Here is a 72,089-nt window from a genome sequence, read left to right as displayed (position 1 = left end):
TTGCTGCAATCATTCATCCCATGATTGCATACAACAGCTGATCTTTGTGATAAAGTCTTAAGTCATGCCAAAGCCTATTGATTGATTCTGGCCTGAATTATGTTGCTAACCCTAACTAACCTCCTTGAAATCCTAATCTATTGAACCAATGGGATTTATCTATGTCTTATATCACAATTTAGATGAGCCTAAGAATTGTGGACTCTGACTGACATCTTAAAATGGATCAGCAGAGTACCAGTTCAGAAATCCATAAATATTCGGATTTCTGTGCATGAAATCCAAACACATGACTTCAAGGATGGTTAAGTGTTCAGTTGACAGAAAAGGAGAATGTCTCATTCTTTTTAAATCAAACTGAACTCTGATGGTACTCAGAGTAATAGACGGGTATACATTACCACTTCAACTAAAACAGTTGCTAGTCAGGTACCCAGAAGAGTCTTGAAACAGAATGTGATAGTGAAAGGCATCCCTGCCTGCTTCTCTTCCATGTTCAACCACACATCGAGCTGGAGTGTGTCTTATGGGTAACTAGCCCAGTTGGGGAATACTCCAGAGCTTTTTGGAAACTTGAGTTTTTTTGTGGGTTTTGCGCTGTATGGACAACAGGATCTGGTCAGAAAAGGTTGCCTGTGTGACCAATAACAACGAGAGGAGATTGCTCCCTCCTCCTTGCTGATCATGAAGGACCCCAGCTTTTATATCAGCAGTAGTGCCTATGAGGGCCAGGAGCTTAGATAGTGCTCTGTGGCTAGTTAGGTGACAGTGCAGCAGAACAGATGAGGATATCTAGACAACAATCCCAGATTTAGCATGAGCATGCTAAATCTGGGTTTCTTCCAGATCAGATTTAGAATGGGCTAGTTTGATGGCTCCATAACTATGCTGCATCCAGTAGCATTATGTAGTCTCAATCATGACACTATTACCATGGTCATAAATGCTCCACCTCCACCTTAACAACCACTAGCTTCATTTAATAAAGGAGATCTGTTCAGCTGCTGTTTAGGGCACAAGGAGGAGTTCCTTAGTTACAAACATCTGACTTGCAAATGACTCACAGATAAGACAACAGGAAGTGAGAGAAATCTACCTCTAGAAAGGGAAATTCACTCCTGAAAGAGTGTCTCACTGGGGAAAAGGTGTCTCACTGAAGCTTTCTCACCACAACAAGCCATTTTTTAAACAAAATGAAATGTTCATAGAGACAGAAAGTGAGCTAAAACCTTCTGAACAGGGGCACAGACAGAAAAACACCACCACAGGGTTGTTGACACTTTCCTGTGATAGCCACAGCTAATATATATATAAGCTGGAGTTACACTTTAAAATGTACCTGTTCCACCTTACATACAAATTCAGCTTAAGAACAAATCTACAGAACCTATCTTGTTCATAACTTAAGGATTGCCTGTATGTGGATGTGAACCTAATTAATATCTTGTCTCAATGTCAGAATATGACAATATATGTAAATGTACCAAAAGGAAGCAGAAAAGAGATTTCCTCAATATCAGGATGAAGTATAGAATCATTGCCACATGGATGGAAACACATGGATGGACTCCTTAATCTAATCTTCACTCACTCTTGGTCATAACCAGCAAATGTTAACCTTGCTTCCTTACAAAAATATCTAGAAAAGGAAATCCCGCTTGGTGATCTTGAAAGGTGTCTCTTTCAGGGGGAATGCTGTGTGATGAATGACAAGCAATTCCTTCTCTATCAAGGGGAGAACTTTGCTGTGTCAGATCCAGGAAATCTCGAGGGAAGGTGGGTGGGTGGGATGAGTCTGAATCACAGCCAAGTGAAACCTTTCTAAGGAAAAATAAATACTTCTGCTGGACGTCTTTCAGAGATACTGGGACTGAGTTAGAATTTCCTCACGATGCCTGCCGTTGCTTGCAATGAATGTCTCACACTGCCTACACCTGGGGCTATTAGCAGCCATTCCAAACAGAAGTCATGTTCAAGTTGAAGAGAAAACATTGAAAAGAATTCCCTACATCCCACAGAAAACAAGAGGGCAGTGTCCATATGATTCCTTAACCCTATAGGTGCTGAAACACAACCCAGAAGTTGGTGTTAATTTAATAGATTCACCACCAATGAGACTGTGATGAATGAAGCTACTGTGTGACCTTGAATGCTGGAACTGTGTATTCTCTTCTTCCTATAGGGTTAATATTTGCAAAACATAGCACAGTGATTGTAAGATTGGCTTAAGGAACCAGTCAGGTAAGTTACAGTCTTGCCCATTAAGTGATTTTGGGCATTCAAAACCTTAAAAAAAAGAAAGAAAGAAAGAAAAGAAAAGAAAAGAAAAGAAGAAGTTAATATTCAGAATTCTGTTTAAAACAGGATGATATTTCTTAGACTGTATGTTTTAGTACAGAAATAGTTTACAATACTATAATGTAGAATGACATAGAGGACACAGTGTAGATTCAGATAATGTCCCCTTTTCTTTATGTGTATCAGTTACTCTATAAGTCTGAAATGATTATTTTAATAAATAATAATTTTACACTAAATTACATAATGACAGTACTTAAATATCAATTTCATACAAGATCATATGAGAGGTATTCTGTGTTATTTATATAGACCAACTTTTCTGGATGTTTCTACTACATTTCTGGTAAATTTCTGGATGTTTCTACTACATCAGAATTTCACAATTTCTTATTATAATAATGTACAGATTCAGAGGTGTCAATGGCCCACTAAACTTATACTTCATATGTAATCCTCCAGGTGTTTTACCACTGCAATGCTGATTAAGGTTGATGGCATTCACAATGTTACAGAATATAATTTCTATTAGATACCTTGAGCTAATGAAATACAAGTTGACCATCCCTTATTTGGAGTTTCAAAATCCATTAAAAAAAAAACCTGCAATTTTCCACTTGGGTAGCTGAAAAAGTGACACCTTTGCTTTGTGGTGATTCAATGGGCACAGACTTTGTTTCATGTAAAAATCTATTTAAAATATTTACAAAATTACATGCAGGCTTAGTATATAAAGTATGAAACAAAAATGAATTTCATGCTTAAAAAATGTGTCCCATCTCAGAGATATCTCATCATTTAAATACAGTAGAATCTCACTTATCCAACATTCGCTTATCCAACGTTGTGGATTATCCAACACATTTTTATAGTCAATGTTTTCAATACATCATGATATTTTGGTGCTAAATTTGTAAATACAGTAATTACTACATAGCATTACGGCATATTGAACTACTTTTTCTGTGAAATTTGTTGTATAACATGATGTTTTGGTACTTAATTTGTAAAATCATAACCTAATTTAATGTTTAATAGACTTTTCCTTGATCCCTCCTTATTATCCAACATATTTGCTTTTCCAACAGTCTGCCGGCCCATTTATGTTGGATAAATGAGACTCTACTGTATATGCAGATACAGATATTCTAAAATATCCTTCCCCAAAAATGCTAAAGTCAAAACCGTTTTTTTCCAAGCACTTCAGATAGATAAATAGATAGATAGACAGATAGATGGCATGTGCAATGAATAAAAATGTTTCAAAAGTCATTACAAAATTAGGAGGCACTGGCATTTCATTTTGAAAGTGTTTCTAAAGTATAGTTGGTAAAACTTTCATTACTGTAGCAAGAGTAACGAAATTTCGTTACTTTTTCGTTACAGTAATTGTGTGAGTGGGGGAAAATTCAGGGGTTCCTTTCTTCCTCATTTTGTGTAAGTAAATTTCACAAAATTTAACAAATTTCATCTAACTTACGAGGACTGATGATAATTTGCACAACCCTAGAAATTATTTTAACTTCATTCCAAGTTACTACAACAATTCTGCTACAAAAAAAGATCCAGGATAATGAAATATATGTTTTGGCTTTGCGTTGCTTTGTTTTGGTTCCCTGTGCTGAAAATGAAATGGACTTCCAAGATTTACAAAATGCAAATGAAAAAGTATTGGATAAGTTTAGGTTCTCAAGTTTTTGGCACAGGCTATAAACACATGTCAGATATCGCATTGTTAGTGCAAATCTAACAAATTTGATATGACTTATGATGACTAATGAAAAAATGCACACCCTTAATAAATAGATCTGTTTATTTAATTGTCCATTGACCATATCAACAATACTCTGGTTTCTCTTCACATCGTAAAAATCTTTTGCATTTCAGATAAAAGATACTGAATCTGTCGTGTCCCAATTTTCTCAGCTCCATTCTCAGTGTTGTGGAAAGGATGCGTGTGTCATTTTCTTCATGTACGCAGCTGTTCTGGTAAGATTCAGATCATTTTCAAGTAGGTGGAAAACTGCATTTTCAAAAAGGAGAACTGTTCAAACCATCCCCTTCTTCTTTTTAATTTTTCTTTCTTGTTTTTTTTTCTGGAACAGTTTTTTTTTCAAAATAAGTTTTGTTTTGTTTTTTTAAAAAATTCTATAATAGATATGTTAAGGTGTTGTGATTGTTCAAGATGGTCTTGGAAGAAAAGGTCCAAGTTGTCATGTGTTAACTTGGGTCCCTGAGGCATGACTAAAATATTTGGGGCACAGGCACAGAAATAATTTTTCGTGCTTTCTGCTATGTCACACATACCAGGATGAGATTTGCTTTTGGAGATTTGCTTACTTGTTTCTCTTACCATCTGTCTTGTATATATGAGCATGTACATGTGTGCATAAAATACATGAACACATACATATGTGCACACAGATACTGAGCTTCAATCTCATAATCACAGAATGATTTCTTTTTCCTCTATACCTCCACTTCAGATTTCCCCAGACCCTGAAAATGGCCTTGTGTAGAAAGTATTTCTGGCCCCAAGGGTAATATGCTTCCCTCATGTTCAGACTATGACTGATATTCTATAAGATTGCCTCCCTGGGGAATGTAATACTTCTTGGAATTAACCAGACAATTCCTCATTAGATGTTACAAACCAAGTAGGATAAGAGTTCAATATGCAAGAGGTAACCTAATATAATGAAATATTTTGCATGCCTCTTCGGGCCTTAGCAAATGAAATTTATCCAGTACAATTGGATTCAATGGGATTCTGGTTACCTATGCTATTAGAGTAGCACCATAGTGTCTAAATTATGTTGAATATGGACAACTTTTTCTTCAAATTGTCTAACAAACCACCACAATGAACTACTAAGTATGCAACCAACTTTATCTGGGTCAGATTGAAGCACACTTCACTCCATCTGGAAGAGCAGGAAAAATCTTTTTCCAGTACTCTTCTGAATAATTGGCACTTGCTACTTGCAGACAGTGACAACTATGCTCTGCTTGTAGTGGCTGGCTCCTAATTTAACAGTGATCCATCTCTTTGGCATCCTGTAGAGTAGGCAGCAGTCCTTAGCTTGGCAACCTCACCTTAGTCTGTCATCCTGGGCTATCCTCAGCACCCAGCATTCATTGACCCACCCAAAAGCTTTCCATCAACTGGTAGACCCCTTTTCTCCACAATTTGGGAACAGTTACCAGGATGTTTTCTTGCCAACAGTAGCACTACCCATTTCCTAGGAAAGGGAAGCAAACTGCAGTCTCAAATCCCCAATATTTGGCAGTTTTTCCAGGCATAAGGTAATGTTAGGCTGACCTAGTTTTGACAAGCAGCAAATGAGCAAACGAGAAAGCAAAAGTCTAAATGGGTACACACAGTACCCCTCCTTCCCCTTACTTCCAAATCTATCAAGAGATGGTAAGAAACTTAGATTATATTCAGTGAACCATTTGCCATGCTAGGAGGAGTTTAATCCTTCCCAAGAGATCAATAATTTTTATATTTAGGAGTAACGTAGAAAGGTAGCAGGAGGATGAAACCTAAATCTGGCATGAACCATTCTCTGAAAAAAGGTTATTTGTGGCAACAACTCAAATCACCATCAAGCTGGCGATCAAAAATAGAAATCAAAATGAGATCACTGAGGCTGCCCAAACTTATTGAATTACTTATTGATTGATTGGCAAATATTAGAATGTCAAGTGCCTCAAATAGTCTGCTAGTCAGACTCATGAGTTGTGGGTTTTTCTTGAGACATTTTCATCTATCCAAACAAGAAGTTTCTTTTCTGAGCAAGTAGGATAAAATATCGGAGCGTGCAAAATGAGTGGCTGCTATATTTAACTCAGACAAACACATAACAAATCACTATTCTGCACTGAGGAGGCACACCTCATAGGCTGTATTTCTTCTTCGTCTTCTTGAGGCCTGGATGTAAGACCACAACCCTCTAAATAATCCTCCAGAAATAGACCAATGAAATGTTCTCTCTGACAACAGACACAGTATTATACCTGCAGCTGGTAAATGTTTCCACTGTCGAACCACCTTTCCTTTTCATTTCCAGTAAAAATTTGGTCCTGGGGGAACAGTCGGCAGCTAGGATTTTAATTACTTTTTTCAGTAGAGGAGAATTGAAAGTAGCAATTACATGTTATGCCTCCTTCCCTTCTTTCTTTCTCCTCTCTCTTTTTTCTTCCTTTGGGAAGAAACAAGAGAATTAGCTACTAGCTAATGAAACTGAACAGTGTACCATCTCACCAAACTAAGTCTATAAATATATGCGAGTCATAACAAACCCCTCTCCCACTTAATTTTAAGACTGAATTTAACCAGGGAATCTGCTATACCGGTGGGCCACTTACCTTGGCATATCTTGGCATAACATCGTTATAGCATAGTTGGATCTTATGGTATTTCTAGTGCAAAGGTTAATATGGTAGTGTGTCCCAATTTCTAGTGTGATTTGTTGGGGTTTTATGTGTGGGAAATTAATATTTGGACAGGCCATACTTTCTAGGGAAAACTGAAGTTTTAGAGTGCATCTATGTGGCATCAACACTCTTTGGCAGAGAAGATGAAAGACCACCTAAAACTGCTATGGAATCACTACAACTATTACAATTCCCTAGCAGTGAGCCATGACAGTAAAAGTAGTGTCAAGCTGCATTGATTCTACTATATAGATGCACCCTTGTCAAATACATCAGATTGGGGAAAGCAAATTTACAGGGTTAGCAATGCATTTTGCTCATATCTGTTTTGAAGTCTGAGTGGATGTTGTTGCTGCTGCTATTTTGCCAAATGGTGTCTCTCTGTGTGTTTGCATGGGCGCACCTTTCTGCTTCCTTGTTTGACCCCTTTTTCACAGATCACCTCATCAAAACACCAACTTGTGTAATTGACATGTGTGTCGTATGAAGCATGAATAAAATATCTCAGTGCCACTCATACTGTCATCAGAGTCTTTGTTAAGATGTTTGTGATGCACTGTTCCTTAGTGTAGGATTAGTGTGAAATCTATACTCCATCTGTCAGTGTGTGTGGAGAAAAAGTATCATTTTTAAGACTCTGTCACATGAAGCTGCCTTCCCATGGCCTTTGCACAATCACTGATCTCAGTGACTTATTGAATTACTTACCTTTCTTAATTGTTTATTCGTTCAGTTGCTTCCAACTCTTCATGACCTTATGGACCAGCCCACACCAGAACTCCCTGATGGCCCTCGCCATCCCCAGCTCCTTCAAGGTCAAGCCAGTCACTTCAAGGGTACCATCCATCCATCTTGCCCTTGGTCGACCCCGATTCCTTTTTCCTTCCATGTTCCCCAGCATCATTCTCTTCTCTAAGCTTTCCTGTCTTCTCATCATGTGGCCAAAGTACTTCATCTTTGCCTCTAATATCCTTCCCTCCAGTGAGCAGCCGGGCAATATTTCCTGGAGTATGGAGTGGTTGGATCTTCTTGCAGTTCAAGGCCCTCTCAGAATTTCCTCCAACAACACAGTTCAAAAGCATCTATCCTCCTTCGCTCAGCCTTCCTTATGGTCCAACTCTTGCATCCATAGGTCACTACGGGGAATACCGTTGCTTTAACTATGCGGACCTTCATTGCCAATGTGATATCTCTACTCTTCAGTATTTTATCGAGGTTGCCCATTGCTCTCCTCCCAAGAAGTAAACATCTGATTTCCTGGCTGCAGTCTCCATCTGCAGTAATGTTTACACCTAGAAGTACAAAGTCTGCCACTGCCTCCAGGTTTTGTACTTCTATTTGCCAGTTATCAATCAGTCTGGTTGCCATAATCTTGAGCATTACCTTACTGGCATGTGAAATAAGTGCCACAGTACGAAAATTTGAGCATTTTTTTTAGCATTTCTCTTTTGGGATGCAAATATACATTTATTTTTTCCAATCTGATGGTATTCTTGTGTTTTCCATATTTGCTGGCATATGACATGCAACACCTTGACAGCATCATGTTTCAAGATTTTACGAGGGTTGAATGAAAAGTAATGCCTCCACCTTCATAACTCCTCAACAGATGGCAGTACTGGTATGCGGCAGGTACTGGCTTGTTCAGTAGACTATCTTCTACAGTTCCATTTAGCGGGAAACCTTAGCATTGAATGATTATGTTGTTAAAGTGTGAAGAAAGGAACACTGTGCAGACGGTCGGTCAATGAGACTTAAGCAACGTGCAGTCATTGAATACATGACAGCGGAAGGTGTCACCCCAAAGAAGATTCATCAGAGAATGCAAGCTGTTTATGGTGATTCTGTTGATATGAGTACTGTGCATCGTTGGGGAAGTAAGTTTAAAGATGTTGAGGTGGGAACATTTGACTTGCATGACAGAGTTGGACATCCTGTGACAGCAACCACCGAGCTTCACAAGCAAAAGGTTGACAGATTGATTCAGGACAATAGTCGTATCACTCAGAGAGAAATTTCAAGCATAATTGGGATTTCACAAGAACGTGTGTGCACTATTGGTACTGTGAGATGCTGGTTGCGGAAACAAAGTGTCAACTTCTTCCCTGACAGCTTCAGAAAACTTGTTCATGGTTGGCAGAAATGTATCCAATTGTCTGGTGATTATGAGGAAAAGTGAATGGTGGTACTTAGAGAGCACATTCTAAGGATTATTTCTGCGTTTGATTTATTAAAATATTCCCATCCAAACCCAAGTAACCAAGGTGGAGGCATTACTTTTCATTCAACCCTCGTATATAGTTCAGCTAGGATCCCGTCATCTCCTACTGCCTTGTTATTAGCAATACTACTTAAGGCCCATTCCTCAGGATGTCTGGTTTTAATTCACTAACCACACCGTCAAAGCTAACCTCAATATTATTAGCTTTCCTATATAGATCTTCTGTATAGTCTCGCTACCTTCTCTTGATCTCTTCAGGTTCTGTTAGGTCTTTGCCATCTTTCTTTTTTATCATGTCAATTTTTGCCTGAAATTTACCTCCGATGTTTCTAATTTTCTAATTCCTATTCTATTGTCTTCTTCCACTTCCTTATCTCTTCTGGCTAACCTCTGGAATTGTGCATTTAATTGGGCATATCTCCCACTATCACTGTTTCCTTTTGATTTCCTTCTCTCTTGGGCTAATTCCAGAGTCTCAGCAGACAGCCATCTTGCCTTCTTGGTTTTCTTTTTCTTTGGGACATACTTTGTTGCTGCCTCCTGAATGATGTTGCCATTTCTGATGCCATTTCTGTCCCTGGAGATAATCACACAGCAAAGCACCAGGACCATAGCATAATCAGGGATATAGACAGGATTTGCCCATCAATTGCTGGGTACAGTTTTGTCATGGGAAGGTGATTAACTAGGCACAGGTAGCACATTGGCTTCTATTCTAAAAATACTTTTTATTTTCTGTTGAGTTTAATAAGAGAGTTTTGTCCATCAAAGTAATTCATAAAATACTATATCAGTGTATTTGGCTGTGAAAGTCAGATATAATTTGAAATCACATCCTCTTCCTCATATGCTGATCATGAACCATTGTGGTCCCTATTTACTCCATTTTGCTGGTTATAAAGATTTGCTGGCATAGCATTCTAGCAGACTGCCCCTGGTTTTTGCACTGTGTTATTTTTATTGGCTGGGATAGAGTATGCCTCTGGAAGGCACATCATGAGGATAAGGTTGTAACTCATCTTGAATTGACTAATCTGATTTGAAATAGAAATATTATGTCACTACTATGGACTGTGCAGATGTGGTGGACATATCACAATTTCTGCTGTCCTGATATTTCCATTTGAGTAAGAAAAATGTTATTCTGAGGTCACCTCCATAGATTTCATGTAACATGAAGACATTGTTTACAAGCAAGCATATTACTGTTTCTTAACATTTTATGCATTTGTGTGTGTGTGTTTGTAATACAGTAAGGGTATTACTGTATAACTACAGTGATACCTTCACTTACGGGTTTAATTTGTTGTGTGAAATTTACCATTGAAATGCTATTAATCCATTCTCCCAATGAAACCCCCCATTTTTGTTACATGATTTAAATAAGAAAATGTACTTTAGAAATAACAAATATACATTTATTTATTTATTTATTTAATACATTTATATCCCGCCCTTCTCACCCCGAAGGGGACTCAGAGTGGCTTACAAATTAAATTTACATACAATATTATATTATTAGCATAGCACAATACTGGCAATAAATTGCCATAATGTACTATATCTATATATTTTAATATTATTAATAATATTACATGTAATATATAATTTATAATTAATATTACTATATTGTATTATTAGTATTATATTGTATTACAAAATAATATTATTAATATTATGTGCATATACAATATATTATAATATTATATATTATTGTAAATTATATTATATATGTATATATGCGTGTGTGTGTATACACACACACACACACACACACACACACAAAGCATGTTACTGGTAGGAGGGGCCTTCAGCTGGAGCAAGGAGACAAGATGGAGACTGTCTTTGCTGGCTCCCTCTTTGCTCTGGCATCAGAGCGTCCGCTGGAGATGGTGGGAGGTGCCTTCAGCTACATGCACATTCACATGGAAAAATTAATATTTGACCATACAATTTTGAATGAATCTACCACTAGTGTAATGCTAGGTAAAGTAAAGGTAAAGGTTTCCCCTGACGTTAAGTCAAGTCATGCCTGACTCTGGGGGTTGGTGCTCATCTCCATTTCTAAGCCAAAGAGCCGGCATTGTCCGTAGACACCTCCAAAGTCATGTGGCCGGCATGACTGCATGGAGTGCCCTTACCTTCCCACCGGAGCGGTACCTATTGATCTACTCACATTGGCATGTTTTCGAACTGCTAGGTTGGCAGGAGCTGGAGCTAACAGCGGCCGCTCACGCTGCTCCCAGGGTTTGAACCTGGGACCTTTCGGTCTCCAGCTCAGTGCTTTAACGCACTTCGCCACCAGGGCTCCAAGTGTAATGCTACTCTGTTTAATTAAAGTTGGTTTAGGCTACATAATCATACATTCTTCAAACAAGGTTTTAGAACAGGTTTGACCAAATCAAAAAATAAAATGAGATAATCCAGACTATTTGTATCTCCTCCAAATTGAACTAGATTAACCCAGTTCATTTCCAGAGGAAAACAGTAAGGAATGATCCAGTAATGTCAAAAAATGAGGTGGGGGATAATTGGTGTATCTCCAAGATAACTATAGAAGGAAAACTCCAAAGTGGTTTGGTCTAAAAGGGTGAAGAGGAACTGTTCTTCTCATTGATGTCTCTAACATACAATGTAGAGGCAGAATCTGACCACAATCTCCAGTCACAATACCAGCTTAAATATTCTGGTATCCCACCGTAATGTCGTTAAAGTGGATTTCACATATTTAGAAAATGGAGACAATCTCTGTATTAATTTGCATTGGTCAGGGCAATTATTAAGCATATTTATTTTAATAAAATAAAAATATTTTACATGTTTTTGACAGCTCAACTCATATTAATACTTTTGCCTTTCCCCTCTGCATTTTTGTTTCTGCCATATCCTGCATTTTATATAAGATCTTCCCAAATTTGGTGGAAATCAGGCCCATAGATTTCCTGGATTAGCAGGATGACCCACCAGGCCTTGCCAAAAGGGATTTTGCATATGTCACATCGCTTATATTGCATGTCAGAGTCTCCCAAACAGATTCACAAACCAACCCTGACCCTCTGAATTGGATGCAAATCTATTAAGCTTTTTAAACAAAGAAATGACTATACCATGACCTACATCATAACTCAGACCACCTCAAATATATATTTCAAATCCGGTGGAATTCTATATACAAATTCACATAGAAACTATTCTAAATTTAGTTTAAGAATCAAGTTCAAGGAGAATAAATTAATTCAGCATAGGCTTAGCTCTCACTCACTATAATGGTTCAAGAGAGTGATGTTAGCAGAGAAATAGCATTTCCACTGGTGATTCTACATATTCATAACTTCCTAGGAGTGTATGTAGCTTCTATACAGTACCTCTGTGGCTTTTGAACTGATATTTTATAACTTTCCCATTCTCCTCATTCTTAATGTATGGTTTTATGCTGACTTCCATGTTGTAGATAATACCAGTACAGTTGTCTAATATACTGGCTTCAGGGTTTGTTTTTTTGTTTTTTTTGCTTTGTTTTTTTTTTTTAAAAAGATTTTATTGTTCTGTTTAGTGGATAGCTAGGGGCACATCCAGACAGGGTGCAAAATGTGCACTGTCACGGATATTTGCAGGGGATGTCCAGATGATGCCCCACAAATATCACAAATACAATTGGAAGGTACAGGGGCAAACCCACTATGGCTGCTGTCTGGACTGGCCAATCAGAAGTCCTGGGACTTTTAAAAGGGCCGTCCGCACAGCCATCTTGTGTTTTCCAGGGTGAATCAGACCTGGGAAATGCAAGAGGGCTCTAACCCTCTCCTCAATTCCCCCAAACCCCTTTTAAAAATAAATGAACTTACCTGGCCTCCATTAGCATGATGCCAGAGCTCTCCTAGCATGTAGAAATGAAGCACCAGGAGAAAGGGGGGAAGGAGGAAAATCACTCCTGCCCCTCCTCTCCTGGCACATCATTCCTATGCACCAGGAGAACTCTATCACCACACTAATGGAGACTGGGTAAGTTCTTTTATTTTTAAAAGGGGTTTTGGGGAGGGTTGAGGAGGAGCAGAGCCAGTCCAACAATGAGGCGAATCAATCGGTTGCTTCGGGCGCCAAACACACGGGGGCGCAGTCAAGACTGCTTTTTCTGTTGATTTGTTGTAAAACATGATGTTTTGGTGCTTAATTTGTAAAATCTTAATGTAATTTGATGTTTAATAGGCTTTTCCTTAATCCCTCCTTATTATCCAACATTTTTGCTTATCCAACGCTTTTATTTTTTAGTGATTGTTTGGAGGGAAGGGCACCAAAATTCTGTTCGCCTACCCTTGAAAAATACCTAGGGCCGGCTCTGAGGAGGAGTGAGGGCTGTCTCCCTGTTCTCCCAGTAGATACCAGCAGGACATGTAGACAGCACCTGCAGAAAGTGTGGACTTTTTTGGTGGTGTGCGGACTACAGTCCACCCCAACCCAGGTTTTTTAAACCCAGCTTGAAGCGGACTTTACTGCTGTCTGGAACCACCCTCAGTCAAGGAAGCTACAGCTGTCCTGAGTCTGCAGGACCACAGTAGGAGGACTTGGAAGTTTCTCATTCATAGGGCCACCATAAGTCAACATTTAACAAAAGTACACTATATTTGTTGCTTATTTCTATTTTTCTTTTTGTCAAATGCAAATATATTTGCATGTTTTTGAGAAGTTCAATAAAAGTGTATTGAACATATATTTTAAACATTAAGATAGATCTTTTTCTGCTGGATATAATGAATGGGCAATGATGTTGTTTACTACAATGACATCTTTACTACAACGTCATAATTTTCTTTTCTATCTCTGATCATCTGCTGTGTGGCATAGGGCTGTTGAGAGTGAGAAAGTAAAAACATCTGGAGAGCGATCAGAACCCCACTTCTCCTTTATATAGTGCCTCTGGAAACTATTGCTCCAGTCCTAAAGAAATGTTCCTACTCATATAGGGTATTTATAATGGAAGGCCACCTAACCCCCTCCTTCCCCAGCACATTATAATAATACCCTATAAGTAATTGCCATACCCTATAGTAATTTCTATTGTTAGTATATCACTCAACAGCAATCATTGAACAACTTATTTGTAACCTTTCAGGCAGTAATGCACATCCTCCCCTTATAAAAATAATGGGCTATTTTTCAATTAGACCAGCTTTCTTTTTAAGCAGAATAGCAACCTAACCTTATTCAGCTATTGGAAAATGGGATACAACCCCGTTAAGAAGAATAAAAACCTTAAGCTCTCTTCCTGAAGAGTAGCAGCAGGCAATTAAAGTGACAATCAATTTAAGCAAGTGATACTGCTTTATAAGTCTCTGAAGTCAGAAGTCCCACCATGCTCAGTTTATTTCATTTTAATTTCCTTTTACGCAGAGCTGTGATTAGTGAAGAACCTCTCACTAACAAGTATACACACACACATGTTTGAGTAAATGTGAACCCTGTAGAAGAGGAAATTATTTAACCCTTTTCAAAAAGCTATACAATTTCTTTTGCTAAGTAAAGAAAAATAATCACACAGACATTCTCCTTTGGTTTCTTTAAGAAAATAAATGTGAAGTTTGCATAGCTATTAAATCAACTGGAGCGTTTGGCTAATTTCTGTCAAAAGTTCTAAAACCTTTAGTCAAAATATTAAACCTCCTTGCAGACAATGGTTCTCCCCATCCCAAATCTTCCATCTCATGCTGTTCATGAATCTGTAACATGTGCCCCTAGTAGGGGGAGGAAGGGAGAAGATAAGATTCAGCTAATTTGATTTGATTTCCCATTTCTAAATATTTCCCTGACATCAGACCACACAGGTATGAAAAGGACTTATCATATATGAACTTGAGCTTTTTTAAGATCAAGTTTTTCCAAGATGGTACCATAAGCAAGGCAAAAAAAAATCAGTGCTTAAAGAGCAGGCAAACAGTATGCATGCCATTTGAAATGCTGTGGCTGCCTCTTGCAGAATTTTAGTGCTTGTAGTTTAGTGAGATCCAGGACCATTCTAGCTGAACATTTTAAAGGCACTGCCCCTAAACTATAAGCTCCAAAATTCTGCAGGAGGTAACCACAAAATTTCAGTTGAGATGCATATTCTTTGCCTATTCTTTAAGATCTAGTATGATCAGGGGCAGTTCAACCGGTAGGCAAACCATGCGGTTGCGGAAGGCGCTGGCCTCTAGAGAGCGCAGTTGAGGTGACTCTAGGAAGTGGAAGAGTTGCAAAGCCGTGAGCCCTAGTTCCTTCAGTTCAAGGTACCGTAGAGCCCTCCTCACCGTGACTTTTTTTCCTCCTCCCTCGCCCTGGTCGCTCTGGCTCCACTCAGTGCCCTCCCAGGCTCCCACAAAACTCCCACTGACTCCCACAAAACTTCCTAAACCTGGCTCTAAGCATTACAAAAAATTTAAACCAAGACAGTAAATAAAGAATAACAATTTGAAAACAGGTGAATTGCAGACAGGAAACAATCAGAGGCAGCTAACGCCTCCCAACGAAGTATTCTGCCAGGCAGGAATCAGCCAGGGTTCAAAGTTACAAGACAAGTCCACAACAGTCCCCTACAATCGATTCCACTATCACACAGAATAAAAACATTATCCCTCATACAGTAGAGTCTCACTTATCCAACACTCGCTTATCCAACGTTCTGGATTATCCAACGCACTTTTGTAGTCAATGTTTTCAATACATCGTGATATTTTGGTGCTAAATTCGTAAATACAGTAATTACTACTTAGCATTACTACATATTGAACTACTTTTTCTGTCAAATTTGTTGTCTAACATGGTGTTTTGGTGCTTAATTTGTAAAATCAGAGCCTAATTTGATGTTTAATAGGCTTTTTCTTAATGCCTCCTTATTATCCAACATATTCGCTTATCCAACATTCTGCCGGCCCGTTTACGTTGGATAAGCGAGACTCTACTGTATTTAGATGCTTCATTTCCTAGTTTTAGGTTAGATTAGGTCATTGTGCCTTCAAGCCATTCCTAACTTATAGCAATCCAATCACAGGGGTTGCTTGGCAAGACTTGTTCAAAGAAAGGAAGCTTCTGCTTTCCTCTGAGGCTGAGAGAGTGTGACTTACCCAAGGTCACCTAATGGGCTTCCATAGCACAGCAAAGAATTTGAACCCAGGTCTCAAGAGCCATCATTCAATCCTCAAACCACTATACTGCTGCCTTAGGCTTGACAATGGCCCATTCTACACTGCCATATAAAACTCAGATCATCTGCTTTGAACTTGATCATATGGCAGTGTAGACTCATACAATCCAGTTCAAAGCAGATAATGTGGATTCTCTGCTTTGATAATCTTATATGGCAGTGTAGAAGGCCTCTTCAACACGGTTGTATCAAATCCACATTGAACTGGATTATATGACAGTGTGGACTCAGATAATCCAGTTCAAAACTGATATTATGGATTATCCACCTTGATATTCTGGGTTATATGGCTGGGTGGAAGAGCCCTAATATCTGGTCATAACCTGAAATACTTTTATTACACCACTTGCAGACAGATGTGAACAACAATGACCACGGAAGCCTACTTCACAATCTATTAAAATGTTCTGAAAGAGCTGCTGTGCCATTATAATAATAGTCTGGCTGCGATATTTCACAATATTTTCCATTACCGGTGCCTAGGCATGCTCTTCCTACCATTATTACTACCATTCTGCATACTTTTCAAACAAGCCCAGATTTATGGAACTACTTTCTCAGATACTAAATACTAGGCTTGCTCAAATAATTCGTTTTCCCCGTTACCCGTTATTAATTCGTTATTTTCGTTTGTTTTGAAGCAATATATGGCATTGGTTGTCCACACGTCTGGATATCGCGGTTTCGAATCGCGAGAGGCCGTTTTTCGTTATGTCGTCATTTTTTTCGTTAGGAAAAAAAAGCTTTTGCAAATCACCCAAACTCCCACCATTCAGGCCCTTTCCTTTTGCCCCTCAGCAAAAGGGGCGTCACGGGCTCAGCCAATGGGAGGGGGCGAGGGGGAAGGAGGCCGAGGAGGAGGAGGAAGACGGAGGGGGGAAATGGCCGCCGCCGCCGCCTCGCCTCAGCTCAGGCCTGGTGTCTCTCTGTGAGGCGGGAAGGCGGCGGATGGAGCTGGGAATGGAGAGACCGAGAGAGACAGAGAGGGGCCTGGCGGTGAGGTTTTGACGTCTGTGCGAAGCTAGGCAAGTGGGGTTTATATATCTGTGGAAGGTCCAGGGTGGGAGAAAGAACTCTTGTCTGTGGGAGGCAAGTGTGAATGTTGCAATTGGTCACCTTGATTAGCATTGAATAGCCTTGCAGCTTCAAAGCCTGGCTGCTTCCTACCTGGGGGAATCCTTTGTTGGGAGGTATTAGCTGGCCCTGATTGTTTCCTGTCTGGAATTCCCATTTTCTGGGTGTTGTTCTTTTACTGTCCTGATTTTAGCTTTTCTGTAGCTAAAAATGCATATAAAATTGATTCTATAGGGAGGATAAATGATTGGATTTCAACTCCTACAGCTTAGCTTTCTCTGCCAATAATGGTACCATATCAAACTAAACCTCCCAAGATTCTGTAGCAGTGAGCCATCTTGGATATTGTAAGGGATTTATTATTATTATTATTATTATTATTATTATTATTATTATTATTATTAGACCTTGCTCCCAGGAAGGTGCCTTCGCTGTGGCTCCCAACTTATCTATCTATCTACCTTTCCACATATTCTCCACATTGTGTGTATGTGTATGTATATTATATATACATGAGCCCCGATGGCGAAGTGTGTTAAAGCACTGAGCTGCTGAACTTGCAGACCGAAAGGTCCCAGGTTCAAATCCCGGGAGCAGAGTGAGTGCCCGCTGTTAGCTCCAGCTTCTGCCAACCTAGCAGCTTGAAAACATGCCAATGTGAGTAGATCAATAGGTACCGCTCTGGCGGGAAGGTAATGGCACTCCATGTAGTCATGCCGGCCACATGACCTTGGAGGTGTCTATGGACAACACTGGCTCTTGGGCTTAGAAATGGAGATGAGCACCAACCCCCAGAGTCAGACATGACTGAACTTAACGTCAAGGGATACCTTTACCTTTACCTATACACACACACACACACACACACACACACACACACACACACACATATGCAGGGACTATATATATATACACAGTATATATCACACACACACCAATTTAACAAAGTTTCAGCCACAAAAACAAAGTTTCTGAAGTAGAACAATGACTTTCACAGTAAAGACAACCCAATTTAACAGGAAATAAGACTTTCAAACGAGGAACAGATTTCTGCAATTATTAAAAAATGGTTTATTATAAAAGCTATGAAAATTCGCCAAAAATCAGAGGATACCAAGTTTGAAGAAGATCACTCAAAAAATGAGGGTGGGAGAGTCCTGTAAAGTCCTCTCCCTCTGTGCTGTTTTTGGGAATTGCGCATGCGCGTCCGCCATTAACGAATTAATTTAGAAAATAACGAATTTTCGTTAATTTCGAAAAATTTTGGGGGCAAAATTCGGAAATACCTTCAAAAACGAAACGCTGCCCCCCTCTACTTTTGCAACGAGTTTAGAATCAAATTTTTCGTGGATCGATCAAGCCTAGTAAACAACATAAGGCTAACATGACACAGCTTAAGAATAAACATTACACAGTTCAGCAATAACTGTAACATTGCCTTCCCCTCTCATTTCTCCTTGCTGGATGCTGCATGGCATCGGTCTCCCCAATCGCCCCAAAAGGGGAAAGAGGACACTGCCCCCCAAAAAAATCCAAAGGGAGAACCAAAGCCAACGTTCTTTACATCTGAAAAAAAAAATCACAGTCACAGAAAGGTCTGCAAAAATTAGCTCACCATTTATGTAAGACTAGCGTGGGAACCTGGCAATGCGCGGGTTATTTGAAAAAGGCATTACAGTAGAGTCTCACTTATCCAACATAAATGGGCCAGCAGAACGTTGGATAAGCGAATATGTTGGATAATAAGGAGGGATTAAGGAAAAGCCTATTAAACATCAAATTAGGTTATGATTTTACAAATTAAGCACCAAAACATTATGTTATACAACAAATTTGACAGAAAAAGTAGCTCAATACACGGTAACATTATGTAGTAATTACTGTATTTACGAATTTAGCACCAAAATATTGCAATGTATTGAAAACATTGACTACATAAACATTGACTAGGTAAAGGTAATGTTAAGTCCAGTCATTACCAACTCTGGGGGTTGGTGCTCATCTCCATTTCTAAGCCGAAGAACCAGCATTGTTTGTAGACACCTCCAAGGTCATGTGGCCGGCATGACTGCTTGGGCACCGTTACCTTGCCGCCGGAGCGGTACCTATTGATCTACTCACATTGGCATGTTTTCGAACTGCTAGGTTGGCAGGAGCTGGAGCTAACAGCGGCCGCTCATGCTGCTCCCGGGGTTAGAACCTGCAGTAATGTTATGTTGTAATTACTGTATTTACAAATTTAGTACCAAAATATCATGATATATTGAAAACATTGACTACAAAAATGCCTTGGATAATCCAGCACCTTGGATAAGCGAGTCTTGGATAAGTGAGACTCTATTGTATTTGTCTTTGATTGTTAGGTATTCTCAGTTTGAAGTGGGTGAACTACAATTCCCAGAATTGTGGGTCAATCCTCCCCAAACCCTGACAGTATTCGAAGTTGGCCATTTTGGGTCTGTGGTCCAGATCTGTCGTTGGCTGGTCATCGCCTGGCTGCAGTGCTCTCTGGATGGGGGTGAAGTACTACAACTTCCAGAGTCCTGGGGCAATTGTCCCAAAATATCTGTCAGTATCCACAGCAGGCTATGTTGACTCTTTGTGCCAAGTTTGGTCCAGATCCATCGTTGGCTGGGTTCAATGCTCTTTGGATGCAGGCGAACTACAACTCCCAAAATCAAGGCCCATTCCCACAAACCCCTGCAGTATGTTCAGTTGGTCATGCAGCTTCTCTGTGCGAAGTTTGGTCCCGGTCCATTGTCGGTGTGGGCCAGTGTCTCTGGATGCAGATAGAAATCAAGATAATTTAGCTCTAACCTTCTGACCAGCGAAGTCCTTTGTCTAAGACTGGAGCCTTCATCCAACCACAAAATGGCCGCCGATTCCGACTTTGCTGTGGAGAAATCTGGAGACGCCATTGCTGGCCTTGGCCCCCTTCTGCTCCAGGCAGCTCTTCTCCGAGGCAGACCCCACAGCCGTTCCCCCTTCAATAATAATAATAATAATAATAATAATAATTATTATTATTATTATTATTATTATTATTATTATTATTATTATTATTGGGTCAGATGATGACCCAAAATGCAGACTGTGCAAGGAAACTGACGAAACCATTGATCATATCCTCAGCTGCTGTAAGAAAATTGCACAGACTGACTACAAACAGAGGCACAACTATGTGGCCCAAATGATTCATTGGAACTTATGCCTCAAGTACCACTTCCCAGCAGCAAAGAACCGGTGGGATCACAAACCTGCAAAAGTATTGGAAAATGAGCACGCAAAGATACTGTGGGACTTCTGAATCCAGACTGACAAAGTTCTGGAACACAACACACCAGACATCACAGTTGTGGAAAAGAAAAAGCTTGGGATAATTGATGTTGCCATCCCAGGTGACAGTCGCATTGACGAAAAACAACAGGAAAAACTCAGCCGCTATCAGGACCTCAAGATTGAACTTCAAAGACTTTGGCAGAAACCAGTGCAGGTGGTCCTGGTGGTGATGGGCACACTGGGTGCCGTGCCAAAAGATCTCAGCTGGCATTTGGAAACAATAGACATTGACAAAATTACGATCTGCCAACTGCAAAAGGCCACCCAGCTGGGATCTGCACGCATCATCCGAAAATACATCACACAGTCCTAGACACTTGGGAAGTGTTTGACTTGTGGTTTTGTGAAACGAAATCCAGCATGTCTATCTTGTTTGCTGTGTCAATAATAATAATAATAATAATAATAATAATAATAATAATAATAATAATAATAATAATAATAATAATAATTTTATTTTTATACCCCGCCTCCATCTCCCCAGAGGCTTACATACCAGTTGTATATGGAAATAATGGTAGTAACAAGAAATTCTTGACAGGAGTCACAGTTTGTCTGGTTTAGTTATGTTGGTTTGTGATGACAACTACTGTACAGTATAGATAAATGGGCTTTTTTTGTTCAACAATGAATATGAATTCTTCTTCATGGAAAAATAAGGCATCCCCTGAAAGTAAGACCTAGCGCATCTTTGGGAGTAAAAAATAATATAAGACACTGTCTTATTTTGGGGGAAACACGATATGTTCAGTTGGTTATGCGGCATCTCTGTGCGAAGTTTGGTCCCGGTCCATTGTCGGTGTGGGCCAATGTCTCTGGATGCAGATAGAAATCAGATAATTCAGCTCTAACCTTCTGGCCAGCAAAGTCCTTTGTCTAAGACTGGAGCCTTCATCCAGCCACAAAATGGCCGCCGATTCCGACTTTGCTGTGGAGAAATCAGGAGACGCCATTCCTGGCCTTGTGTCCGGCATTTGGGGGATGTGGGGCCACGACCCCCTTCTGCTCCAAGGAGCTCTTCTCCGAGGCAGACCCCACAGCCGTCCACTCTTCGATTTCCAGTCATGGCTTCCGACTTGTATTCCCACAACCAGCTCCTCCATTGTCTTCCCTTCTCCTTTTCCACCTCAGCCGTCCTGAGGAGAAGTTTGTGCCATTCAGGAGCTTCCATGCTTTTTCAATGTGAAATTTTTTTAAAAAAATGTTAAAATCAATAAAATTGGAGCCTAAGTTTTGAAAACCAAGCAAAATTCCTCTGTGAAATGACATTTTCTCCTTCAGTTTCCAGTCATGGCTTCCGACTTGTATTCTCACAACCAGGTCCGCCATTGTCTTCCCTTCTCCTTTTCCACCTCAGCCATCCTGAGGAGAAGTTTGTGCCATTCAGGAGTTTCCATGCTTTTTCAATGTGAAATCTTTAAAAAAAATGTTAAAAATCAATAAAATTGGAGCCTAAGTTTTGAAATCCAATCAAAATTCCTCTGTGAGATGACAATTCTTCAATTTCCAGTCATGGCTTCCGACTTGTATTCCCACAACCAGATCCGCCATTGTCTTCTCTTCTCCTTTTCCACCTCAGCCGTCCTGAGGAGAAGTTTGTGCCATTCAGGAATTTCCATGCTTTTTCAATGTGAAATCTTAAAAAAAAAATGTTAAAATCAATAAAATTGGAACCTAAGTTTTGAAAACCAAGCAAAATTCCTCTGTGAAATGACATTTTCTCCTTCAGTTTCCAGTCATGGCTTCCGACTTGCATTCCCACAACCAGGTCCGCCATTGTCTTCCCTTCTTTTCCATCTCAGCCGTCCTGAGGAGAGTTGTATGTCATTCAAAAGTTTGCATGCTTTTTCTTTTTTTTTTAAAAAAAAATATTTTTATTGAAGTTTTACCTTATAAGATAGAGTAAATTAACATCAAAAGAGTGAGAACATTTGATTGTATAGAAAATAGGAAAACTGCGATTAAAAAAGGATCAAAAAGGAAGAGAGAGAGAGAAAAAAACAAAAAACCAAAAAAGCTAAAGTGTCTATATATATATATATATATATATATATATATATATATATATATACACACACACACACACACACACACATATATATACACACACACATATATATATACACACACACACACACACACACACATATATATATACACACATACATATACATACACAAAAATCTGAACAACTGGCGATATAAAAATGCAAAAGTCCTTGGTAAAGTTTGCATGCTTTTTCAATGTGGTGGTCTTTAAAAAATAATGAACTTGGAGCCTACGTTTTTTTCTTTATTCAATTTTTTTTAATTTAAGATTTCAAAAAGTTACAGTAAAATTGAGAGAACATTATAATCTTATAGGAAAGTAGGAAATCAAAAAAGGAGAAAGAGCAAGAGAAAAGGAAGAAGAAAAATAATAATAATAATAAATAAAAAAGTTTTTGTCTGACTTCCATCCATATCTATATCATTTTACACCAGGAGAAAGTCCTTCCCCTGTATTGTTTTTTTTTTTCTATTTGTAGATCAGCTTCTCTATATTTAAGGAAGTTTCCCAATACCATTTCATCTGTTCTAATTGTCTTTATATCATTTTAAAATAATATAAGCGATTTCGTAATTCAAAGTGTAGTGATTTGTGGAAACTCTAACCCCAAACAGCCCTTTTCTAGTGTGAACGGGATTCATAAAATCACGGGCCATCCAGTCCAACCCCCTGCAAGAAGCAGGAAAATCTCATTCAAAGCACCCCCGACAGATATCCAGCCACCCTGCTTAGTTTTCAAGATCAAGCACAAGCTGGTGCCTTTAAGATATTTAGGTATTTGACATTCACGAAGCATTAGTGACATCTATTTATATCCCGCTTTTCTCCCACAAAGGGACCCAAAGCAGCTTCCTGCCTGTTATAATGCAATTAAATGCAAAATAAAACCAACAACAATCAACAACAAATGCAATATAAAATCAACAACAATCAATAATAAGCAATTAGTAAAACATAAATACAGTAGAGTCTCACTTATCCAAGGTAAATGGGCCGGCAGAAGCTTGGATAAGCGAATATCTTGGATAATAAGGAGGGATTAAGGAAAAGCCTATTAAACATCAAATTAGGTTATGATTTTACAAATTAAGCGCCAAAACATCATGTTATACAACAAATTTGACAGAAAAAGTAGTTCAATACGCAGTAATGTTATGTTGTAATTACTGTATTTACGAATTTAGCACCAAAATATCACGATATATTGAAAACATTGACTACAAAAATGGCTTGGATTATCCAGAGGCTTGGATAAGCGAGGCTTGGATAAGTGAGACTCTACTGTAGAATCCTACAGTTGGAAGAGACCTCGTGGGCCATCCAGTCCAACCCCATTCTGCCAAGAAGCAGGAAAATCGCATTCAAAGCACCCCCGACAGATGGCCATCCAGCCTCTGCTTAAAGGCCTCCAAAGAAGGAGCCTCCACCACACTCTGCGGCAGAGAGTTCCACTGCTGAACAGCTCTCACAGTGACGCAGTTCTTCCTAATGTCAGGTGGAATCTCCCTTCCTGCAGTTTGAAACCATTGTTCCGCATCCTAGTCTGCAGGGCAGCAGAAAACAAGCTTGCTCCCTCCTCCCTATGACTTCCCGTCACATATTTATACATGGCTGTCATGTCTCCTCTCAGCCTGCTCTTCTGCTGGCTAAACATGCCCAGCTCTTTAAGCCGCTCCTCATAGGGCTTGTGCTCCAGACCCTTGATCATTTTACTCGCCCTCCTCCTGTTGCCACCCAATGCTTTGAGGCAACAGCGGGAATCAGGCACCATTTCAACTGCAATGACTCAATGCTGCGGAATCCTGGGAGTCGTAGTTTCACCAGGGCCCTGCAAAGAGTGATACTGTCTCGCCAGACTAGTTTCCAGGCACCCATTGTATTGAGCCACGGGATGGAAATGGATGTCAAACAGGATCCATTCTGGCCTGTGGAGTCAGCCTCAGTCAGCGGTCGGCTTCCCAAGGGACTTTCCTCCCAGTTTGAAGGCCTTCTTTGCCCCTCAAGCGCCATTTTGTTCTTCTCAGTCTCAGTTTGGGAAGAGAGCTGCCTCCCGACTTCGGCCCCTTTGAGGCCGATCCTCAAAGAATCTCAGGCCTGAAGTTTCCGTCAGAAAATATCGCAAAGGGATCGTGTTCACAGCAATCTGGAATCTGTTTATGGTGAAGTGTCAATACTGTTTTAACTTTAAACTATTATTATTATTTGAGTCAAGCTCTGAACCTTGCTGCCACAATCGGAAATGTTCCCTATCATTATTTCGTTGTTAACAATGGGATCTCCTCTCAGGAGTCACACTTTTGCCTGTTTAAACCTCCTTGGGGTGTTTTTTGTTTTGTCTTTTGTGGTCTTTCAGTTCAGTTTTCTCAGAAACTCGGCTCAAAAGCAAGGTTTAAATCGGCCTTCTTGAACGAGGCCTCCTCCAGATTTGTGGGACTATGACTCCCATCACCCAAGAGGACATGCTCGGTAAGGACGATGGGCACTGTAATCTGACACATCAGACGTTATGACACTGTGCATGGAATGGAGGTCAGTGTCTATTGATGGGAAAACTGAATGCCTAATTAGTATGTGATGCATCACGAGGATATCATCAAGACAAACTCCCAGGATATGAATACAGGCAACCTTCAAAGAGTTCTTGGGATTGTGTTTGTTTCTATTTTAGGGTGCTTCCAGACAGCACCAAATCACGGGTTTTACCTCAGGGGCAAAAAACAAAACAAAAAAGGGACCTGAGAAAAGGTCCATATACAGTTCAGTTGGTCCCAGGATTTCTCCTCCAATGTCCAGACTTGCTGCTTTGTCCTGGGTTTTTGAAGCCCAAAAATTGGCCGCCAAGGGATGTCCGCTGGAAATTTAGACTTTTTTAAAAAACTTAAAATGCGCAGATGCGAATATGCAAGTCGTTGTACAAGTTCTGTTCTTGAGTAATACATTTCTGTTCTTCATTGTTTTTATCGTGAAAAGATGCAGGACGTTGACTAGAGGGCGAAAACTTTGTCCTGGCCAGAGAAACTTCACCCTCCACACGTTTAATGAAGTTTCTAGGACGCAAACAAAGTTTATGGAGTTGTTGTATGTTTTCCGGGCTGTATGGCCATGTTCTAGAAGCATTCTCTCCTGACATTTTGCCCACATCTATGGCAGTCATCCTCAGAGGTTTTGAGGTATGGAGAAACTCAGCAAGGAAGATTTATATATATCTGTGGAAAGTCCAGGGTGAGGGAAGAACCTTTGTCAGTTGGAGGCCAGCATGAATGTTGCTGTTAATCACCCTAATTTGCATTGAATGGCTTCATCTACTGGCTACTTTCTGCCTGGGGGCATCCTTTGTTAGCTGCCCCTAGTTCCCATGTCTCAGAGCAGGGGTCCCCAAACTTTTTAAACAGGGAGCCAGTTCACGATCCTTCGGACCATTGGAGGGCCGGACTATAGTTGGCCACCGAGCAATAACAATAATAATAATAATAATAATAATAATAATAATAAAAAATAACAACAATAATAATAATAAAAAGAGGGTTGGAAGAAACCCTTTGGGCCATTGAGTCCAATCCCTTTCTTCCTTTGTGCACCGAAAGCACCCCTGACAGATGTCCACTCAGCCTCAATGTTAATAATAATAAAAAAGAGGGTTGGAAAAGACCCCTTGGGCCATTGAGTCCAATCCCTTTCTGCCTTTGTGCACCGAAAGCACAAGCAAAGCACCCCTGACAGATGTCCACCCAGCCTCAATGTTAATAATAATATGTTCGACTTGTGATTTTGTGATATGAAATCCAGCATATCTATCTTGTTTGCTGTGTCATAATAAAATAATAATGATGATGGTTGTAAGAGAAGAAGAGACCCCTTGGGTCATTTAGCCCAACCCCCTTCTGCCCTTTTGCCGTGGGGGCCGGAAAAATGGCTTCGATGGGCCGCATTCGGCCCCCGGGCCTTAGTTTGGGGACCCCTGTCTCAGAGTGTTGCTTCTTATTTACTGTTCTGATTTTTGAGTTTTTTTTAATACTGGTAGCCAGATTTTGTTCATTTTCATGGTTTCCTCCTTTCTGTTGAAGTTGTCCACATGCTTGTGAATTTCAATGGCTTCTCTGTGTAGTCTGACATGATAGTTTATGGAATAGGATCATGACTTTCCAAGTCAGGAGTACACAATCAAACAGGAACACACACTTTCAAGCCAGGAATAGGACTTTATTATCACTTTTTAGAGGCTGCATGGCCATCTGTGCAGACAGCTTTGGTTGTGTCCTTGTGCCTGGGAACTACAAGGGCAATGTTCCTGGGTTATGCATGTGTGTTCCTCATTGCTTTTATCCTAAAGACACAGGGAAAGTGGATTACAGGGCAAAAACTTTGTCCTGGCAAGATAAACATTGTCATCCACCCAAATGGGCAATTTGGAATTCCCTGAACAGACTGAGAAGCGGAGTGGGCAGATCAAAAGACAACCTGGTAAGATGGCACTACCTGGAGGAATCTTCCACCTTGTGTGACTGTGGAGCTGAACAAACAACTCCTCATATGTGTGCTTGCCCACAATGCCCTACCTCATGCACGGAGGAGGAGTTGTTTAAAGCTACGGACAATGCGATTGCTGTTGTCCACTTTTGGTCCAAAACGACTTAGCTGTTTGTGATTCCTTTATTTTGTCACTTTTAAACTTATTTATTATGCAATGCTTTGGACACGAAATAAATAAAACGAAGTTTCTAGGACGCAAGAAAAATTTATGGAATAGGATCACGACTTTCCAAATCGGGACTACACAATCAAACAGGAAGACACACTTTCGTGCCAGGAACAGAACTTTATTATGACTTTTTAGAGGCTGCGTGGCCACCCGTGCAGACAGGTTTGGTAGTGGACTTGCGCCTGGGAACTACAGGGCGATGTTCCTGGGTTATGCATGTCTGTTCCTGATCGCTTTTATCCTAAAGGCATGGGGAAAGTGGATTACAGGGCAAAAACTTTGTCCTGGCAAGAGAAACATCGCCACCCACCCACTGTGGCACACAAAGTTTGGGTCTCATGGCCCCTGAGTCCACCCTTCAGAGCAGAAGAGCAGAAAAGGAAGATGCATGGGGCCACTCTTCCTTGCTTCCATCCTGCTGGGGGCCCCTCCCTTCCAGGAGCATCTCCAGGCTGCGGGTTGTTTTCCTTTGAAAAGGTTCCGTTCTTGCCATGGAGACCGAGGGTTCTGAGAAGCCTCAAGTCAGTTGGCGCTGGCATTGCCTTCCTGGGCACCAAGATGGGCAGAGAGCACTCCAGACAGCTCCCACTGAGACCAGCCGGGAGCGATGCCTCTGCGCCAGAAGTCCCTCCGCGTGCCCCCCGATGGACGGCCCTGGACTCGTGGTTCAGGGTAAGGACCGCACCCCCCTCCCGCTCCCTTTGGGGCCCCGGGGCCAGCTCTGTTCTGGCACTGAGGGCCCCCTTAATTGCTTCCCTCTGCAGAAGGTCAGGACGAGGCGCTCGCTTCACCGCGTGAGCCCCGAAAACGTAGCTGTTCCTGTGGATCCTCCAAGGTAAGCCCTGGCCCCCCGTTCCCTTCGGGGTCCCCCCACCCTAAGGGAAGGGAAGGTAAAGGTTTCCCCTGACGTTAGGTCCAGTCATGACCGACTCTGAGGGTTGGTGCTCATCTCCATTTCTCAGCCGAAGAGTCAGCGTTGTCCGTAGACACCTCCAAGGTCATGTGGCTGGCATGACTTCATGGAGCGCCGTTACCTTCCCGCCGGAGCAGTACCTATTGATCTACTCACATTTGCATGTTTTCGAACTGCTAGGTTGGCAGAAGCTGGAGCTAACAGCGGGCGCTCACTCCGCTCCCCGGATTCGAACCTGGGACCTTTCGGTCTGCAAGTTCAGCAGCTCAGTGCTTTAACATACTGAGCCACCGGAGGCTCCATCTTCTATATATATAAAATAGCGATGGAATCAGGGCACCGGACAAAACAACAAAACTACAGGCTCCCCAACCTCAAAATTTGACAACACAACCCATCATCCACAGCTCTAGGTTGATACAACAAAAAGAAAAGAAAAATGAAGTCCTAATTAGAGGGAAAGGAATAATTGTTTTTATCCAATAGCTGCCAGTTAGAGGGCTAAGCTCCACCCACTTGGTCTCCTAGCAACCCACTCAGCCCAGGGCCTCAGTTTCGCTGTTTAGATTAAATTAGCAATGGTCAGAACATTATAGACTCATCTCTGGTTGCTTGAGAGTTTGTATTAATGCTATGACAGTTGACTCTCATTTAACCGACACCCGAGGAGAAGTGGTTGATGCCGGATAACTGAGAGTTGTCTCTGGTTGCTTGAGAGTTTGTATTAATGCTATGACAGTTGACTCTCATTTAACCGGCACCCATGGGGAGTGGTCGATGCCAGATAGCTGAGAGTCATCTCTGGTTGCTTGAGAGTTTGTATTAATGCTGACAGTTGACTCTCATTTAACCGGCACCCGTGGGGAGTGGTCGATGCCAGATAACTGAGAGTCGTCCCTGGTTGCTTGAGAGTTTGTATTAATGCTATGACAGTTGACTCTCATTTAACCGGCACCTGTGGGGAGTGGTCAATGCCAGATAACTGAGAGTTGTCTCTGGTTGCTTGAGAGTTTGTATTAATGCTATGACAGTTGACTCTCATTTAACTGACACCCGAGGGGAGTTGTTGATGCCGGATAACTGCGAGTCTTTGGTTGCTTAAGAGTTTGTATTAATGCTATGACAGTTGACTCTCATTTAACCGGCACCTGTGGGGAGTGGTCAATGCCGGATAACTGAGAGTTGTCTCTGGTTGCTTGAGAGTTTGTATTAATGCTATGCCCCATAGTATGCCATCACATGGACTAGACATTAATACTGAAATGCAGCCATTGAAAGCAAAGACCAATGCAGTTCAAACTGAATTATATGGTCAGCATAGACCCATGTAAAGCAGTCCAAGGCCGTTCAAACCGCATTATATAATAATAATAATAATAATAATAATAATAATAATAATAATAAGGCAGTGTAGACCCATATAATACAACCCAATGAAATGCAGTGCAAGAGCCAACACGGCCAACTTGGTATAGTAGCGGGGTCTGGAGGTGGTTGAATTTGCTATCCAGGAGTTGTACTTCACCCGTATCCAGAGAGCACTGAAGATAGATCTGGACCAAACTTGGCACACAGACTCAACATGCCCAACTGTGAATATTGGGGAAGTTTTGGGGGAAATGACCCAAAATTTTTGGGAAATTGTAGTCCGCCCACATCCTTCATATTATTACTAAATATCATTGCTATTGATTACAGCAGCCTGGGGGAGGCGCCTTCCACTCAGCCCTGTCTTCTGCTGGTCCTTCTTCAACTCCCTGGACAGGAAGGGAGGGGGTTCAATCAGGGCCACCTAGCACCTCCAAACAAAGGATTCCCCAGGGAGGAGGCAGCCAGGCTTTGAAGCTGCAAGGCCATTACATGCTAATCAAGGTGACTAATAACAGCAGGTATACCTGCCACACCGAGACTATTCAGTGTATTCTAGCTCACCAAACTTGGATTACAATAGGAAGAAAACGGCTACACTTTGCAGCTGCAAGGCTATTCACTGCTAATCCACCTGGCCAACAAACAAATCCAAAAAGTCACAGCAACGCAACACGTGGCCGGGCACAGCTAGTTGACTACGAAAAGGCAAATTCCTGCCACCTCAAAATCCCCACCTGCCAAAATTTGCATATCCCTGCTCCCTCCCAGGGGCCCCTCCCTCCTCTCACTCCCCAACCAATCACCTCCCACATGCAAATTCCTGCCACCTCAAAATCCCCACCTGCCAAAATTTGCATATCCCTGCTCCCTCCCAGGGGCCCCTCCCTCCTCTCACTCCCCAACCAATCACCTCCCACATGGAAATTCCTGCCACCTCACAATTCCCACATGCCAAAATTTGCATATCCCTGCTCCCTCCCAGGGGCCCCTCCCTCCTCTCACTCCCCAACCAATCACCTCCCACATGCAAATTCCTGCCACCTCACAATCCCCAACTGCCAAAATTTGCATATCCCTGCTCCCTCCCAGGGGCCCCTCCCTCCTCTCACTCCCCAACCAATCACCTCCCACATGCAAATTCCTGCCACCTCACAATCCCCAACTGCCAAAATTTGCATATCCCTGCTCCCTCCCAGGGGCCCCTCCCTCCTCTCACTCCCCAACCAATCACCTCCCACATGCAAATTCCTGCCACCTCACAATCCCCACCTGCCAAAATTTGCATATCCCTGCTCCCTCCCAGGGGCCCCTCCCTCCTCTCACTCCCCAGCCAATCACCTCCCACATGCAAATTCCCCCCTACCTCACAATACTCACCTGCCAAAATTAAAGCACTGAGCTGCTGAAGTTGCATACTGAAAGGTCCCAGGTTCAAATCCGGTGGGAAGGTAACGGCGTTCCATGCAGTCATGCCGGCCACATGACCTTGGAGGTGTCTACAGACAACGCCAGCTCTTCAGCTTAGAAATGGAGATGAGCACCAACCCCAGAGTCAGACACGACTAGACTTAACGTCAGGGGAAACCTTTACCTTTACCTAGTCAATGTTTATGTAGTCAATGTTTTCAATACATTGCAATGTTTTGGTGCTAAATTCGTAAATACAGTAATTACTACATAATGTTACCGTGTATTGAACTGCTTTTTCTGTCGATTTGTTGTAAAACATGATGTTTTGGTGCTTAATTTTAAAATCATAACGTAATTTGACGTTTAAAAGGCTTTTCCTTAATCTCTCCTTATTATCCAACATTTTTGCTTATCCAACCTTCTGCCAGCCCATTTATGTTGGATAAGTGATATAAGGAATGCAATTTTACCACACCATTGCATATAATGTGACATGAGCATCCACAGATTTTGGAATCCGTGGAGAGAGCTGTAACCAGTCAACAGTTGATACTGAGGGGGGCTCACTGGATATCAATAAAGCTGTACGTTGGTATTAATAATATATACAGGGAGAGGACAGGAATAAACAGTTTTGTGTGTTGGCAGCATCATACAACACATATGGAAAAAAATTATAAAAAGTATCAAAATGTTTCAACTGACTGTAAAAGTGTGAGGCATGAACCATGTCTTGTACAATGGTGCCTTATGTTCTTGGGGCTCATTCCAGTGGTGGATATGATCAGGGACAAAAAGGTTACTCCAAAAATATCATATTCGATTTATGGCAAGTCTCCTTGAAACTCCCTCCTCAACTCTCTTTGGACTTTACCTTTTCACACTTCCAGTCACATTTTAAAATTATTTTCCTTTGTTCAAAACTTAAATCTGAGGCTGGATCTATACTGCCCTATATTCCAGGATCTAATTCCAGATTTTCTTCTTATCCCAGATTATATGGCAGTAGGGACTCATATAATCCAGTTTAAATCAAATATAGTAGAGTCTCACTTATCCAACATAAACGGGCCGGCAGAATGTTGGATAAGCGAATATGTTGGATAATAAGGAGGCATTAAGGAAAAGCCTATTAAACATCAAATTAAGTTATGATTTTACAAATGAAGCACCAAAACATCATGTTATACAACAAATTTGACAGAAAAAGTAGTTCAATATGCAGTAATGCTATGTAGTAATCACTGTATTTATGAATTTAGCACCAAAATATCATGATATATTGAAAACATTGACTACAAAAATGCGTTGGATAAACCAGAACGTTGGATAAGGGAATGTTGGATAAGTGAGACTCTACTGTAATATGGAATCAGATCATGGGATATAGGGCAGTGTAGATTCACCATGAGGCCCCTTCCACACTGCTCCTATATCCCAGGATCTGATAGCAGATTATCTCCTTTGAACTGGATTATATGAGTCCACACTACCAGATAATCTGGAATAAAAAGATAATCTGGGATCAGATCCTGGAATAAAGGCCAGTATAGATCCAGCCTGAGATCCCTTCCACACTGCCCTGTATCCCAAGATCTGATCCCAGATTATCTACTCTGAACTGGATTATATGAATCTAAACTGCCAGATAATCTGGGATAAGAAGATAATCTAGGATCAGATCCTGGGAATTAGGGCATAGATTCAGCCTGGGGCCCCTTCCACACTGCTGCTATATCCTAAGATCTTGATTCCAGATTATCTGCTTTAAACTAGAGTATATGAGTCTACACTACCAGGTAATCCTGGATAAAATAATCTGGGATCAGATCCTGGGATATAGGGGCAGTGTAGTTCCAGCCTGAGGCCCCTTCCACACTGTCCCTATATCCCAGGATCTTAAACCAGATTATCTTCTTATCCCAGATTATATGGCAGTGGAGACTCATATAATCCAGTTTATATCAGATAATCTGGAATCAGATCCTGGAACATAAGGCAACGTAGAAGGGACTTGATTTCCATTATTAATTCCAATGGGTTTAACATGGGGGGGGGGGGGGAAACAAACCTCAATTAAAGTACAGTAGAGTCTCACTTATCCAACACTCGCTTATCCAACATTCTGGATTATCCAACGCATTTTTGTAGTCAATGTTTTCAATAAATCGTGATATTTTGGTGCTAAGTTCGTAAACACAGTAATTACTACATAGCATTATTTCGTATTGAACTACTTTTTCTGTCAAATGATGTTTTGGTGCTTAATCTGTAAAATCATAACCTAATTTGATGTTTAATAGGCTTTTCTTTAATCCCTCCTTATTATCCAACATATCCGATTATCCAACGTTCTGCCAGCCCATTTATGTTGGATAAGTAAGACTCTACTGTATCTGTTTTTAAGTGTGTATACCTTTTTTGGGACACCCTGGTTAGAGCACGTTCAGATGGAAAGTGGGGCTCTTAATACAGGAGGATTAAAGACATAATAATCTATCCACGCTGACATTTCTATGCAGTTTCAAACCAGTATTGTAAGAGGGAAAATGTAGAAAATCCTGGAACAAATTGGAAGCCTGGAAGGGGAGGGATTTGCACCAATTGCAGAGCCTTGATCATTTAAGAAGGTTGCTGGAGTTTTCAGGAGTTTGTAGGAAGCTGTATGTAAAGGATAATCTTAGATTGGGAGGAGGGGAGGGGACTTGATCTCTCCTCCATGCAATTGGGATAGAGGGTTCCCGATTCTCCCCGTTTCTCTGAGATATATATATATATATATATATATATATATATATATATATATACCGTATATACTCGAGTATAGGCCGGGTTTTTCAGCCCTTTTTTAGGACTGCAAAAGCCCCCCTCAGCTTATATTTGAGTTAGGGTCCTGGCCGGCTTATATTCGGGTTGGCTTATACTCGAGAATATATGGTACATTTATTATTTTACTCTATTATTGTTGTATTTATTATTTTACTCTATTATTGTTGCATTTATTATTTTACCCTATTATTGTTACATTTATTTTGCTCTATTATTGTTGTTACGATTACATTTATTTTAATCTAGTTTTTATTATGATTAATACATTTATTTTTTCACTCTGATCTTCTTATTACTATTACATTTATTATTTTACTGCATTTATTATTTTACTGCATTTATTATTTCACTATTATTATTAAAAGTATACATAAGCGCATTTACTTTGAAGAAGATGAGAATAATGATTTAATCAGAGTTAGATTAAATTAGAGCTTTATGTAAATATTCAAAAACATTTAACCTACGGATGCCTCAATTAATGTAATTTTATTGGTATCTATTTTTATTTTTGAAATTTACCACTCTCGGCTTATACTGGAGTCAATGTTTTCCCAGTTTTTTGTGGTAAAATTAGGTGCCTCGGCTTACATTTGGGTCGGCTTATACTCAGGTATATACTGGTGTATATGTGTATATACATATATACTAGCTGTGCCCGGCCACGCGTTGCTGTGGCAAAGTGGTGGTGGTATTGGGTAAAAATTGTTGTGTAATTTTTATTTGACGTTATTTGTATTTTTTAATTAATTTTATTGTAAGTTATCTTTTTATTTATTATATTTTATTATTTTCTTGTATAATTTTTAGTTATTTTTTTGTTATTATGGTATTTTATTGTATTAATTTTTTAGTGTTTTTAATTATTTTTTAGTGTTTTTTATTATTTTTTATTGGGTTGCTAGGAGACCAAGTTGGAGGAGCTTAGCCTTCTAACTGGCAGCAATTGGATAAAAGCAATTATTCCTCTCTCTCTAATTAGGACTTTATTTTTCTTTTCTTTTTGTTGTATCAACCTAGAGCCGTGGATGATGGGTTGTGTCGTCAAATTTTGAGGTTGGGGGGGGGCTGTAGTTTTGTTGTTTTGTGGGTCGCTGTGATGCCATCACTCTTTTATATATATAGATATATATATACACACACACACACACACACACACACTAGGTTGGGAACCCAGCGATGCCCAGGTTATTTGAAAAAGGCATGATTTGTTTTTGATTGTCAGGTATTCTCAGTTTGGAGTGGGTGAACTACAGTTCCCAGAATCGTAGGTCAATTCTCCCCAAACCCTCCCAGTATTCAAAGTTGGCCATTTTGGGTCTGTGTACCGAGTGTTGTCCAGATCTGTCGTTGGCTGGTCATCGCCTGGCTGCAGTGCTCTCTGGATGGGGGTGAACTGCTACAACTCCCAGATTCCAGGGGCAATTGTCCCAAAACATCTGTCAGTATCCATCACAGGTTATGTTGAGTCTGTGTGCCAAGTTTAATCCAGATCCGCCATTGGCTGGGTTCAGTGCTCTTTGGATGCATGTCAACTACAACTCCCAAAATCAAGGCCCATTCCCACAAACCCCTGCAGTATGTTCAGTTGGTCATGAGACTTCTCTGTGCAAAGTTTAGTTCCGATCCATTGTCGGTGGGGGTCACTGTTTCTCTGGATGCAGGTGAACTATAACTCCCTTTTCCCCAAACTTAAGTAATATGCTCTTTTGGTTATGGGGGCTCTGTGTGCCAAATTTGGTCCTGGTCCATCATCGGAGGGGTTTGAAGTGCTCATTAATTGCAGGTGAACTATAAATCCCAGTACCTACTACTCCCAAATGTCCAGGCCAATTCCCCTCCAAACCGATCAGTATTCAAATCTGGGCATATCAGGTATGCATGGCAATTTTGGCCCATAAGTTTTTCTCATGAGTTTTTCTTGAGCATTTTCAAGTTTTTTTCAAGCTGTTCTGAGTCCCTTTCAGGTTAGAAATATACCGTGTTTCCCCGAAAATAAGACAGTGTCTTATATTAATTTTTGCTCCCAAAGATGCTCTAGGTCTTATTTTCAGGGGATGTCTTATTTTTCCATGAAGAAGAATTCACATTTATTGTTGAACAAAAAAAAATGAACATTTATTATATACTGTACAGTAGTTGCCATCACAAACCAGCAGAACCAGACAAACTGTGAATCCTATCAAGAATTTCTTGTTATTACCATTATTTCCATGTACAACACTCTATGGTATGTACATTTACCAATCCTGCGTGCTCTCGTGTTCTGTTTGGCAGGCATGCTTCCAAACAAAACCTTTGCTAGGTCTTACTTTCAGGGGAGGCCTTATATTTAGCAATTCAGCAAAACTTCTACTAGGTCTTATTTTCTGGGGATGTCTTATTTTAGGGGAAACAGGGTATGTAGTAAATCAATAAATAATACATTTTCTTGTCCCCTTCCAGTCCTCCGGAGACACAAGGAACGCGCGCGGAGGCGCCCTCTCCCCGGACGCTGATAATTGAAGTGAGGCCAGCGTCCAAGGTAAGGAAGGAGGCCTCTCCCTCCCACGAACCTTTGAGAAATAGTTAAAAACAAGATAGGTTTTGTAGGCTTATTCTTAAGCTGAATTTGTTTTTAAGATGGAACAGTTTAAAGTGTAACTCCAGAGAGAGAGAGAGTGCTAGCGCTTTCATAGAATCATAGAGTTGGAAGAGACCTCATGGGCCATCCAGTCCAACCCCCTGCCAAGAAACAGGAAATCACATTCAAAGCACCCCTGACAGATGGCCATCCAGCCTCTGCTTAAAAGTCTCCAAAGAAGGAGCCTCCACCACAGTCTGAGGCAGAGAGTTTCACTGCCGAACAGCTCTTTGGATAGCATAGCTGGATGGCCATCTGTCGGGGGTGCTTTAAATGCAATTTCCTGCTTCTTGGCAGGGGGTTGGACTGGATGGTCCATGAGATCTCTTCCAACTCTATGATTCTATGATTCTAAGCAGTTGACAAAGTGGAGCTTTGGGCAAGTTGGTGTAGTGTGTGCATTCATTCAGTCAGCTGTTGACTTATTATGACTATTATGGGGCCGGGCTATGGCGCAGCTGGCTAGTAACCAGCTGCTATAAATCACTACTGACCGAGAGGTCATGAGTTCGAAGCCCGGGTCGGGTTAAGCCTCCGACCATTAATAGCCCTGGCTTGCTGTTGACCTATGCAGCCCCGAAAGACAGTTGCACCTGTCAATTAGGGAAATTTAGGGACGCTTTATGCGGGAGGCTAATTTACAACACCATAAAACTGCCAGCAAAACACGAGGAAAGGAATGCGGAAGTACAGCCACTACTGGACGGTGAAGCAACAGCTCCCCCTGTGGCCGGAATCGTGAAGCTGGAAAAATGTTAAAAATGCCTCTGAGTCTGTCTAATGTATGTTGTTTGTCTGTTGGCATTGAATGTTTGCCATATATGTGTTCATTGTAATCCGCCCTGAGTCCCCTTCGGGGTGAGAAGGGCGGAATATAAATACTGTAAATAAATAAATAATAAATATTAATTTCATAGGATTTTTTAAGATAAGGCATACTTGGAGGTGTTTTTACCAGTTCCTACTCTGAAATCTAGTGTACAACACTTGATATTTATTGTTTGCTCCCAATCAACGTACTAACCTGGGCTGACCCTGCTTAGTTTTCAAGATCAAGCACAAGCTGGTACCTTTAATATATTTAGGTAGGGACTACTTTTTTATGGACTAATTTCATATCTGATGAAAGCTCTGCACTTGATATTCACGAAGCATTAGTGACATCTATTTATATTCCGCTTTTCTCCCACAAAGGGACCCAAAGCGGCTTCCAGCTTGTTATAATGCAATTAAATGCAAAATAAAACCAACAACAATCAACAACAAATGCAGTATAAAACCCACAACAATCAATAATAAGCAATTAGTAAAACATAAATAGAATTCTACAGTTGGAAGAGACCTTGTAGGCCATCCAGTCCAATCCCATTCGGCCAAGAAGCAGGAAAATCGCATTCAAAGCACCTCCAACAGATGGCCCTCCAGCCTCTGCTTAAAAGCCTCCAAAGTAGAAGCCTTCATCACACTCCAGGGCAGAGAGTTCCGCTGCTGAACAGCTCTCACTGTGAGGAAGTTCTTTCTAATGTTCAGGTGGAATCCCCTTTCCTGCAGTTTGAAGCCATTGTTCCGCATCCTAGTCTGCAGGGCAGCAGAAAACAAGCTTGCTCCCTCCTCCCTATGATTTCTCCTCACATATTTATACATGGCTATCATGTCTCCTCTCAGCCCTCTCTTCTGCAGGCTAAACATGCCCAGCTCTTTAAGCCGCTCCTCATAGGGCTTTTTCTCCAGACCCTTGATCATTTTACTTGCCCTCTGGACACTTTCCATTTTGTTAACATTTCTCTTCAATTGTGGTGCTCAGAATTGGACACAGTATTCCTTGGTTTGACCAAGGCAGAATGGAGTAGAATAGCATGACTTCCCTGGAATATCAGAATAGCATGACTTCCCTGGATCTAGATATTCCTATTGATACAGGCCAAAATCCCATTGGATTTTTAAGGCACTGCCACAGTGTTGGCTCATGTTTAACTTGTCCACGAGGGCTCCAAGATCCATTTTGTAACAACTGGTACTTGCTCTTATAATTGAAATACACTACCACATTGTACAGACTTTCAGAATGAAAATTGGATTTATTCCAGGGATTGTTATTTTCATCTTAAAAGCTTAAAAAGGATGAAAGTATGTAAAGTCTGTGTTGCAACATCTGTAGAGAATAGTGTAAATGAGGCATGGGCAAACTTTGGCCCTCCAGTTGTTTTGGACTTCAACTCTCACAATTCCTAATAGCCGAAACACTTGGAGGGCCAAAGTTTGCCCACACGTGGTGTTGATCTTCAAGTCTTCAAATCTTAGTTCAAGGTAACAAGTCTAGCTGTTTTATACCTTCAGTTTTCCCATCTGTGAAATGGTAATGTGGTCCTCATAAAGGTCGCAAGATAAGCTTCTCACTAAAGGTGATTTGTAGTGTTCCACTCAGCGCCCTCCCAGGCTCCCACAAAACTCCCACTGGCTCCCACAAAACCTCCTAATCCTGGCTCTAAGAATTACAAAAAATTAAAACCAGGACAGTAAATAAAGAATAACAATTTGAAAACAGGTGAATTGCAGACAGGAAACAATCAGGGCCAGCTAACTCCTCCCAACAAAATATTCCACCAAGCAGGAATCAGCCAGGGTTCAAAGCTACAAGAAAAGTCCACAACAGTCCCATATACAGTAGCGTCTCACTTATCCAACATAAACTGGCCGGCAGAACGTTGGATAAGTGAATATATTGGATAATAAGGAGGGATTAAGGAAAAGCCTATTACACATCAAATTAGGTTATAATTTTACAAATTAAGCACCAAAATATCATGCTTTACAACAAATGGATAGAAAAAGCATTTCAGTACACGATAATGTTATGTAATAATACTGTATTTACGAATTTAGCACCAAAATATTACGATTTATTGAAAACATTGACTACAAAAATGCGTTGGATAATCCAGAATGTTGGATAAGCGAGTGTTGGATAAGTGAGACTCTACTGTAATTGATTCCAATATCACACAGAATAAAAACATTATTCCTAATACAGTAGAGTCTCACTTATCCAACATAAACGGGCCGGCAGAATGTTGGATAAGCGAATATGTTGGATAATAAGGAGGCATTAAGGAAAAGCCTATTAAACATCAAATTAGGTTATGATTTTACAAATGAAGCACCAAAACATCATGTTAGACAACAAATTTGGCAAAAAAAGTAGTTCAATACGCAGTAATACTATGTAGTAATTACTGTATTTATGAATTTTGCACCAAAATATCACGATATATTGAAAACATTGACTACAAAAATGCGTTGGATAATCCAGAACGTTGGATAAGCGAGTGTTGGATAAGTGAGAGACTACTGTATTTAGGTGCTTCATTTCCTAGTTTTAGGTTAGATTAGGTCATTGTGCCTTCAAGCCATTCCTAACCATGCCATCCCCTCCATCAAACTGGTGTCCCATTTTATTTTATTTTATTCTAACTGATCTTATTTTTATCTGATTTATATGTTAACTGAGATTTTATGATTTACTGTATTGTTTTGGTTAAGGTAACTGTTTTGTATAACTGCTGATTTTATTGTGTTTGCATTGCAATGTGTTTTAACTGATTTATTGTTTTGTATTTTGGGCTTCTGACCCATGTAGCCTCCCAGAGTCCCTGCCGGGAGATGGTGGCAGGGTAGAAAAATAAAGTTACTTACTAACTTATGGTAATCCAATCACAGGAGTTGCTTGGCAAGACTTGTTCAAAGAGAGGATGCTGCTGCTTTCCTCTGAGGCTGAGAAAGTGTGACTTACCCAAGGTCACCTAATGTATAAGCATCATCGATGGAGTGTACCTACAGGGAATACATATGAGTGGCTATAAAACACTTGTATACTTCGTCAATGATACTTATACATTAAATTTATTTACTTGAAGAACTTGCTACAGTGGAAAATTAGCTATTTTAGGTTTTCTGTACCTTTGTAAATTACCACCTGAGGAAGACTACACAGTCAAAACTGGTCGTGGATGGTTATAAACTTTGGATTTATTTAAAATTTTGGATTCAAAAAGGATTTACAAACTTGGACATATAGGTTTGAATGCACAGTCTTCTATGTGGAACATGAACTTTGTATCACTGGACTCACAAACCTTGAGTATAAGAGCTAGGCTTTCTATGAACATGTGTATTTGTAACACATTGATGACTGTATATCCTCGAGTATAAGCCGATCCGAATATAAGCCGAGGCACCTATTTTTACCACAAAAAAACTGGGAAAACATTGACTCCAGTATAAGCCGATAGTGGTAAATTTCAGAAATAAAAACAGATACCAATAAAATTACATTAATTGAAGCATCAGTAGGTTAAATGTTTTTGAATATTTACATAAAGCTCTAATTTAAGATAAGATTGTCCAACTCTGATTAAATCATTTTTCTCATCTTCTTCAATGTAAATGTGCTTATGTATCCTTTTAATAATAATAGAGTAAAATAATACATGTCATAATAATAATAAATAATAATAGAGTAAAATAATACATGTTGTAATAGAGTAAAATAATAAATATAATAATAATAAGATCAGAGTGAAATAATAACTGTATTAATAATAATAAAAATAGAGTAAAATAAATGTAATAGTAGTAACAATAATAGAGAAAAATAATAAATGTAATAATACCAATAATAATAGAGAAAAATAATAAATGTACCATATATTCCCGAGTATAAGCTGACCCAAATATAAGCCAACCAGGACCCTCACCCGAGTATAAGCCGAGGGGGGCTTTTTCAGTCCTAAAAAAGGGCTGAAAAACTAGGCTTATACTCGAGTATATACAGTATATTGGTTTTAACTGTCATATTTGTTTTGTTTTGGGCTTGGCACCATGTTAGCCGCCCCAAGTCCCTTTGGGGAGATGGTGGCAGGATAGAAAAATAAATTATTATTATTATTATTATTATTATTATTATTATTATTATTATTATTATATTCTTCCCTTCTCACCTCGAAGGGGACTCAGGGTGGAGCACAACATATATATAGCAAACATTCAATGCCAGAACATAAAATAAACCATAAAAATACATAAAGACAAAAATAAGTTATCTTCACATTAAAACCATTATTTAAAACCATGCTTTTAACTAATAGTGGTTTTTTATATCCAATGTGTTCCCTGCTTGGGTTTTAATAATGCTGTACTTACTTGGTTTTATCTTGTTTTTAATTATGTTGGTGCTAATCCATGAAATATGTAGTATTTGAAGGGCATATCCTGACATTGATATTTGCAGCATTTTAATGTTTTAATGATTTATATAGGGTTTTAATGGCATGTTTTATATTGTATTTGATGGTCTGGCTTTTGTGTATTTGTTTGTTTGTCCTGCATGCGAAAGACCTATGGTCTAAGCATTAAATACATTTGGTATTTGGTATAGCAAATATTCAATGCCAGAACATAAAATAAACCATAAAAATACATAAAGACAAAAATAAGTTATCTTCACATTAAAACCATTATTTAAAACCATGCTTTTAACTAATAGTGGTTTTTTATATCCAATGTGTTCCCTGCTTGGGTTTTAATAATGCTGTACTTACTTGGTTTTATCTTGTTTTTAATTATGTTGGTGCTAATCCATGAAATATGTAGTATTTGAAGGGCATATCCTGACATTGATATTTGCAGCATTTTAATGTTTTAATGATTTATATAGGGTTTTAATGGCATGTTTTATATTGTATTTGATGGTCTGGCTTTTGTGTATTTGTTTGTTTGTCTTGCATGCGAAAGACCTATGGTCTAAGCATTAAATACATTTGGTATTTGGTATAGCAAATATTCAATGCCAGAACATAAAATAAACCATAAAAATACATAAAGACAAAAATAAGTTATCTTCACATTAAAACCATTATTTAAAACCATGCTTTTAACTAATAGTGGTTTTTTATATCCAATGTGTTCCCTGCTTGGGTTTTAATAATGCTGTACTTACTTGGTTTTATCTTGTTTTTAATTATGTTGGTGCTAATCCATGAAATATGTAGTATTTGAAGGGCATATCCTGACATTGATATTTGCAGCATTTTAATGTTTTAATGATTTATATAGGGTTTTAATGGCATGTTTTATATTGTATTTGATGGTCTGGCTTTTGTGTATTTGTTTGTTTGTCTTGCATGCGAAAGACCTATGGTCTAAGCATTAAATACATTTGGTATTTGGTATAGCAAATATTCAATGCCAGAACATAAAATAAACCATAAAAATACATAAACACTAAAATCAGTTATCTTTACATTAAAACCATTATTTAAAACCCGGAAGATCTTAATCTCCGCAATGGTTCATAGAGGGAGATGCATTCAGACAAAATACTGCAGAATGATTGAAGCAGAAATCAATATAATGTTAAATCTACAAATAGCAATAGTTAATAGAAATGTACTACTTGCAAGGATAACAGGAGTGAAGAATATAAAAAAAGAAAAATTGGTTGACAAATTCATAGCATGTGCGCAAATTATTTTAGTGAGGGATTGGAAAGGTAAAACAAAATAGACACTGATGAATTGGTATAAGTATATAAATAATATGTTAAATGTGAAAATAACAAATTGCAAATGGAACAATATAAATAAAATTGAAAAGGTTACAATCATTAAGAGGACGTGGGAACCAGTTAGGAATTATTTAGAAAATATGCTAAGATGTGGAGTGGAAAAAATTGGACCGAAATCGATATTTATTTATTTATTTATTTGCCCCATTTATACCCCACCTTTCTCACCCCGAAGGGGACTCAAATGTATTTCAAATGTAACTTCTGTAGTTTACTGTATAAATTGCATGTATAAGGAGGGGAGGGTGGGAGTGGGATAAAACAATAAAATAACAATAAAAAAGACTAAAGGGTGGGCCTTGGACTATTATTTGAATTTGCATGATTTTAATTGATGTTTTAATTGTTTCAATTTTAATTGTACAGTAGAGTCTCACTTATCCAACATAAACGGGCCGGCAGAACGTTGGATAAGCGAATATGTTGGATAATAAGAAGAGATTAAGGAAAAGCCTATTAAACATCAAATTAGGTTATGATTTTACAAATTAAGCACCAAAACATCATGTTATACAACAAATTTGACAGAAAAAGTAGTTCAATACACAGTAATGTTATGCTGTATTTACTGTATTTACGAATTTAGCACCAAAATATCACGATATATTGAAAACATTGACTACAAAAATGCGTTGGATAATCCAGAACGTTGGATAAGCGAGTGTTGGATAAGTGAGACTCTACTGTAATTGTTTATTTTGGAATTGTGTGTTGTTAACATCGAATTGTTGCCTGTTGAGTCCTTTTCAGGGTGAGAAGGGCAGGGTACAAATATGGGAAATAAATAGAAGGAGCCCCAAGGGCCATCCAGTCCAACCCCTTCTGCCAGACAGGAAGGCCCACCCAATCCCTCCTAACAGATGTCCATCCCTTTTGACACATCCAACCTCTGCCTAGAAGCCTCCAGAGAAGAAAACTCCCACACACTTTCTTTGAAAATCTCACAATCTTGGTGAATGAAGGGGATGCTGTGGGTGCAGCACATCTTGATTTCAGGAAGGCCTTTGGGAAGGTTCCCCAAGACACACAGAAGCCAGTAGAATGTGGGCGAGACAGTGCTCCTGTCAGGTAGATCAGGAATTGTTTCACAGGCCGAAGCCAGAGGATGCTTCTGTCCAGTGGCTCCTCTTTCTTCATCCTGGAGAGAAGGGACCAGTGGGGCACCATCAAGAGGGTCCTGTCCTGGGCCTTTAAGGCTATGCATCGTCTTCAGTGAGGACTTGGATGATGGAATCCATGTGAAAAGGACTTAGGAGTTTTAATAGACCGCAAACTGAACACGAGTCAAGGGTGTGATGCAGCAGCTTAAAAAGCCCATGCGATTCTAGGTTGCATCAATAGAAGCATAGTGTTGAGATGGAGGGAAGTCCTAGTCCTAACATGCTATGCTAGATATATATATATATATATATATATATATATATATATATATATAGAGAGAGAGAGAGAGAGAGAGAGAGAGAGAGTAAAGGTAAAGGTTTTCCCCTGACGTTAAGTCCACTCATGTCTGACTCTGGGGGTTGGTGCTCATCTCTATTTCTAAGGCGAAGAGCCGGCGTTGTCAATAGACACCTCCAGGGTCATGTGGCCGGCATGACTGCATGGAGCACCGTTACCTTCCCGCGGGAGCGGTACCTATTGATCTACTCACATAGGCATGTTTTCGAACTGCTAGGTTGGCAGGAGCTGGAGCTAACAGCGGCCGCTCACGCCGCTCCCGGGGCTTGAACCTGGGACCTTTCGGTCTCCAGCTCAGTGCTTTTACACACTCTGCCACCGGGGCTCCTATATATATATATATATATATATATATATATATATATATACACATATATATACACACACACACACAATATAATTTACAATAATATATAATAATTATAACATATTGTATATACATATAATATTCATAATATTATATTGTAATACGATATAATACTAATAATACAATATAATAATATTAATTATATATTATATTTTACATGTAATATTACTAATAATATTACAATATATAGATAGAGTACAATATAGTAATTTATTGCCAGTATTGTACTATGCTAATAATATAATATTGTATGTAAATTTAATTTGTAAGCCGCTCTGAGTCCCCTTCGGGGTGAGAAGGGCGGCATATAAATGTAGCAAATAAATAAATAAATAAATAATACAGTAGAGTCTCACTTATCCAACATAAACGGGCTGGCAGAACGTTGGATAAACGAATATATTGGATAATAAGGAGGGGTTAAGGAAAAGCCTTTTAAACATCAAATTAGGTTATGATTTTACAAATTAAGCACCAAAACATCATGTTATACAACAAATTTGACAGAAAAAGTAGTTCAATATGCAGTAATGCTATGTAGTAATTACTGTATTTACGAATTTAGCACCAAAATATCACGATGTATTGAAAACATTGACTACAAAAATGCGTTGGATAATCCAGAACATTGGATAAATGAGACTCTACTGTAGTCTCACTTTGCTTTGCTTTGCTCAGACTTCTTCACTTGGAATAACCCTGTGTCCAGTTCTCAGCAAAGCAATTCAAGAACGCTGTTGACAAATCCTAGCAGCCTCTGGCAGTGTAGTCAATGGGGAAGAATGCTGGGGGTGACAGTCCAAACTTTACTGGGGATTCCAGTTCTTAGAAACAGAGGGGGGTGGAAAGAGGGAGATTGACGCAGAGAAGCCCTTCTTTGGTGGAACCTTGAGTTTCCCTTTCTTTCTTTGCAGTTTCTGGGGAGAGAGAAGCTCCCCTGGGAGGCTAGCAGCCTTCAGGCGGAGCGTAAGAACCAGACCTCAGAGAGTGCAGAGAGGTACCTCCTATTCATGTTTTGGGGGGAAGGCCAGGCTGGGGGTTGGGGTTTTTGGGGCCCAGAGATCTGGAGGGGGGCATCCCAGGACGCCGCCTTCTTCCCAGGGGCTGGCAAGGGCCTTGGGATGGGGCTGGCCTTGGGAATGGAAGGGAGAAGGCGGCCAGGGATCTCAAACTCTTCTTCTTTCCCTTGTCCTTCTAGCAGCTTCCTCTCGGAGCAAATCCTGACTTCACCAAAGGACAAACAACCCATAGAGTTGGTGAGTGAAAGAAGGGGGCTGGAAAGGGAAGAGCTTGCCTTTCTCCTTCGGGAGATGGGTTCTTGCTCAGAGCATCCACTTCTCTCTTCTTTCTCCTCAACAGGGTTCAAAGGAAGTTGGGATCCCTTCGGAGGTCCTGGAGGAGGGGGCGGCCCGGGCCCTCGATACAGAGAGGTAGGTCCTTCCCATGGCAGGCGGAGGTCCCCTCTACCCCCCAAGTGAGGCCAAGGGGGCCTCGCATGCAGCCCTATTCCAGGGGGTTTGGTGGGCTCCACCTGAGAGATAGGAGAGAACTTCTTCTGACCTTGCTTTCTTGTCTCTCTCCTTGCAGTGTCCATGAGCCCCCTCTGAAGACATCGACGGTAAGAGAGGGAAGAGGGTGATCAAAACGGGGGGGGGGGGCTGCTTCCTCTCCATCCCCACACCTCTTTTCCTCTCCCCACCACACCTTTTATTGTGGTAATCTCTGAGCCGTTAGACTCAATTTATCCCTCTCTGGGGGAGATTCCACCAAAAGTGTAGCAGAGTAGCAAAAGCAGACTTTCAAAAACAGCAGATACTTACACGCGGTGAGCAAAGAGAAGCCCTTTTCTGTTAGGATGGCTATCGATTGCAGAGGCTCAGTAAAAGTTCAAAAAACATTTATTCAGGTAAAAAGAATTCCATTGTAGATAGAAAGGTTTGGGAGCTGTCTAGCTTTCTAGACTAGTTTCTAAGGAAAAATAAGAAAGGAAAAATAACAAACATCTAGATAGTCACATCTTGCCTAGAGGGACAGCAAGATGCTGCTATTAGCTTGAAGAACAAAGAGAGAAGAAACTGAACCAAAATGGTTCCGAACTCATGGTCCAGTTTATTGGGGCCATAAAACATTTTGACCAATGAGAAGTTAGTGTCCCTGAAGATTCACATTTCTACTAACATCAAAGTAAGGGATGTGAGGTAAACAGGATAGAAAGAGGGGAAACACAGTAGAGCCTATCTGGGCATGCTTTGGAAACAGGGAAAGGATTCCCTCAATCTAGTCCTATCATCTATCTGACTACATCTAGACTTGAGTGGTCCAGGGTGATTCCCAACTCCTACTCTAGTCTTCCTCCCCTGGGCTGTCTTCCCATTCCTTCCCTTTTGGCCCCACACCCATGAGGGAAGGGGGCAGCCCCAATTTCACTCCTCTTCTCCCTTGTCTTTTACAGGACTCCGAAGCGGCAACGCTGGCTGACATCCCCAGCCTGGAGGATGAGGTGTGGGACCCTCTCCCCAGTACAAGCAGGTGTGTTGCCCTTCGCCAGGAGGGGTGACCATTGCCCCCCTTCTTGTCTTACCAGGTCTCACCTCTTGTGCCTCTCTTCCAGCTCCGTAGGACCCGGCGAAGATGAAGATCCTGCCCTGCACCCGAGGAGATGGTCCTCCCTGGACCCAGAACAGGTAAAGCTTAAGAGTTCCTCCTGGCGAGGCCTGCAGCCACCACCAAGGAGGCATCGCCCAACGCCTTTCTCAGGATGCCCCATCGACCTTCTAGATGGCAGGTTTGTCGAGAGATGTCCAGCCTTCAGGTAGGCTGCTCTTCTCAACTCCTGCCATTCCCCAGTGGTCTCTTTGGCCACTGGAAAGGTATGTAGGGACCCCAATGCCCAGTTCCTTCCAGCAAGCATCACACACGCATTCACCTGCCACTGCTCTCCCTGCACTTTTGGCCCAGGAGCCTTTCCATGGCTGCCAGGTGCCATTGTTTCTCTTCTTCTTTTTTCTTCACAGGCAAAACAACACCTACACCATCTTTGCCTGCTGGTCTGCAGTTCCTCCTCTGCAGAGGTCACGCAGGCAGTGGATTACGTGGCCCGAAAACATCTAAAGATGGCCACGGACCACTTTCTGGAGTCCGGCGGGAGGTAAGGGAGCTGGGCCTGGGGGTGCCACTCCCCTATTCCCAGGGGGCCCTGAGCGGTCTCCCCATAGGGTTGGAGCCAAGGCTGACCCTGACCTTGGCTCCCTCTTCCCTTTCTTCATTCACAGGGCATGTGGTGAATTAGTAAGCGCCGTACTCAATTCACCATATTGTTGCCTGGAAGCGGCGCTGGACCTGTTCCTGGCCAAGGTAAAGGAGGGACCTTGGCTGGCCCAGGAGGGCGAGGAACAGGGCAGCCCTACTTTTGATGCGGTCACGGTAAGGACCTCCCCACCTGCACCCTGTTTTTAGGGGGCTGGGGAAGGAGAACGGGGCCCCCTCTTTCTTGACCTTTCCTTGCATTTGAGCCTCCTTCTTTCTCTCCACAGGCAAGAGCGACGCGGGCCATCGGCGGGATCGTCAGACACATCAGGGACAGCACGCGCCTGGAGGGGTGGTTCCTGGAGCTTCTGCTCGCCTTGGTGACCAACTTCATCGAGGTCACAAGGCCTGGGTTGGAGGCACCCAGCAGGAACCGGAGCAACAGCTACGTTCCTCCAGAGTAAGGAGAGGGTGGGGAGGAAGGGTCTGCGGGACTCCCAGCCCTTTTGGGGGGCTGAAGGGGGACTCAGACCCTTCACTAGTAAGTAAGCCTTTTTCTTTCTTTCTTTTTCAGAGAACTGGCGAATATCATCATCGTGCTAGTGAAGAGGGTGGCACCGAAGTCCTTCAACAGGACCTCCGAGTGGATGCTAGAAGACGACCCAAGCATCTGCCCTGAGGGGATAGCCCTCCAGTTGCGGTAAGGAGCTAAGGGCTGATGGAGGTTCAGGGAGGAAGCCCAGCTTGTTCTCTCTGGCTGGGTTCCCTCACAGGGGTCTTTCTTGTCTTCCAGGAGCCTCCTCAAGTCCTCCTCCTCCCTAGTCCAGCACCTGCATTCCATCTGGGAGAAAGAAGCGCCGCTGGAGCATTCGGCCGGCGTGGTGGCCTTCTACGTCCAGGTGAGAAGGGTTGTTCAGCCAGGGTTATGGGTTGGAAGGGGCCTTAGGGCAAGGCTGGGGAGACAAGGAGAGGAGAGGCAGTGCTTCCCTTCCTAGCTCCAGCCCTTCATGCTTCTCTTCTTGTCTTTCAGCTGCTGAAGATCGGCCAGCGCCCACACTCCTCGGAGAAGACCTGGGCACTGCTGACGGCCTGGCTTCAACATCACAGCCTGGCCGTCCAACATCAGAGCAGGCAGGGCCTTCTCCTGCTCTGCGAGACATACTGGGAGGTAAGCCAGGCAGAGCCCAGGCTCTACGCACCAGAGAGAGGCTCTTGTGATCATAGGAAGGACCTTCCCCAAACAAGGGGGAAGGCCTATGGTCGGGAGTTCTCTGCATTGAATGTATCCTCCTTTCTCTCTCTTTTCAGACCATGGGCCTTCAGGAACTCCTAGACGGCATCATCGGCGGAATGCAATCACCGCACACTAACATCGCCATGGAGTTCCTGAACCTGGCTGGCCAGCTGGAGCCCCTGCTGCATATTGAAGACCGGGCCCTTGCGAAGGTTCACCTAACTGCCACATGCCGCCGCCTCTTCCACCATGTGAGTCTTAACCCCTGGGCCTTTTTGGGGAGGGCGCTGGCTCCCCCCTCTCCCCAAGCCCTGAGAAGGGGCTTCATGCGAAGAAACAGGGAGTATAGGGTCTCCTTTTCCTTCTCCCTTTTAGGAGGCGGCCAACATCCGAACGGCAGCCCTCGAATGCTTCCGGCATTTCATCTGGCGCCCGGGACATCCTCTTCAGGAGCGTCAAACCATCAGTGACCTCCTGGTGGTGCTGATGCATGTGGAGGATGAGGATGAGGAGGTGGCCAAGGTAGGCGGGAGGGAGGCCCAGTGCTGGGGCTCAGGAGGGAGGGAAGGTAGGAAGGAAAGTGGAACTGACTCAGCTTTCTTCTTTTCTTTGCAGACTGCGAGGGAGACCCTCAGGGAGGCGGCAGACGTCCTGAATTGGCACCTGAAGGACAGCGTTCTGGCGGAGGACACCTTCAGCTTGCAGGAGCTGCTGCATAAGATCTCCAAGCGCCTGGTGAGTGCCCACCCTGAGGCATGGGAGTCAAGGGTCCTTATGCCCGGTGGGCAGAAGGAGCCCCCTTTTTGACCCCTGTCTCTTCTCTAGATCCATCATTGCCGCCCCAGGAAAGAGTTGGAGGAACAGGTGTATGGCTGACTCCGTATCTTTAAAAGCCAACGTCCATCGGCTAGAAAGGTGGCAGCCATGTTAGTCGGTAAGGAACTGGGAGGGTCTTGGCCCCCTTTGTGCCCACTCCTGGCCTCCAGATCCGCCTTTGGGGCAGCAGGAGGGGCCTCTTCCCCCCTTCTGGGGATCCTGAGCCTCTTTGGGGAGAACAAAGTTCAGGTTCCCCTTCCTCCCCCTGGGCCCTCTGGGTCTTCCCCTTCCTTGGGTCTAGTGTGGGGGTCTTTGCTCATGGAAGTGGTCCCTCTCTTCTCTCCAGGCCACATTCTGCACAAGAACTACAAGATGTGTGCCGACAGGAACCTCTACACCTACCACGCCTGTAAGTGGGGCCTGAGAGGCGCTGGGCCTTGGGGAGAGAGCCTCCCGGGGGGTCCATGGGCCACCCCTCACCTGCTAACCTGCCTTTCCTCCTCCTTTCCTCTCTTCCTTCCAGGGCTGATCAACCTCCTTGAAGACCGTGACCCTGAAGTCAGGCGAGTTGGCAGGGAGACTAAGACCATCCTTGCCAGGGTCACTGCCCTACACCACCGACACGGGCTGCGGGCTGCTCTTCGGCGCTTGGCGGCTCCCTGCAGGCGGGAGAGGTACCCCCCAGAGTACGCCAAGAGGCCACCCACCTGATGGACTGGTAAGAGAGGGAGGGAGGAAAAGAAGGAGGAGGGAGGAAGGGAGGGGAAAGAGGAAATGGAGGAAGGAGGGAAAAGAGGAAGCAATGGGGAAGGGAGGGAGGAGGTAAGAAGGGTTGTAGGAGGAATAGAGGGAGAGAAGGAAGGGAGGATGGAGAAAGGAAGGAGGGAGTGAGGGAGGAAATGGGGAGAGGGAGGGAGGGTGGAAAAAGAGAAGGAAGGAAGGAGGGAGAAAGGGAAGGAGGGAGGGTTAGTAGGACTGATGGAAGGAAGGGAGGGAGGAAGGAAGGGAGGGAGGAAGGAAGGGAGGAAGGAAGGAAGGAAGGAAGGACGGAAGGAAGGAAAAGAAAGAAAGAAAGAAAGCAAGAAGGAAAGGAAGGAAGGAAGGAAGGAAGGAAGGAAGGAAGAGAAAGAAGGAAAGGAGGAAGGAAGGAAAGGAGGAAAGAAAGAAAAGGAAAGAAAGAAGGAAGGAAAGAAGGAAGGAAAAAAGAAGAAAAAAAGAAGGAAGGAAAGAAAAAAGAATGAAGGAAAGAAAGGAAGAAAGAAAGAAAGAAAAAAGAATGAAGGAAAGGAAGGAAGGAAGAGAAAGAAGGAAAGGAGGAAGGAAAGGAGGAAAGAAAGAAAGAAAGAAAAGGAAAGAAAGAAGGAAGGAAAGAAGGAAGAAAAAAGAAGAAAAAAAGAAGGAAAGAAAGAAAAAAGAATGAAGGAAAGAAAAGGAAAGAAAGAAGGAAGGAAAGAAGGAAGGAAAAAAGAAGAAAAGAAGAAGAAAAGAAACAAAAAAGAATGAAGGAAAGAAAGAAAGCAGAAGAAAGAAAGAAAGAAAGAAAGAAAGAAAGAAAGAAAGAAAGAAAGAGAAAGAAGGAAAGGAGGAAAGAAAGAAAGAAAGAAAGAAAGAAAAGAAAGAAAGAAAAGAAAGAAAGAAAAGAAAGAAGGAAGGAAGGAAAGAAGGAAGGAAAAAAGAAGAAAAAAGAAGGAAAGAAAGAAAAAAGAATGAAGGGAAGGAAGGAAGGAAGGAAGGAAGGAAGGAAGGAAGGAAGGAAGGAAGGAAGGAAGAAAAAGAAAGAAGGAAAGGAGGAAGGAAGGAAGGAAAGGAAGAAAGAAAGAAAGAAAGAAGGAAAGAAGGAAGGAAAGAAAGAAAAAAAGAATGAAGGAAAGGAAAGAAAAGAAAAGAAAGAAAATAAGGAAAGGAAAGGAAAGGAAGGAAGGAAGGAAAGGAAAGAAAGAAAAGAAGGAAAGGAAGGAAGGAAAGGAAGAAAGGAAAGGAAAGGAAAGAAAGAAAAGAAGGAAAGGAAAGGAAAGGAAAGGAAAGGAAAGGAAAGGAAAGAAGGAAGGAAGGAAGGAAAGGAAAGGAAGAAAAGAAGGAAAGGAAGAAAAGAAGGAAAGGAAGAAAGGAGAGGAAAGGAAAGGAAAGGAAAGGAAGAAAGGAGCTCAGTCAACAGTATTAGGTCTGATCTGCCTGGAGTGTAGAGACTCCAAGCGCACACGGAAACACAGGCAGCGGAGACTCTTAGGGCAGAGAGGAGAGAAGAGAAGAGAGGGGAGAAGAGAAGAGAGGGGAGCAGGGGAGCCAAGGGAGGTGCGCCTTGGGGTCTCCTTCAGCTGAGGCCCAAAGAGAGGCACCAGTAGAAGGAGACCCAAGCCCTGCTTTCTCTCCCTTTTGCAGGAACACCACGATCCCACGAGCGCCCGCCCGGAACACCTCCGCTCCAGCTGTGCCGCATCACCAAAGGGAAGTAGCGTTCAGGAGGTGGGAGTCTGCCCAGCCCTGGCCCAGGGAAGCCCTGCCCCCCCCCCCCCCACACACACACAGAGAAGCCCCGCTCCCATTCTGGGCCCCATTGTCACCCTGGGGCCCTTGGGAGCAGAGCAGAGCAGAGCAGAGAAGGAAGACCACCTAGGCCCCTCTGCTGTGCTCTGTTCTGTTCTTTTCTGTGTGGGATTTGGGGGCCTGGAGGGGAGGGGCCACCACCTGCACCCTGGGCCTTCCTCTTCCACCTGGGCTGGGCCCCTGCCTCCTTTGACCTACGCTCCCTCCCTGACCCCTCCCTCTCGGCCTGGGATGCCACCACCGCCCCCTCCCTCCCTCCCTTCTCCAAGGTGGCATCCCACCAAGGGCGCTTCTCCCTCCCTCTTGCCCACCCAGATGTGCCGCCCCTCCTCCCCTCCCTCCTCCTTCCCCCCCAAACAACCCCATTGCCCCCTCCTCTGTCCCCACCCCATCCAAAGGGTCAAGGGGAGGGGCAGGGGGTCTCAGCCCCTCCATCTGTCCAGGCATCTCGGGAGGCTCAGCTCCATTTGGGGAAAGGTGGCCATTTCTCCATCCATGGTGCTGTGTCTCCCGATGGGCTGAGATCCCCCTTGGGTTCCCCTTGCCCCCCCCCCCCCCGCCTCTCTGCTCACCTGGATTCACCCGGAAGGAGGCCTGGCTGCTGGGAGCCAATAAGGAGGAGGAGGAGGGGTGGCGGACTCTATTGACACCACTCTGCGCTTCTTGCAGGGCCACTCCAGATGGATGAAGAAAGGGACAGTGACCTTCGTGGGAACACCGAGGGACACACCATCAAAGGACCCTGGTCATCGAGGGACATGCCATCAAGGGACCCGGGCCCTGACCTTCGAGGAACCATGACCACCGAGGGACAGTTGACATCAAAGGACCCTGGTCATCGAGGGACGTAACAACAAGGGTGCCGGGCCCTGACCTTCGAGGGACCGTGACCATCGAGGGACACGTAACATCCATGGACCCTGACTGGCGCCTGCAGGAAGAAGACAGAAGACAGGACTTCTTTATTTGTTTTATTGTTAAATTTTAAAATGTGTATGTACTTTTTTAAAAATGTGTATGTGCTGTTTTTAAAATGTGTATGTTTTTAATATATTTATTATTGTCTTGTGTGGGAGAGGATTCCACTCCCCTGCGAAAGCGCCGCTCTTCCCCTTTGGCTTCTAGGGCTGCCTCCTGTGAATCCAGGGCTGGCCGTGGAGGGAGGGAGGCCCAGGCCTCTCTTGCAGCGGAGGGTTCCCAAGGCCCTCCTCCCTCCTCTGCAAACCCCAGGACTCACAGCCCAGCGCCGGAGGGGAAGAGCCGCCCTTGAGCAGCTCAGTGAAAGAAACCCCCCACTCTCGGTTTATTGTAATTTAAAATTATATCATTATATTATTTAATGTAGAATTAGAATAAATGTAATACTTTATTTTTAATTTAGCATTTTCCATATTATTTAATGTGTAATTAGAATAAATATAGCCTTTTCCTTTTAATTTAGCATTTTCCATATTATTTAATGTGTTATTAGAATAAATATAACCTTTTCCTTTTAATTTAGCATTTTCCATGAATTCCTTTGGGGAGGGAGACCCAAACTCAGGCCCCATCAACACTGACCCTTTCATGCAGGTTGAACTGCGTATGAGGCTGGGTTTAAACTGCCTTCTATCCCAGGACCTGATCCCAGATTGTCTGCTTATTATGAGTCTGGGAAAAACAGATAGTCTGGGATCAGATCCTTGGATATATAGGGCAGTATAGATCCAACCTGAATATATTATACAGTTCAAACTGCATGAAATGACAGTGTAGATAAGGCTGTCGGCCCCATCTAAACTGCCATATAATCCTGCTTCAGAATGCATATTAACTGTATTTCAAAATGGATTATATGGCAGTTTAGACAAGGCCTAAGAAGAAGAAGTTAGAGAAGATGATAGTACTAAAGTGTAGGGGAGATCGACACTGTCCTATTTCACAGGATCTGATCCCAGATTATCTGCTTTAAACTGGATTATTTGAGTCTACACTGCCAAATAATCTGGGATCAGATCCTGGGGTAAGGGGCAGTGTGGAAGGGAATGTAGTTGGTGCAAATATAGTCCTGGGCTTACAGTGGGGGAAGGCCCAGGCTTCTCTGGCGGAGGGTTCCCAAGGCCCTCCTCCCTCCACTGCAAATCCTAGGACTTTCAGCTCAGCGTTGGAGAAGAACTGCCCTTGAACCGAACGATGAGAGTATCCCTTATGCTCTGTTTTTTGTAGTTTACCTTCTATGATTGTATCGTATAATGTTGTAGTATTTAATAGAATAAATGTACTGCTTTATTTTTAATTTGGTGCTTTCCTTGGATTCCTTTGGGGAGGAGGAGAGAAACCCAAATTATCAGAACATGTAACTCAGGTCCTACCTAGTCTGCCATATAATGCAGTTCAAACTGTATTATATGGTGAGTGTTGGCTCATATAATGCAATCTAACGCAGTTATATGAATCTACACTAACCATATAATACAGTTTGAACTGCATTAAATTGACAGCATAGGCAAGGCCTAAGAGGAAATGAAAATGCTAGTGTTTGGTTTATGCAAATATTTGTGTCATTACACTGTGCCATGTTAAGATCATTTTGTGACTGTGATGGCATGCTGTGTAAATAAAATCTGCATTTTTTAAGAAAAACTCTTTGTGTGTGTTTATAAATGTTTTTCTGGGGGAAACATTCCTTATGGAAATGCAAAACTGGGGGGAATAGCGAACCCTATCATAATGAATGACATCCTCCACGTTATTCTGACTTGTTACGATGGGCAGAATAGAAATATTTGTCCCTTGGAACATAGCCATACTCAGGGTGAATTATCTCTCTCTTTTTTTGGTCCCAAATGGAAGGACAAGGCAATGTCTTGGCAAGCGAGCCGGGATTTGCTGGATAGGGAATTAATCGATTGATCCCGGGTCACATTGGAAGCAGATGGAACTGAGAGAAAGCTGGGAAAGCCGCATGCAATTTCATCATTCGCGTATAGGTATATATATATATGTTTATGAATGATGGAACAGCAAGCAGCTTTCCTGGTTTGTCCTCTCTAAATATCATTTTATATATCCACACACACACATTGGGCATAGGCTTGCTCAAATAATTCGTTTTCCCCGTTACCCGTTATTAATTCGTTATTTTCGTTTGTTTTGAAGCAATATATGGCATTGGTTGTCCACACGTCTGGATATCGCGGTTTCGAATCGCGAGAGGCCGTTTTTCGTTATGTCGTCATTTTTTTCGTTAGGAAAAAAAAGCTTTTGCAAATCACCCAAACTCCCACCATTCAGGCCCTTTCCTTTTGCCCCTCAGCAAAAGGGGCGTCACGGGCTCAGCCAATGGGAGGGGGTGAGGGGGAAGGAGGCCGAGGAGGAGGAGGAAGACGGAGGGGGGAAATGGCCGCCGCCGCCGCCTCGCCTCAGCTCAGGCCTGGTGTCTCTCTGTGAGGCGGGAAGGCGGCGGATGGAGCCGGGAATGGAGAGACCGAGAGAGACAGAGAGGGGCCTGGCGGTGAGGTTTTGACGTCTGTGCGAAGCTAGGCAAGTGGGGTTTATATATCTGTGGAAGGTCCAGGGTGGGAGAAAGAACTCTTGTCTGTGGGAGGCAAGTGTGAATGTTGCAATTGGTCACCTTGATTAGCATTGAATAGCCTTGCAGCTTCAAAGCCTGGCTGCTTCCTACCTGGGGGAATCCTTTGTTGGGAGGTATTAGCTGGCCCTGATTGTTTCCTGTCTGGAATTCCCATTTTCTGGGTGTTGTTCTTTTACTGTCCTGATTTTAGCTTTTCTGTAGCTAAAAATGCATATAAAATTGATTCTATAGGGAGGATAAATGATTGGATTTCAACTCTTACAGCTTAGCTTTCTCTGCCAATAATGGTACCATATCAAACTAAACCTCCCAAGATTCTGTAGCAGTGAGCCATCTTGGATATTGTAAGGGATTTATTATTATTATTATTATTATTATTATTATTATTATTATTATTATTATTATTAGACCTTGCTCCCAGGAAGGTGCCTTCGCTGTGGCTCCCAACTTATCTATCTATCTACCTTTCCACATATTCTCCACATTGTGTGTATGTGTATGTATATTATATATACATGAGCCCCGATGGCGAAGTGTGTTAAAGCACTGAGCTGCTGAACTTGCAGACCGAAAGGTCCCAGGTTCAAATCCCGGGAGCAGAGTGAGTGCCCGCTGTTAGCTCCAGCTTCTGCCAACCTAGCAGCTTGAAAACATGCCAATGTGAGTAGATCAATAGGTACCGCTCTGGCGGGAAGGTAATGGCACTCCATGTAGTCATGCCGGCCACATGACCTTGGAGGTGTCTATGGACAACACTGGCTCTTGGGCTTAGAAATGGAGATGAGCACCAACCCCCAGAGTCAGACATGACTGAACTTAACGTCAAGGGATACCTTTACCTTTACCTATACACACACACACACACACACACACACACACACATATGCAGGGACTATATATATATATATACACAGTATATATCACACACACACCAATTTAACAAAGTTTCAGCCACAAAAACAAAGTTTCTGAAGTAGAACAATGACTTTCACAGTAAAGACAACCCAATTTAACAGGAAATAAGACTTTCAAACCAGGAACAGATTTCTGCAATTATTAAAAAATGGTTTATTATAAAAGCTATGAAAATTCGCCAAAAATCAGAGGATGAGGGTGGGAGAGTCCTGTAAAGTCCTCTCCCTCTGTGCTGTTTTTGGGAATTGCGCATGCGCGTCCGCCATTAATGAATTAATTTAGAAAATAACGAATTTTCGTTAATTTCAAAAAATTTTGGGGGCAAAATTCGGAAATACCTTCAAAAACGAAACGCTGCCCCCCTCTACTTTTGCAACGAGTTTAGAATCAAATTTTTCGTGGATCGATCAAGCCTACTAAATACGCTTTACAACAACCTGACAGAGTAGGCAAGGATTAAAATCACCGCATTGCAGCCAAGGCTAGCAGAGCATGGGTCACTTAAAACCAACAGACAGCTTTGTAGCAAGACTTATCATTAAACATACCTGACCATTAAACACCATGACTTCTCTCTTTGTACAGACACACAGCATCTGCAAAAAAAACCAGTTTATCCATCCCTTTGACGTAGAGCTCTGCCTCTTCTTTCTTTCTCTCTCTCTTTGGGGACATCTACACTGTAGGATTAATGCAGTTTGACCCCATTTTAACTGCCTTGGCTCAATGCTATGGAATTAAGGGAGCTGTGGTTTCATGAGATCCCAGCAGTCGTTGGCAGAAAATAATAATAATAATAATAATAATAATAATAATAATAATAATAATAACGTCTTGCCAAAGGCTTTCATGGCCAGAATCACTGGATTGCTGTGAGTTTTCCGAGGTGTATAGCCATGTTCCAGAAGCATTCTCTCCTGACATTTCGCCCACATCTATGGCAGGCATCCTCAGAGGCTGAGGTCTGTTGGAGACTGGGACAGCCCAAAAAAACTACAGAAATCCAAAAAAATACACTGCTTTCTCAAAATGTTAATTCCCCCATTAGTGTTTCTTTGTATTGACTCTTGTTTTCTAAAGTTGAAATTTGTATTTATTTTACTCTTGGTAACTAAGGGTGATATATACATCTTAGGACCTAAGTACCCTAAAAGTACCAACTCCCATCTGATTTTGGAAGCTAAGCAGAGTCAGCCATAGTTAGTACAGTAGAATCTCGCTTATCCAACCTTCACTTATCCAACGTTTTGGATTGTCCAACGCAGTCAGCTTCCCACCCAGATACACAGCTATTTCTTTAGGCAGCAAGGACTGAAGTTTTTATGGATTTAACTTCCAACAATGTTCTTACTGCAAGTTTATTTTATGAAATTCTATCTTTATTTGCAGTCGGTTTGTTAATAATAATAATAGCCAATGTTTTTGTAGTCAATGTTTTCAATACATTGCAATGTTTGGTGCTAAATTCGTAAATATAGTAATTCCTACATAACATTGCCATGTATTGAACTGCTTTTTCTGTCATTTTGTTGTAAAACATGATGTTTTTTCATTGAAAAACTATAGCAAAATGTGATGTTTTTGTCATTTAATAAACTTTTCCCATGTTTTTATGATACAGTAGAGTCTCACTTATCCAACATAAACAGGCCGGCAGAACCTTGGATAAGCGAAAATGTTGGGTAATAAGGAGGGATTAAGGAAAAGCCTATTAAACATCAAATTACATTATGATTTTACAAATTAAGCACCAAAACATTATGTTTTGCAACAAGTCTGCCACTCATTTGGGAGCATGGCTGCACATCTCTACTTTCTACCTTTTATTTTTCACTTACACTGTCCGCTTACATTTGAAAATTACCTAGGGCCAGCCCTGAGTATGACACAATCCAGATTTCCAACCATCTACCCAACTACTAAGGCTATGGTTTAGGATGTTTTTCTGCAATAGTGTTATATAAATAATTCCCAAGTCTAAGGATGGATAGTAGAATAATTTCATTAAAGTAGAACTCAAATCAATGTCAACAGTCCTTTACTAATAGTACCAAAGTCAGTTTTTAAATGAAATGATTGAGCTGAAGTTATCCATGTTTTGAAGGGTTGCTATAATACATTCCATGAGAGGCTGCCTTGGAATAGTGTTTCAATTTTTCATTTGGTCCAAAATATAATCATAAGAAGCATATAAATCCAATAGGTTAGGATTTTAATTTGCTTGGTTTCTAAGGCCTCTTCTACACTGCCATATAAAATCCAGATTATCTGCTTTGAACTGGATTATAAGGAAGTGTATAATCCAGTTCAAATATAACCCAGTTCAAAAATGATAAGTGTGGATTATTTATTTTGATAATATGTATTATATGGCAGTGTGGAAGGGTCGGAGTCAATTTCAGAGTGATCCTAAGAACTTCAAACTCTTCATGGCTGGGATACCTGAAGGACCACAACCTTCAGCATGAGAGTATTAATCAGGCAGGATGTTGTTGGAGGTCTTTCCTCTAAGAAGAAATGGATGACTATTTTAATTTATCAGGACATAATTCAGCAAAATTAGAATGCCAGTCTTCTCTGCTTCTTTTGAGATAGGTTGGATGTGTTTAAAATGTAAGGATTTAGCTAGGACTGTGATTAAAGAGGTCAGTGCCCGACAAGCATATGCTAAACCAGATAGACTAGGACACTAGGTTGAAGACAAGCCACATATTATTAGGCCAAAAAGGGTGCAAGTACAAGTAAGTTGCTTCAAAAAGTACAAGCATAAACATACAGAGAAATCCAAGGCATCTTATACAATTCTGACAGCTATTCAGACTTCCCATTCCCTCTCCTGATTGGCTGAGAAAGAAATCAGCCAGGATCTGCATCTGAATTGGCTGCGGGTTCCCTTGATGTCACAGCCTGCAGGCAGAGATTTCCGTGGCAGGAAGAATAGCAGCTGGGGATTGGTCTATGCAAGAATCCAATCCACGGCAAAGATGCCCCCTGGGCACGTGAAGTCCATGAGGAAACAATGGTACAGATATGCTGATGAGTTTCATGTGAAACCATCAGTTCCATGTGAAACAAAGATGTAGAGCTCAAAAGGCAAAGGTGTAAGACTCAAGAGACAAAGGTCTGATTTTAGACAATCAAGGATTTGGTTGTCAGTATAGAAAGTGAATGGATGCACATACACTAAGCCCCCTCTCCCACAACAGTGGCAGAATCTATATTGGGTTGTTGTATGTCTTTCGGGCTGTGTGGCCATGTTCCAGAAGCATTCTCTCCTGACGTTTCGCCCACATCTATGGCAGGCATCCTCAGAGGTTGTGAGGTATGGAGAAAACTAAGCAAAGAGGTTAATATATATCTGTGGAAAGTCTAGGGTGAGAGAGGTCAGTGTGAATGTTGTGTAGTTAATCACTTTAATTAGCATTGAAAAGCTTATCTGCTGTCTTCTTCCTGCCTCTGGGGCATCCTTTGTTTAGAGTCGTTAACTGCCCTAGGTTGATTCATGTCTGGAAATCCTCTGTTTTCAGAGTATTGCTTTTTATTTACTATTCTGATTTTTGAGTTTTTTAATACTGGTAGCCAGATTTTGTTCATTTTCATGGTTTCTTCCTTTCTGTTGAAGTTGTCCACATGCTTGTGGATTTCAATGGCTTCTCTGTGTAGTCTGACATGATAGTTGTTAGAATGGTCCAGCATTTTTGTGTTCTCAAATAGTATTCTGTGTCCAGGCTGGTTCATCAAATGCTCTGCTATGGCTGATTTCTCTGGTTGAATTAGTCTGCAGTGCCTTTCATGTTCTTTGACTCTTGTTTGGGCGCTGCGTTTGGTGGTCCCTATGTAGACTTGTCCACAGCTGCATGGTATCCGGTAGACTCCTGCAGAAGAGAGAGGATCCCTCTTGTCCTTCGCTGACCGTAGCATTTGTTGGATTTTCTTCGTGGGTCTGTAGATAGTTTGTAGGTTGTGCTTCTTCATCAGCTTCCCTATGCGGTCAGTAGTTCCCTTGATGTATGGTAAGAACACCTTTCCTCTGGGTGGATCTTTGTCTTGACTCTCATGGCTTGTTCTTGGCCTTGCAGCTCTTCTGATGTCTGTGGTGGAGTATCCATTGGCCTGTAGAGCCCAGTTTAGGTGGTTGAGTTCACCTTGGAGGAGGTGAGGTTCGCAGATTCTTTGTGCACGGTCTGTCAGGGCTTTGATTGTGCTCCTTTTTTGACTTGGGTGATGGTTGTGAGCCATGGAGAGGAAGAACTCAGCAAGTTCCTGGACCATCTTAACAGCATCCACCCAAACATCCAATTCACCATGGAAAAAGAAAAGGAAGGAAAACTGCCATTTCTAGATGTTCTGGTCATCCGCAAACCCAATCAACAATTGGGCCACACAGTTTACAGAAAACCTACACATACAGATAGATACCTTCATAAAAACTCCAACCATCACCCAAGTCAAAAAAGGAGCACAATCAAAGCCCTGACAGACCGTGCACAAAGAATCTGCGAACCTCACCTCCTCCAAGGTGAACTCAACCACCTAAACTGGGCTCTACAGGCCAATGGATACTCCACCACAGACATCAGAAGAGCTGCAAGGCCAAGAACAAGCCATGAGGGTCAAGACAAAGATCCACCCAGAGGAAAGGTGTTCTTACCATACATCAAGGGAACTACTGACCGCATAGGGAAGCTGATGAAGAAGCACAACCTACAAACTATCTACAGACCCACGAAGAAAATCCAACAAATGCTACGGTCAGCGAAGGACAAGAGGGATCCTCTCTCTTCTGCAGGAGTCTACCGGATACCATGCAGCTGTGGACAAGTCTACATAGGGACCATCAAACGCAGCGCCCAAACAAGAGTCAAAGAACATGAAAGGCACTGCAGACTAATTCAACCAGAGAAATCAGCCATAGCAGAGCATTTGATGAACCAGCCTGGACACAGAATACTATTTGAGAACACAAAAATGCTGGACCATTCTAACAACTATCATGTCAGACTACACAGAGAAGCCATTGAAATCCACAAGCATGTGGACAACTTCAACAGAAAGGAAGAAACCATGAAAATGAACAAAATCTGGCTACCAGTATTAAAAAACTCAAAAATCAGAACAGTAAATAAAAAGCAATACTCTGAAAACAGAGGATTTCCAGACATGAATCAACCTAGGGCAGTTAACGACTCTAAACAAAGGATGCCCCAGAGGCAGGAAGAAGACAGCAGATAAGCTTTTCAATGCTAATTAAAGTGATTAACTACACAACATTCACACTGACCTCTCTCACCCTAGACTTTCCACAGATATATATTAACCTCTTTGCTTAGTTTTCTCCATACCTCACAACCTCTGAGGATGCCTGCCATAGATGTGGGCGAAACGTCAGGAGAGAATGCTTCTGGAACATGGCCACACAGCCCGAAAGACATACAAAAACCCTGTGATCCTGGCCATGAAAGCCTTCGACAACACATAGAATCTATATTGTTAAAATTCACGCTTCTTCAGATAAATCAGGAAGAGCCCTTTGTGAATGTTATTGTACAGTAATGTCTCTAGTACCCTACAGCCTTTCTGAGTACTTTTTCATTCAGTGTTAGAGAAGAAATTGCAAAGTAACTCATCTCAATGGGGTGTCTTTTCAGATCCAGAATTTCAGAACTGAAGTGGATAGCCAATGAGGCTGTAGAATAAAGAAGAGATGTGTAATGGAAAAAAAAACTGTCCGACACTTTGGCTACGGTGCAATGATAAAATTCACAAAAAAGGGAAGATATACTACATAGATTCTAAAAGGTTCTGGTAATAAGGCAGAAATATGGAAGTTCATTTCATAGGAGAAGAAAGCATTCAAGATATTCAGTGACATGTTTTGGCACAATTTGAGCTACAAGGTAATTTTAGCCCCCATAGTATTCTTGTTAGGGGCTTAAAAATGAACGTTCCTATAATTCTAAATTCACAGTTATATTTTTATTTATTGTTGCTGTTGTTAATTGTCATGTTGATTTCAAGGTGACTTTCATGAATGAGAGACCTCCAAGTTACTCTATGCTCAATAACCCTGCTCAAGTCTTGCAGACTTGAGGCTGTGGCCTCCTTGATTGAGACTATCTGTCTGGAATATGATTTTCTTTTTGTGCTTTCTTTTACATTAACAAACATTATTATGCTTTTAGTGAGTATATTTTTAACTTAATAAAATAAAAATGACACAAACAATGGTGCCTGGTGAAATTGTTAAACCAGAGGACCCGCCAGTGAATGTGGCATGATAATAATTGAGAGATATTTTTTCCTTTCACCAATAATCACCAAGAGGCACATGGACACTGACTGCTTCAAAGCATCTGTTTCAGGCTACCAACTTTGGTTTGAGTCATGTGTATAGATGGCTAAGAAACCCTTATACTTTTACCCCACTCTTATGGTTGTGCACCATTAAAAGCCCACTCAAAGGACAATGATGCAAAGAAAAAGTAGCAGCTGGGAACATATTATGAGGACAGGGAAATTGAAATTAGGAACCCAAGCAGGTTATTTTTTGTGGATAATGGGCACAATTCCAGCTGTCCAATACAATTGAAAGGCACACAGTTGGGAAATGTAATAGAAGAGCTCAGAGATATTGAAGCCAGAGAATGCATAAGATGATAGTAGGTGGAAATAGAAAAATGAGAAATAGAAGAGTGTCCAGTTTGGCCCAGAAGTAGAATTGGATAACAAAAAGAGAGATAGGAAATATTTGATATGTCTGAATCCTTTCCTTTCATGCTAGGATCATTATGCAAAACTGACATGGTTCAATATTCTTGTGAGGTGTCATTTTCTTATCATTCAAGGATGCAAAGGCCAATATGTCTTTTTAAAAAAGTGGAGTATAAGGACTCTAGACTTCAGTGATGTTAGCTGGCATAAAGATTGCATAAGTCTAGATATTGCCACCTGTTTACATATTGGCTGAGGGCTATTGCCCAATTTAAATATATGGGTCTTGTTTCGTTCAGGCAGCCTGTCAGCATATGAAGAGCTGGGCAAGATCTAAGAGGGAAAAAAAACTCACTTATTTTATTCCTGCATGATAGAATGCATAATTCCCCCCACAAGAAGACAAGTGTTCCTGCACAAGTTTCAAGCCCTTCAAGACTTGGTTCAGGAAAATATATGAATGCAAAAAGGATACATGGTTTTACAGGAGAAAATATGTTCCCTGTACCAAAATAATATTTTTTCCAGAAAAATAATTTTGTACTGTGTGAAGAAATTATGTGCTGTGTGCAACTGATCTCCTTTATCTTGATTATTTTTCTGAATACTCAAATGTCCTTTTTGTATAGAGGATGTAAATATAAATGAATACCCACCACATTCTTTCTCTTTACATAACATGTCACAGATAATAAGGAGCAGAAATCCAAGGATAGAGACTTATTCAGCAGCTTAAAAGAAGCCAGTTTCACGTCACTCAGTGGAGCTCCACTGAGATAAGTGTTGTTCAAGTTCAACAAAGTTTTCATGCTCCAAAATGACTGATGGAATCCCTCCCATAAAATGAAGTTGCCTGAAATACATCCAACAATAGCATTGTCTAGTCTACATATTACTAGCTTGTTTACAATAATATCATTGGGGAACTTGTCAAAGATTTTACTGATATCGGGAAATGCGACAGACACAGCATTCCCTTCATTTACCAAACTTGTAATTAGAGAGAGAGAGAAAGAGAGAGAGAGATTGAGAGGGAGAGAGAGAGAGAAGGAGAGAGGGAGGGAGAGAGAGAGGCACTACCATACAATGCAGTTTAAAACTTCGTTATATGGTTAGCGAGTCTGCATTGACCATATAATGCAGTTTCATTAGCAGTGTTGATGGGAAAAAATATTTGTCTGGCATAAGTTATTTCTGAGAAACCCATATTGATTTTTAAAGATCATGGCATTCCTTTCTCAGTATTTACACAACCTTTTCTGATATTGATGTCAGGCTGACTGGGAAGTAGTTCTTCCCCGCCACCCCCATTTTTGAAGTATGGCCAATGGAATTAAGGATGCATAATTAGTTATTTGTTTCTAATTACTTGTGGAAACCCCTCCCTTACAAATGACTTTAACTAAAAGAGACAAGGAGATAAAAGAACAGCTTCTTGAAAGCACGGCTTAATAATTCACAAAAACGATCAGTACAGCTACTCGTGCCTTTTGTGTGTCTTTTATTAAGAATTGCCCTCCTCCCCACCTTCCAAAGTCCATGTCTTTAATTATTTCCTTGCAAAAACAAACCAGGAGATGGATCCTGGGACTCTGAGGAAACAACAGAGGAAGCAGATTGTTTTCTGAAGCTCTCTCACCATGTGGCTGCTGCTGGGTGCCTTTGGTCTCACTCCTTTCCTGAACGTAGATGGAAAGCGTGTCTCTTTTATAATCTCATTTCATCTCCCCTCTTTCTCTCCCCCTCCATGCACACTCCTTACCCATTTTTGTACAGTTGATCGGAGAAAAGAGCCAGCTGCAAAGAAGTCTTTCATGTTTGTCACACTCCCTGAAGTCCCTTCAACACCTTTCAGGAGCTTTTCACGGTTACTACTATTACAAGGACGGGCCAGATCTTTCTCCTGACCTGTCAAAATCAAATGAACTTCTGTAACTCAAGCAGGAACAATTCCCTTAGTAGAAGGCAGGAAATGTGAAATGCTTCAGGCATCCTGATGCAGCAGAAATCAGATCGGCAAACTTATTATTATCATCATCATCATCATCATCATCACACCTCCCCTCCCCCTTCAGGACTCAGAACAGCTTAGAAAAATTAAGCACACCCTTAAACATGCTGATGATTAAAAGTTAAAAAGAGATTAATTACGGTAATTATAACATGACCAGGTGAAAGTATACATAATTAAATATACACGCAAACAAAATGGCACAATGAGTAGCAAGATCCAGCACATTGATGAGGTGTGATGGGCCTTTATATAGTTACTCATCAAATGTCTGTTGGAGAAAAAAGTCTTTAGTTGTCTGAGAAAAGAAAGTAGGGTGCATGCTTCTTGGGAGAGAGTAGACACTACCAGATGTACCCATGGGAGTTTTGAAACAGAGAGAAGAGCCTCCCCAGCAGATCTCAAAGAAACAATATGGTCCTTAAAAATGAACTGGAAATGGACTATATAGGGCTTTATAGGTCAAAACCAGCAGAGAATTTGACCAGCAGAATGGTGAAGCTACTGTAACAACAGAGTTTTATTTTTCTGCCGTAGTTGCAGAGGGATATCGTACTTTTCCACATTGGAAAAAATCACTCATATACTTTCTCATACAGGCTTTATCTTATTTGTCTATGGGAGAGGGATAACTTTGGACTTTTTCAGTTATTCATTTGCCTCTGGTAGTTTACACATCACATAGCATACAATGCAGGAAAAAAATACAGAGGAGATGAGAAAAACTGCCCCACATAGCCTTGTTGACACAATTTTCCATAGCTTTATTTCATGTAGAAGAGGGTTGCTTCATGCTGAAATTCCTATCAGCAGATTTGGATTTCTTGATAACAAATATTGTACTGAGTCAGGGTAGTTAGTTTTTTAAAACCTTCCTTTATCTGGGTTGAGGATCAAAGTAGTAAATCTGGGGCAAAGCCATCCAACAGTAGGAAGTTTCTTTGAGAAGCCAGCTTGATGTCTTTGTGCTTTGTTGCTATGAGCTACATAACAAATGCATACACGCATATGCAAACACACACAAAAGAAAGCCTGGAAAATCAGGAGCCATCAAAGATCCTCTCCTATAAGAAGCTAGCATTGTGAAGATTTGGCAAATGCGAATGTTTTGCTATTCAGCTTTTGGCTATCCCAATGGGTGGGAATGCTGTTAACATTTCTTAGGTAACTATTATTCATGGGGCCTGCCAAGGATTTTGACCGACCTAGAGCTGGGCAGTGTTGAGGAGTCAGTGTTTAGTCTATAGAGGTATAAGTCAGATCTGTCTTTCCTTTCCTTTCCACAGATATGCGCCATCACGGTTTCCTAAGCTGGCGTAACAGTAAACGACAACTTTTTACAAATGAACATGGGCCCTTCCCCGAACACCCAGAGCGTCAAATATCTTGAATAGCTAATGACTTTGGAAAGAACCATTACTAGGTTCTTGGAAATGTGTCCAATACATGCCTTTGAAGGTAACGGACAAATATACTTTTAAAAAACCCACTGCTACACTCAGTTTACCTTAGCAAAGCACATTAAAATATATTAAATAGTTCCATCCCTGCACAAAAAGTGTTTTTCTCTTAGGATTTTTTTATTCAAGAGATCCAAGACATCTGCATGTACATGCCTACACAAAAGTCAATCTTTTGTCTGCCTCCTTCTGTTTAATTGAATGCACTTGAAGTAGAGAATGGCAAAGTATATATTTCCTTCTAATTATGATGACTGATAAAGCACTTATAGGAACAAGGTATGGTTAAGCTGCAGTTAAGACAAATATATACCCAAGACCAATGCTAGAAAGCAGAATTTCCTTCTCTCTAGCAGCTCATTTCTCTGGATGAGCTTTAGCTGCTGATGGACACATTATAGTTTATCCCAAGCCAGCTGAAATCATATCCTGTTTATGGCGAATAGGACAGGGATGCCCTACCCTGCTCCAGTTGCCATATATTTGCATTTGTACTAGAGTAATAGGGCTTGGTGTGGCCCCTCTCCTGCTTGTAGTGCCAAGAATTCTTGGCCAATAAACAGTGTATAGGATTTGATTAAAAAGTATTTCCTACTCAGCCCATGAAAAGCTCTTTGTTGTAAATTTCAGCATGGCTGCAGAGGGAGCATCTAGGCTAAAGCACCAGCTAAACTGCATTGCTGGCTGCAGCTAGCTAGACCAGTGCTCTTTTGTATTCATGCTTATGAATGCTCCTGAAGTCCAAGTCAAGGTAAAGATAGGAGGAAAACTATTAATAAGCAAACCAATGAATAAATATCAACTTCCTTATAAAGAATCTAAGGAAGAAATGACAACTTCTTCTCACAATGACTTTCAGCTTAAGGCCACCATTTAATTTTTTCAAATATTGTGGAATTATGGTATTTATATTGCAGTTTGAATTAAGATGGCAGCCTACAGGAGGAAAACTACCCTTCAAATAATGTTCTGCCTAATGAATGTACTACTTGAAGGGCATTCAGGAAAACAAGGCTGAATCCACCATCCCCTACCATGGGGGTAGTCTACAACAGCACTACATAAAGCACTACATACCCTGGGTCCCCCTGGGGAAGAAGAGTGGTATATATAAATTAAATAAATAAATTAAATTAAATTAATAAAGGTGTTGTATCCCAGCCTGCACCTGAGCTGTCAGGTGAGCCTAAGGTTGGGCCTCTTCAGCCTGTGATTGTACCTGCACCTGACCTGTCAGATGAATCTGGGCTGGGGCCTAAGATTCCTATGCAGTCAAAGTTAGATGAGGCTGCTGTTCCTGAGGATTCTGGGAGCAGGCATACCATGATTTCAAGCAGGCAGCTTGAATCGCATTCCTTGGGAGAGTCAAGGTTGAGTTATCCTTGGCAGATGAGCATTCCAGTCTTGATAAGAGTAATGAGGTTGATAGAAAGAAAACAGTATGTCAACAGAGACAAGAAAGGGAGGTTTTGAGAAGGAGCAAACAGTTACTAATAAGAAAGGGTTTTGAGCAAACTTCCCATGGAAAGAGGCCTTGATTCTAGCTTTAAGAGGAACCACTTCTGAGAGAGAATTCAGAGGTGGTAACTTTGCTCATCGAGAGGTACCGCTCCCTCTCCCTCTCCCTTTGGTTTTCACTCCAATGAAAGCCTGGCCACTTCAATCAGCAGCACCTACACCACAGCCACCCCTACCTCCCCCCCTCTCTCTCTCTCTCTCTTTCTCTCTCTCTCTCTCTCTCTCTCTATATATATATATATATATATATATATATATATAATATTGGGGGAATAGGCTCAGGCTTCTTGTGTGAGAGAAGGAATACACATACAGAAGCCACAAGAAATATAAGAGAGTGAGTCACACTCTTACAAGGACTGTATTATAATTTTTTTATTTTTTAAATAATTGTTTGGGGGGATGAAGTTTGCTAGACTGGTGCAGGAGTACACACAAGCCAGAGAGCACACACACATGCACACAAGGCAGGAGTATACATAAGCGGAGGGGAATAAATGAGTCAGTCAAATAGGTGAATGAGAAAAAAAAAGGGGGGGGGGTTGCAGAAGCAAGAAGATAGATGAGACTTGATAAGGATTGAATTATCCCCGTGGAAACTCAAGGAAGTCAAGTTATTGCCTCCCTTCCCTAACTCCCTTCCCCACAAAGGTAAAACATATTTAAACAAACACCCCCAGAATGGCTTTTACAGCTCCCCCAAATGCACACCCACCCTCACTTCCCTAGCGAAATAATAAAAAGAAGGGGGACTGAAGGATATCAAACTTTCAGCCGAGTCAATTCAAGCCCCATCGCCTGCACTGTTTCCAAACATTCGTTTGCTGGATCTGCTGGATTTCCTGGATCACATTTTGATAAACAACACTGTGCCACACCCCTACACTACTAGCATAATTATTTTCAGAGTTATACTTCAGGCTACTGAAAGACTGCAGCTAGTCTTTCTTACAAGAAAGGATTTTTAATTGAAGTGATACCATTTTGCTCACAACTCCTCTGTTTCTAGCTAGAGCATCAGAGAGAGGAGCACAAACAATGTTAGTAATAGTTCTAACCTTAAATTATACTGCATAACATGATTTTTGTTCCTGGAACAAAATACAAGTCATTTCTTAATTGGTTCTATCATTCAAATATGGAAAAAGTTAATTAAACTGCAAAAATGTTGTTTTTGTGGGACATCCTTCATCACTTTTTGCTAGTTTTTCAATGAATATCTCCTAGAGCAGACACATATACCACCACCACCAATATCAAGGGGTTTGGTGCCTCTATTTGGCCACAAACGCAAGAGAATCAGGCATTTCAAATGCAGGTTTCATGTTTTTGACGTGTGGAACAGCCCTCCTATTAACTAGCTTAGGGTACTCCTTACCTTGGAATGTTGCTCTGGTGCATTAGAAATCAGTATCTGAAAGTTCTTAACTTGCTTATTGTGCAAACAAAACACCTAAGTAACAGCAAAAGCTTAAATTAGTTCAAAAAGTGAAGGGATAGATCTACCATTGCTTGGTGCCAACCAGTCAGAAGACTTCTGTGGGAGGCGTTTTGCTGAACTTTTCAATCTGTGGAGATCTTTATATTCAACATTCATCTTTTTGGAATAGGGAAGAATGTAATTTGTTCTTGAGGAAAATAAATAAATAAATAAATAAATAAATAAATAATTTATTTATAGACCATCCTCTGTCCCTGAGGGGACTCAGGGTGGTTGATTTGAGCTGGTTTTGGACTGGCCAGTTCAAAAGATGGTTTGAACCTATGATACCTTTATATGTACTATTCAAATAGAAGATTGCAACCCCTTAAAGAAAATATACTATCTGAGAAATGGTTATGTAACAGTAATAGCAGGGAATATTGCAACAAACATTTATAAATGTATCTATTTGAATAAATAATTAAATAAAAAAGATGGCTTGAACCTTTCTTGTAATATACTGGTTTAAGGCCTTATATGTGCTACTGTTGGTAGGAATACTGCAAGAGGAAGCCTTCTGCATGCAGGTGTTTGTTTTTTGGTAGGTGTCGTTTATGGCCCTTTCATGTCACACATAGCACTGTGATTCCATTTTAACTTCGTCATGAGTTACCCCGTGAATACTGGGATTTGTAGCTTTTGCTCAGGGACACCAGAAGAGGAACTCCATGGCTGAGAATTCTAAAAAGCCCCTGAATCCGGGGATTCCACAGGATAGAATCATGTCATTTAAAGTGAAATCATAAAACTATAACCTGTAGCATAAAAGTGTCCCAGGTGAATAGAGTTGATTGAACGTAACCTCAGTGATGGCAGCATGCTTCTATCCCTCATCTCAAACAAACAAATTATATGAAATGTAGAAATTATTTTGGGCATGTTATCGCTAGGCCAGCCTTCCCCAACCCAAGAGAAATCCAGACTGGTGAGTAAAATTTCATTATTGCCTGTCACAACATCAGACAGCCTCTGGCTTTAATATTTTCTTTATAACCTTGAAACAGCTCTCCTAAATCCAATCTGCTCCAGATGAAATGGGATTCATATTACATCACCCTATCCAAGTTTGGGGATGAAGGCACCAGGTTAGTAGCAAGTACTCAAAGCATGCAACAATAACACAGCCCAACAAAAAAAAACTTGGTGTATGGTTTTTCTGGCTGTTCCTAGGGTTATTTGTGGAGCTGATTCAGAAAATTGCATTATATAGACCTCATCAGCTCTAGTTTATTACAAATGGTTATCACAATTCTTTATGGGCAAGTTCATGGAGACTGGTTTATGGCACATGATCTGTAACTCAAAAACTAGAGCTGATAAGGGAAAACTAGTGCCATTTTTGGAATCAGTGGGTCAAATATACCCAGAAACAGCTCTAACATTTGAGTCACCAAAATGTGTGTTGGCCAGTGTCATGTTTTATTGGGTTTGTGAAAAAATGAAAAGTTAATTTAGATCAAATATTAATGTGTTGAATGAGGCTGTGAGTGTGCGTGTGAGCACATAACTCTCTCTCTCATTCTGTGTGTGTATGTGTGTTTACATCTTTGAACATATACTCTTGCAAACTATTCCCACTTAGAACAGCTGCTAGCATTAAAGTCTTGCTAATTTGAGTTGCCCCCAGCATGCAGGAATTTATTGCACTGTTTTTGAAAGGCTGACGTTTTTCATAGGAAATATTTATTCA

The 72,089-nt window shown here is 41.4% G+C and overlaps 1 protein-coding gene across 2 annotated transcripts; it reads left to right on the top strand.

Moving 5' to 3' along the window:
* Nucleotides 1-24,102: 24,102 nt before the first annotated feature.
* Nucleotides 24,103-55,002, top strand: LOC134296305 (uncharacterized). Of its 2 annotated transcripts, none has more exons than XM_062970864.1 (22): nt 24,103-27,966; nt 28,059-28,129; nt 36,263-36,341; nt 45,802-45,884; nt 46,089-46,143; nt 46,247-46,317; nt 46,475-46,505; nt 47,340-47,416; nt 47,499-47,571; nt 47,902-48,035; nt 48,160-48,310; nt 48,421-48,593; nt 48,708-48,833; nt 48,927-49,032; nt 49,164-49,301; nt 49,442-49,618; nt 49,743-49,889; nt 49,983-50,102; nt 50,193-50,301; nt 50,530-50,592; nt 50,707-50,901; nt 52,563-55,002. In XM_062970864.1, the coding sequence occupies exons 1-19, from the start codon at nt 27,511-27,513 to the stop codon at nt 50,241-50,243; spliced, it is 2,319 nt and encodes a 772-aa protein (XP_062826934.1). In that variant the 5' UTR covers nt 24,103-27,510; the 3' UTR covers nt 50,244-50,301; nt 50,530-50,592; nt 50,707-50,901; nt 52,563-55,002. The 2 variants fall into 2 exon arrangements, with proteins under 2 accessions (XP_062826934.1, XP_062826933.1); XM_062970863.1 differs by having other exon boundaries at nt 24,104-27,966; nt 46,086-46,143.
* Nucleotides 55,003-72,089: the final 17,087 nt, after the last annotated feature.

The sequence above is a fragment of the Anolis carolinensis genome, chromosome 2 (genome assembly GCF_035594765.1).
Source record: "Anolis carolinensis isolate JA03-04 chromosome 2, rAnoCar3.1.pri, whole genome shotgun sequence".
In the NCBI taxonomy this organism is placed as follows: domain Eukaryota; kingdom Metazoa; phylum Chordata; class Lepidosauria; order Squamata; family Dactyloidae; genus Anolis; species Anolis carolinensis.
Note: the sequence above shows the minus strand (reverse complement) of the source record. Positions and strands in the feature narration are given on the sequence as shown.

Bases quoted from the DNA above. Each gene is read 5' to 3' on its own strand.
- LOC134296305 (XM_062970863.1), top strand. From the start codon at position 27,511: ATGTCTGTTCCTGATCGCTTTTATCCTAAAGGCATGGGGAAAGTGGAT. The intron at 47,417-47,498 runs GTGTGTTGCCCT...CCTCTCTTCCAG, and splicing joins CCTCTCCCCAGTACAAGCAG to CTCCGTAGGACCCGGCGAAG. The intron at 49,619-49,742 runs GTGAGTCTTAAC...TCTCCCTTTTAG, and splicing joins GCCGCCGCCTCTTCCACCAT to GAGGCGGCCAACATCCGAAC.